The sequence below is a fragment of the Hibiscus syriacus genome, unplaced genomic scaffold (assembly GCF_006381635.1).
Source record: "Hibiscus syriacus cultivar Baekdansim isolate YM2019G1 unplaced genomic scaffold, ASM638163v2 tig00000715_pilon, whole genome shotgun sequence".
In the NCBI taxonomy this organism is placed as follows: Eukaryota; Viridiplantae; Streptophyta; class Magnoliopsida; order Malvales; family Malvaceae; genus Hibiscus; species Hibiscus syriacus.
In genome coordinates this window covers 1,562,296-1,634,384 of record NW_024061811.1, presented here as the reverse complement: position 1 = coordinate 1,634,384, position 72,089 = coordinate 1,562,296, and the positions used below count along the sequence as shown (strand labels likewise).

Here is a 72,089-nt window from a genome sequence, read left to right as displayed (position 1 = left end):
TCTTCCAATCTTATAACTCTATCACATTTACTCTGACAGCTAGTCAATAACATTTGTTTAATCTAGAGCACAAGTCCTAATCAATCAATCATATACATCATTTCTAATCGAAATTATCTCAAAATTAGTTTACTTAACTTATCAATTTCACCTTTATTCTCATACATCCTGTAATTTTCGTTGTTCAAACTCAACATTCTGACTTCCTTTGTCTTATAAAATGATCATCGATATACATATTCTTAAACTCTTCTTATAAATCCTTAGCTTGTATCCAGATCCACTTCATATTTATTTATCTTATTCTGTCAATATCTTATAATTCAGGTATATTTTTATCACATACTCTGGTTAGCCAACGCTAACTTTTTCCATCTTAACTGCAAACCCTTATCATGTACACACTCTTGCTTATACTCAATATTATCCTTCGTTTCAAACACATAAGTTCTGACTTTATATATCTTATACACTTATCACTAATACACTTATTCTTGAACTCTTCTACCCATTCTCACTTCATCATTTGATCTTTTAACGCTCTTATGGTGACAATTGTTCACCTTATTCTATCTTATCCACTAAATAACAATGAATCCATATCACCTTTCCGATTCAAAACAATGAAAACTTTCTATCATTAGTCAGATATGATTTCATCTTTCTAAAATCAACATTTAATCTTATAAGACACTTTCTGAGGTTTCCGCTCTTCATCCTGCCTGGCCAGGGCAGGTGAATTGCTATCACCATCAGATTTGTCAGCCATAGATTCACTTCGACAATTTCTATAATCAATTTCTATTATATCATACAAATCTTATTCTATTAACAAGACAACATACTCTTTACACTATCATATTAGAAATTTTTCACTTTGAGTTGGCATGTACACATTTTTAAACTTCATTTGACTTAGGTTTAAGCCTAGAATCGACTAAACCTTAGTTTTGATACCATTAAATGTAACACCCCCAACTCGTATCTGACCTGGATTCGAGTCTGAGGTGTCACATTGACTTTTCAAAACTCTGTTATTTACAAATCCACTAAAATCTTAATTTCCTTATTTGAGAAAATAATTACTTTACAGTAATAAATACTATCAAACTGTTTTACAAACCATTCAGAGCATATTCAACTCAATCAATTAGTACATGCCAACTATATTCAAAATAACCAAATAAATTTAAATCATCTATTTTATGATCTGAAACTTTGTAAGGGAGATGATGACATGTCTTGCTCTTCTTAGCTTCTCTTCTTGCTTTTGTAACCTACGTGTAAAACAATTACACGCTAAGTCTATGACTTAGTGAGGCATTAAATTTATAAAAGAACTCTAATTATTTAAACATGCAGGAACACATCATCTCATGATGTCACACTAAAACAATATAACATTTCATACAATGTAATATACACATATACATATCTCACACTATTTCCATTACCAACCTTATTCCACTATCCATATTCTTATCATTTATGTCTTATAATCATATACTCGTATGTCTATTCTTTTAAGCCACAAATGATTCATTTAACGAAGCAATACACACACCCTCATATAATCATATAATGCAATTCATATTACAAAAACATATACTTTACATGTAATATATATATATTGTTATCTCTTTGTTAGCTCATGTACATATGTGAGAACTATAGATATGTGAGTACATTGAGGTTGCTCACTATGTTGTCACCACAGCTCGTATAATTCCCACTAGGGGTACATAGAATTTGTCCTTTAGGACCACTGTATATGTCCCGAAGGACCACTGATAATCCCTCGACTCTTGGCATGCCAACTATACCTCTAGCTCTCTTTACACATAACATGGGCATCATCATTATATCATTTCACATATTCATATAAACACGTAGTTCACTGTCACATATCACGTAGCTTATGTCGCATAACTTGTATCACATATACACATTCATATCACATGTTCATATAAGCTCATAACTTCTTTCACATTTGCATGTAATCATGTAGCTTCTTTTCACGTAGTTCATGTCACTTTTCATATCATTCATTTATCACATATAACATAGCTTAATATATGTTTGTATTCTTTTTCACCTAATCACATCTACCTCTTCTCATATATCTCATACATAATCTCTATCATATATACATTCCTTCACTTATCTTATAGTTATGTATCATATTACATAATTTAACTTATATCATATTATCATGTGTACATATATCATGGACACTTAACATGTATCATATAAACATGTATTCACACATATCATTAACATATGCAACAATCAATAACACACATGTAACATATCAAACGTATGCTCATATTAATGAATTCATGCATTTTACTATAGAAAATAGACTTGTCACAAGTCTTATTTCCATTAAACATAATACACTAACTAATATGCACTCACATTGGCCTCACTTGCTATCAATTATTCCTATGGCTTACTTTCTCTTCTTGATCAATTCTAACCTTTCAATTATTACGGAACTTGCTCTCGATCGATATCTACACAATCATGTATACATATTAGCATTCTAAATACTATAATTCGATCCTTGATTTCTTAAGCTATAAGAAAGTTCTACTTCTATTTTTCCTTTGAAGTGCATCGGTACATTCTTTAGTATGTGCATCGATACACTCTGTAATATGTGCATCGATGCATTAACTATGAATTGATACATAATTTGCATTCGATGTTTCCATTTTTAAGGGGTGTATTGATGCACTGTGCATCGATACACACTGAACAATTTCTGGAAATTTACCCTTGATGTATCGGTACATGTTGAATGTGTACCGATGCACACTAGCCCAGAATTCCAATTTATGCACGAAAATCACTTTATTATAACTTAATTGTGCCATATTTCAACCCCATTCAAATCCTTAACTTACATACACATGTTGAGCCTCATTAATATTCATTTATCTCATCTTTAACCTCAATATCTTCTCCTCTTTATAAAATTCAAGAATCGCACTCAATTTTCAACATGTTCTAAATCTACTTCTAACACTTCATATTCCTTAATTTAACCATTGACAAGTCAAATTCAACTTCAAAATCTATTAACTCCTTTTATTTCAATAATTCACTTAAAAACTCTTCATATTTAATACTCCCTAACTCATCCATTTTGAAGTTTCAACATACTTTAAATCTCTAAATAATCTTTCTTAGCACCCCAAGAATCAAAACTAAGCTTAAAACTCAAGAATTAACCAACTGAAATTAAGCTTACCTTTGCCATGGAGCTTACGGGAAGAGAAGAAGAAGGAGATAACCCAAGCTCGAGACTTTTCTTTTCTTTCTCACCCTTTCCACGTGTTTTATAGCCTTAAAAGAAAGATAAAAATCTTTCTGGTCAAATGACCATTTTACCCTTTATTTACTTTAATAATTACCAACTAACATCCACTAAATATTCCAATTTAATCCCTGAACTTTTAAATCTTTCAAAATCAGACTTCAAAGTTTCAAAAATTTTATTTTAGTCACTAGTCCCGATTTTGGGATATTACAGAAACCATAGTTTCCAAAAAGAACATCGGCCACGCATTAACCTTCGGAACCCGGCAGCCATGCAGCGACCAGCGCATCAACTTGTTTGATAAGTGGCATCATAACAAGGGGTCTTCCACATATCAAAACAACCGCACACTTGATGTTGGCGCATACATTGTTGATTGTATATTGACATTGTAATGAGATCGTCAAGTTCAGGTTATCACCAGATGTCTCGGCATACGGAGGCTCCCCAACGACGACGATGCCTTAGGAGAAATTGTTCGATTTAACGTAATTGAAATCAGGATTTTCTTGGTAGACTATCTCTCTGCTGTGATCAACAGCTTCTGAAATGCCTTTCAGAATGGTGGTTCCTGTTGATTTAAACGACATTACTATACTGTTTTACGATGGTACATGGTTGTGACTGTGTTGAAAGCTAAGTTTTAAGAGACAAGAATGGTCTATTACCAGCAGTCAAATTGTTTCCATCACCACCTTGCTAGTTGATGGTCCAACCGCCGCATTGATTTCCCAAGTTATCGGCATGGCTGTCGGCAACGAGGATCTTCGATGAGTTCTTTGGAAGAGGTAGCATCGGTTCATCTACATTTTCTCCATTCTTCAGCAAAACAAGTGATTTTCTCCCTGCTTCCCTTGCTAAATCTCTGTGAGCCTGGATTTAAAACCAAACAGATAAATCCTTGTATACCCCGAAAACTTGTCTTAACTGTTAAAAAAAGACATGCTGGTTCATAACCTGATGTCAGAGCTGATCAACGAAGCTTTCATTAGCCATGGGGTTTTCGAACAAACCAAGTGTGAATTTGACTCTCAAGATTCTCCTAACAGCATAATCAATACGGCTCATGGGGATGAAATTGTTATTCACAAGGCCCGTCAAAGTATCAATAAACTCCGTATAATTGCAAGGAGCTATAATCTGAAACAAGCAGTCCAAACAGGTGAATCCAGAAGCCACATTAGGTCCAACTAATTCAAAATCGAGTCGAGTCAAAGCCACTCACCATGTCAAGGCCTGCTTGAATCCCGGTGGGAACTGAATATGTATAGTTGGCATGGACAGGATATGTCATCCTATCAATCGCCTGCCAATCAGAGATGAAAAATCCCTTCAATTTTGCACAGATTATCATAAACAATGTATTGTTCATTTCTGCTGCAGGTTTCATATTAAGTTTTAAAGATTTGCAGTCAAGTTTACCCTGAACCTAAGAATGCCCTTGAGCAAATCTGTGACAAGTTCTCGATTAGCATGCATTTTCACTCCATTTCAACTGAGTAAGAAGCCATAATTGTTCTAACTCCCTTAGCGACAGCCGCGTTATAACCCGGCATGTGAATGCTAAGCAGTCCATGTCTATCAATCACTGTGTTGTTTTCATTGATGCCTTTTGTTGTCCCACCATCTCCCAGGCACAAGCCACCAACTTGTCCCTTTTCCAATGCACGAAACAAATAAGTGGTTTCGATCACTTTATATTACTCGATAAATTCGTATATGTATGTTGCATGCATATTGCCTGTTAACATACTTTCCACCAACATAAGGAGCACCCTTAGTTGAACCCTTTGGAATTTCCCCTTGCAGTCCATTTATGATATCTGTCATTTGCCTGACGGTGTTAGGATCTTCACTGTAACTCTCATAACCTCGACCCCATCTCGGATCTCGAAAAACCTAAAATATTGTAAACATTAGAGTTGTTGAAATGTATTTCTCTTAATAAAAACAATTAAATCAAACAGGTGATAGACCGAATACTTCATTACCGCAATGCAGGGTGCAATAGTTTATGCCAGTAGCTCTAACTTCAAGAGCTGTTGCAGATCCAATCCTCTTCACAAGATCAGGATCCATATAACAATGGAGATTTATAAAAAAAAATATTGTAATCGTCTTCGAAAGCTATAAACGAAAATTAACTAGCAGTGGAAGAAACTGAAGAAAAATAGATCTTACCTTGTAGCACCAAGGCCAACGTTATGAGGAAATATGGTGACGTTATACACATTGTTATGCCCATGGACAGCATCAATGCCATAAATCATTGGAATCCATAGCCTGGTTGAGAGTGAACCATTTTGGAAACCATTAACCATGTTGATCCATTCTTGCGGGGTGGCTTGAAGACGCGGTACGCTTCCTCCTCCACTTAAGATGCTGCCAATTTTGTAGTCCCTTACGACCTCAGGGGTGGCTACTTTCCGGTCAATTTGCACCATCTGACCAATCTTTTCATCGAGATTCATTCGTTTCATCAGGTCCCGAATCCTCTTGCTAATCGTCTGTTTGGGGTCCTTGTATTTCATGTACTCATCTCCTGCTTGTGCCGTGACAACCAAGAAACAGAAAAGAAGAAATCCCACTAAAGGGGCTGATGTTTTTGCCATGTTTTAACTGCTCAAATTGATTCCTACAGGTAGAAAGACAAATTACAAGACGAAATACAAAATTGAAAGTTAAAGTTTGGTGAATTCTTCGAATTTCTGTTACCCAAAAGTTTTCATTTCTAAAACTAAAAGAATCAAAAGAGAAATCGAAGCTGCAATGTAAATTACTCTCAAAGCTAAGAAAATAGTAAAAGCATAGGGAAAATGAAGAGAAACCAACCTTGGATTGTCAATAGCTCGCTAAAAAAATTCGTAATGTAGTCTGTTTAAGACTGGTAAATTTATAAGAGAAATGTAAAGTGGAATTGAGAATAGTTCAACTAAAAATTTTAGATAAATTGCAACCGATATTATTTTTAATATTCGATTATCTAATTCTTAGGTCTGTTATGAATTGTTTTGATTTAGAATCATTCTTTATTATTTTGTTTTGGTCGGCAAACTAAGTCACCAATGAACCAAATCTTCGGATACTAGTTCATAACAATTAGATTTACATTTTTTTAACAATATTCTAAAATTTGATAAAACTTTGAGGATTTAATGTTTATAAATTTGTGCTTATAAAAATGTATATAAGTTTTCCATTTATCATATATTAACATTATATAATAACATTATTTAAAATTTTATATTATCAATTAATTTCTCCCTTTGGTATTAATTTAGAAGACAAAAATAAAAATTCTAGAAAATTATTTGATATAATTGAGATAGTTTTGATCCATAAATCTCAAACATTTGAAACCTAAATTACAATAATCATTTTTTCATCAGTCTAGGGTGAATACAAATATACAATACAACATTTGTTCAAAGACATATCCCTTAATCATCGAAATCATTTTATTCATAATCTTTTTAAACGGAGAGAAAATTAATCTAAAAATATGTATTATGTAAAAATATGAAGGAAAATAATCTCCTTTGAATAAAGTAAATACAAAAAAGAAACTAATTTTATCCTTGTTTATTAGTAAATTTTTATAAAATTTATATTTAAGATTTATACATCACATATATATATTTTAAATTTAATAAAATTACTCAATCATAATTAAAGACGTATCTATCATTATTCTTGTTTATTCATTTTCAAAATATATATAAACGGTTTAAAAATATTTATATCTAATATTTTAATTTAACTAACAATAAATTAATATTTCTAAATATTTATTTTTTTAAACACACAAAGATTAAAATCTCTTTTAATATTAGAAAAATTAAAGTAGACTTTAATATTATTTAGTTATTATTATTTTCAGAAGTACATTCTTGTCTCTTCAACATTGTGGAGACGTACACACGCCGAAGCTAAAATTGAATCAAACAGCCAGCAGAATTTCCTCACTTTGTGCCCATTGTCCATTGCAAGAACTTCTCGACGCTGTCAAGCCCCCACCGCTCTTTCAAAACCGGCATCACGGCTGGAACCTCCAACTGGAACTGTTGAATTAGAGTCGTCTACACTGTTCCATGAACCAAGTTGCCGCATGGCTTCAACTATGGCCGCCCTCGTAGCACAGTGAACTGAACAGCCAACGTTAATGGCGGCTCACCGGATGCTGCAAAACAAGAGTTGACGAACGTTGTTGATTACCGAAGTTTTAAAAAAAAGGACATGAACTTTGATGGGAATTTTAAAAGCTTGCCTTTTGAAGAAAGCACACGTTTCTAATGTTTGGGAATGGTGGCTAATGTAGGGACTTTATAACTCCATGCTCCATTTGCAGTCACTAATCCATTTGAGTTTGTGGGGTATTCTTCAAACATAAAGAATCCAATTCCTTGAACATAAGCTCCTCCGATCTGAAAAACATATTTGTTTCCTATGTTAACCGACTTGGACGAGTAGTGTTCGATATGAATATGCTCAATTTTCCTTTTTTGAGTATGTACTCTAGTCTCATGTCTAAATATGTTAAAGATCAAATATCGAAAATAAATCGAGAAGTTCAGACTGTAAACACAGGCTAACCTGTCCTAAATCCACAGCAGGATTCAAACTTTGGCCGCAATCATAAATGATATCTGAGCGCAAAATTGTGGTTTCCCCACTTAAAAGGTTTACTTCCACCTGCAAGGCCATATCTTCGCCAATAGAAAATATGAAGTCAATTAGTAGAATTTGTTATGCAAATGATGAATATGGCTCACGTGTAAGATGACGAGTGTCGAATAAGAATACGTATGTTTAATTTTTAAAATTCTTTCATGCATTTAGAGGGTCCTCATATATCTTCATACTCATTCTAAAAATGTCTTAGACACAAGTGTCTCATATAGATACTTAAAAGAAAATCGGAACAAATAGCATATAAATGAGCTTTAAAAGAAGACAGCTTTAAATTTAAAGAAAGAGGGGACATATAGAACTTGCCTCACTCACTGCTGCACCATAGTTTAAGTACTGCATAGAAGCAGACTCGGGTATAAAAAGTGTACTTGCAGATAAGTTCACAGAAATTTCATATGCCTGCATTGAATGTTAGATGAAAATGGTGAAACAAAAAGGGTACAATAGCTGGTATTCTAAAAATCGGACTGGAGACTGAAGCTGTAGGGGCTCGAGTTCCCAGCTCGATGATTGGTTCAATTGGAGAGAAGTTTGAATTTAAATATATGAGTTTGATATTAAATTACATAAACTACAGAGAGGATAACTCCTTCAATTCATCCAGTTTAAGAGTGGAAAACGAAATGAATTGTCAGTTCATACCTGAAGAATCAATGTCTCCCATTCAAGAGTTCCCATTTGTTCCATCAACCGTTCCTTAAGAGCAGTAAGTCTCTCAACCAAGACGTTGCAACAAAGTCTAACTGCTTCACAGCTCGATTCCGATGTTGTGCTGCCACCAGGAAAACCCCCTTGAATCAAACTCAAAGTATCGGATTGAATGACTCTTACTTTCTCCAAAAGCTCTTCAGTGCCACCACGTTTGATTAAACCAAGACCATATGCAGCCACTTGTTTCACTTTGGTCTATAGACCCGGACCCATATCATCCCCACCAACTTCAACAACAATGGATCCATCTATTAAGATGCTTACTTTTGCAGGGGTTGGCCTCACAGTCGCTTCTTACAGGACCGACACGCGTGAAATCCCCCGTTTCCTCCACTTATTAGACCTATTGAATTCCTGTATCATTTCAGTCCTCTGGTTAAAGCTTGAAGACGTAGCCAACTTATCCCATACGGCAGGTAAAGTATACTCCGATGGTTCAACTGCAGCACTCTTGAAAAAGAATCCGAGGCTGTTATATGTGTGGAGATTGATACTTCGGACAGTGTCAACTTCAATGGAAAGAGTGGATGCTATATGTTCGATTATGGCTTCGGCAATGAAAGCTGCCTGAACCTCCACTGGGGCCCTCATCGCAGATCTGCTAGGTAGATTTGTTTTGCATAGTTTTATATCAAAACTCAAGGCGTCCCAGTAAAATTTTTTAAGTGACCCAACTACGGCACCTGGCATAACTATACTCACATCTGGAAATATCCCCGCATCAATTAATATATCGAGTTTAAGGGCTGTAATCTTCCCATTATCTTTGAATCCTACACTGTATGTTATTTTCATCGGATGCCTTACTCCTGCCATTATCATATCGGTCTTGCGATTCACATACACCCGGACCGGACGCTGTAATTTATAAGCTGCAACTGCACATGCTGTAGCAACCTATATGAAGGCATAAAATTGACTGGAGATCAGATATGGTAACTATTAAATTATATAAACCATAAAAATTAGAAGCTATATTAATCAGAAGCTTAAAGAGTTTCACTAAAGCAAATATGAAAGGCTTTTAGCAGGAAAAAGAGGAATAATAAATTTAAAAGATAAATGATACTCACAGAGACTTCTCTTATGGCCTTTCCACCGAAACCACCTCCAAGCCTTCTTGTAATCACACGAATGTTATTCGCTGGAAGACCGAGACATTGAGCTATTGTTTCTTGTGCAATTTGAGGGCATTGAGTGGAATTGTACACCATCATGCTGTTATCTTCATCCGGCACAGCAAGAGCAGTTTGTGTCTCCATATAGAAATAGTATTGTGACCCAAGTTTGATCTACGTGAAACAATTCAAAAATAAATATTTGAACATTTCCATGATTGACGAGTAAGTCTACAAAGTGATCAGTCTGAGCAATCGGCAGTATCATCGTGTATAAGAAAACGATGCAGAATCCAGATTATATTGAAAGAGGAAGCTTGAGTGGTAATGAAGTCTGAAAGTTACCTCCGCGGAGAGAATTTGGCAATCGACCTCAGCCATTCCTTCAGAAAAATCACCAACCTGTTCTGGGTTAAAAAAAGGGACCTGAAAAAAGCTGCCTCTCTCAACAGCCTCTTCTACGGAAAATATTGGTGGACTTATATTCTCCTTGTCATAATCAATTACTGCAAGGTTTGCTGCCAAGTCTGCATGTTTCTGTGTATCTGCAACCTGAAGGAACCATTTCAACGTAAGGATCAAGTTCTTAAAAGTGAAAATGCCATTCTTGTAATGAGACTATGCATTAAAAGCCCGAATTGAAAAAAAAATAATTAGCATTTCACTACATCAACAATAATGATTTACCACAAAGGCAACCCGATCTCCTGCAAATTGAGCAAACTCATCTGCATATAGTGGTTCTTCACCAAATACGGACGTACAACCTAAATTCTTCCCTGGAATGTCTTTGACAGAAATAAGTGCAGTGACTCCGACCGGTGGTGACTCTGACTTAAATGTTATGCTCTTCACCCGTGCTAGTGGCTCTGTTCCATAAACAAATGCTCCATACAGGCAATTTCCTGGAGCTGGAATGTCATCCACGAAAACAGCCTCACCTACATGGTTATCTCATATCTGAGTGAGAATGCAGTTTGGTTGTGTAGAGAAAACTAAAATTTAAAATTTTTACACTTAAATAATGGCTGTGAGTCTATGAGAAAATGAGTAAGATATTACAAACCAGAAGCTTGAATGGAAGCTCCAACTTTGGTAACTGGCTGTCCAACTGGAGGGTAATCGTTACCGGACTGAATGTTCTGCTTTGAAGAAGACAACAATGTTGGAAATTTGGTTCCATTTTTGTCATTGTTCTCTTTTATTTCGGAATTGTAGTCCTTTAACATAGAATTATTATCTCCGTTGCACAAACCACCTGAAATTTGATCAGGGGTGTTAACTAAGGGGCTCAGGAACTCAAAAAGAAAGCCAACAGCCAAACTTGACTTGTAAGCAGAATGAGAGATGCCATATTTTGGTATTACTGTTGTTTCAAGTAATTTCACAGCCTCATACAGGAGACCAATACTTAGAATCAGAAATTCCTCAACGTTCCTCACTCTAATGGGATGCTTGGACGCATAAGCACCGAAAGAGAACCGACAGGTATTTAGGATGGCACCGGTAAAATTTCTACAAAATGAAATCTCAGCCAAGAAAGCAGCATTCAGATAGGGCAGTGCATTTCCAAGAGGGCGTGGTGCAGCACGATAAGTTTCAAATAGGAATTTAGTATCAGTTTCAGATGAAGTATCCTTTGTTAATTCCCAGACTGGAATTTTAATGCTTAAAAGAATGGCTCTGGAATCCAAAGGAGGCCTTCCAAGGAACTCTTCAAGTGTAAGCTTTTCAAGTTTCTGACCGATCATTGTATTCACTATTGCATCCACAGGAAGTAGTATGGTGGCAATATCTGATGGAAACTGTTTCCTTTGGGCCATCACCAAGTTTCCTCCCACACTACCTGATTTCCTTACGAACCCTGATGCTATCTTCTCCATATGATCAGCAATTTTCTTAAACACAGTTTTACTTTCTAGGGGAAAATCACTCACATTTTCTAGCTCAAGCACTTAAATGGCCTTCGAAATACTCACAGCTGCTCCTATTTCAATCCCTGTCAGGTCTTTCACAATGGTTGAGAGTTCAGGAATATGCTTTAAATCAATATAATTGTCATAGTGTTCTAGTTCCTTGTAATATCCCGTTCCCGTGTTACCAACAACAATCTTCATTAAGGTTCCATCGTTTGCCTCGATCTTTTGCAATATGCTTTGAAGTTTTTCAATGCTTGAAGGACTATACCAATGATATCCTTTGGAAGTCAGATAGGCACCTGCCTTGATTTCCTTCTTGAGAAACTCGGGAAACTTAGGACTTGAAGAATTACGATTGTATGCAGGTAACCTACTCATCTTTTCTTCATCACTTTGTCCTTTTTTCCAAATGGAATTATATCCCAAGTCTTCCATATCAACATCAGCAGCAAAACTTTTACAAGCATCAGCAATCGGGCGATAACCAGTACATCGACAAAGATTGCTTGCAATGACCTTTTCAGCTTCAGTAACTGTTAGCTTGGAAAATCCAGGACGGGGTTCGGACCTATTACTCTTTTCAGCATTTACAGGAGCTGAAAACATAGAAACACACATTCCGGGTATACAAAAGCCACATTGAGAAGCATGGAATCCGACAAATCGTTCTTGAATAGGATGGAAGCCATCTTTGCTATTCCCAACTCCCTCAGCTGTCGTAATTGAGCATCCATTTAAACTGCAAACTAACGTGAGGCACGAACTGAAAGTTGAATCCTCGACCTGGTGGAGCACTGGATCGTACTTGGACAGTAGGACAATGCAGGCACCACAGCCTCCTGTTACGCAGGAAAAAGAAAAGGCCAATGATTGAATATTGTTTGGAACTGATGAGTGATGAATGCAAATTCCCTAAGACTCTTAGACAAGACTGTTAAACTTGTTTTCCAGCAACTTTTATAACAGAAAACAGTAGAACTCAAGAGTATATGCTAAACAGATGGCGACATAAACAAACATATCCATTAATATCAATTTCTGTACATTAAACAAACAGATGATGACATAATATTATGTCAAAATGACTTCCTGTGTGATAAAATCAAAGATTCTCAACTGAATGCTTAATCAGTAATTGCAGCGCTGAACTCGTATGAAAGAAAGTTTCCATATTTAAAGTATAGATCGGAAACGGCAAAGTAATAAGTGGCTAATTTCTTTTACCTTCCGTATCTATTTTATTATCCAACAATGTCAAGTTAGCTGTAACGGGTCAATGTTTATATGGTCAGTTCTTTTATGAGAAAGCAGTTTGTGTGTAGAAAGTATAGTTATTTCAAAAAAAAAAAAAAAACTGGAAGTAAGCATTTAAAGTATAATATTTTTGATCAAGTTAATTATCTAAATTTTCAATTTTTTTCATTTAGATACATTTATCAAAATATATACCTTAAATATATCAATTTCTTCTTTTTTAATTAATCACTAGTATCCAATCTATTAATTGACTAATCATGATCTGGTATTACAGAGGCAATGACGACCTTCTCAACCCAGTTTACTCCATTCGCAAGCGTCAAGATTCATATCTCTGACCTTACTTAAGGAATCTAGTACCTCATCCCACTAGACTAACTGGTTGTTGGTAATACATCACCTTTTTCATCTAAGTATTTAAAGTACTTTTCAATCCATGTCATATTCAAATTTTAGGAATATAAATGGAAAATATAATATACTTTAAATACTTACTTTGATCAAAAAAATATTTTAAGTATCTAGATGAAATAGGTACTAACTTAAGGTACTTAGATAAAAAAAATACCTTAAATACCTACTTTGACAAAAAATGATACTTAAATAATACAATATATTTTAAATACATATTTTAATAAAAACATTAAATACCTAAATAAAAAATCAATATCATTAGGAATTTATTTTTAAATCGAGTATTTTCATTATTTTATTTTCCTTCAGTTGAGTACTAACATGAATTTTGTGTCTATTGTGCTCTCTAGATGATCCAGAGTCAAACAACATTGTCTATATGTGTACATAAGTTTAGATCCAAGTCCTTTTAAATTCTTTCAAAAATTCCTTTTAAAAAATTACATCATTAGTTTATATTTTCGATGATGAAACATTTAGCCTTAAAATTAATAGTTTTTTCAAAATAATTTTTCATTTTCTTTCACATTAATTTAATCTTAATTTTAGATTTCATTAAGATGAATAAATTTATTAAAATTTAATACTAATATGGAAAAAATCAGAATGTCATGGACTAAACCTTGTTTTATCCCTTTTTGAATTTGGAAGCGTCTTAATATGGCTTTCAGTGAAAGTTTGGAAAGAAAAGCCGAAACTTTGGGTTGAATTGGTTACGGGATGTCGTTCATCTTAATATACCGTTAAGGAAAAATATTATTAGAAATATTATTATTATTTTAATATTTTCGATAAAGTGTTATCTAAAACAATTTTTTTTCTATCAAAAATATTAATATTGAGCGCTACCTAAAATATTTAATATTTCTGGTAAAACTCTACCTAAAACATTATTTTTTTTACTAGAAATGTTAATATTGGTTTCTACCGAAAATTAGTTAGTAAAAATAATATTTTCGATAAAAAAAATAATGTTTTAGATAATATTTTACCGAAAATATTAAAAAAATAATAACATTTCTAGTAAAATCTTTATTTAACCATATATTAAAGTTATCGTTCAACAGAAATACCGATAATTACGTCAGAAAAGGTAGTTTGGGTTTCAACCTTGGCAACACTATCTATCCCAGTCTACTTCAGAAATAAATACTTGCCAAAATTGACATAAAGGCGAATGTCACCGATGACCAAACGCAAGCATTAATGTAGGAAATTTTAAAAACAATTTCATTTTGGTCCCTATTGTTAAGGATAATTAATGTGGCATTAATGATTGCTGAATTAGATGTCACATACCAATACCATTTTCTTAATAGAATAATGCTCTCTAATAAGACGAAGGTACGTGTTATTATTTTACTGGTCAATAAAAATGATTAAAATAAATAAAATCAATTTCAATCACAAGTTAAGTATTATTTTATCACCATCATAAAAAAATTTAATTTGGTGCTGCGGGTTAGGCATTAGAATTAAATGTTAAGATCTTAAATTTTAAAAGTTTGGTGACAATTAGTGTAGTTTCCCTTAAATAGTTCCAATCCAATATTAAAAGTTTGATGACCAAAGTACAAGTATCTTAAAAGCTCAGTAGCCACTTCTGTAGTTTATCCTAAATAGGATTTTTATACTTTTTATCGGAAAAGCAGTCGGTGGTATAAAAAATACCAATGAGAGGATTCCAATGTAAAATTTAAAAGTTGAATAATCAAAATGCAAATATCTTAAAATTCAGTAACCATTGCTGTAGTTTATACTGAATACAAATTTTTGTAATTTTTTTTACCCAAAAAGCTTACGATGAGTATTATAAAAATAATTATTTAAATAATACATCTTTTCTGATTTAGGTACGTAAAGTTTTTTGGTAAATTTGTGTTTAAGTTTCTAATGTTACTATTTAGGTGTCTACTCATTAACGATCGTTAAAATTAAGTCAATCAATTAGTATTTGACACATGATTTATTTTTTATTTTCTTTCAACTTTAAAAAATAAAATTCATAAATTTTCAAAAAAATCCTAAATTTTTCTTATTTTTCATAAAATGCCTCAAGACTTTCAATTTCGAAGTCGATCACTACCACCGTCGGCGATCATCGACTCACTTGTCGATCATCATCACATCGACCACTCATCCACCGATTGGGATGGATGGGTATTGGAATTTATGGATTTAGAGTTTGAATTTAAGAATTTAAGAGGTTTGAAGCCACAATTAACTACAGTATGTGAGTAAGTCGTCAGTGGGGGCGATAGCGGTGATAGAGGGTCGACTGGTGGGATAGATGTTTTGGGATTAAAGATTTTGAATTTTTTTAGGAATTTTTTAATAATAATAATAATTTTAATTTTTAAAATAATTTTTTTTAAAATTTATAAAGACACCATGTGTCACATTCTAAGTGATTGATGGAATTTTTTTAACAATTATTATGGTTAAGAAACCTAAATAATAACATTAGAAAGATTAAACACTTTAATTGACTAAGAAAAATTTTAAACACTTAGGTGGCATTTGGTTCGCTGGAATGTTTATGAGAGAATTATAATATGTGAAGGAATTGGAATCTGTAAGAATTGGAATCTGAATCTGAAATCTGTTTAGTTGGTAGGAAATTGAATTGGAATCCAATTTCATATTCTGTTTGGTTCGCAGACATGTTAGATGAATTTGATTTCAGTAATGTAAAATGACAAAATTATCCTTCTTTTTATTTTGCTTAATTTTAGTTTGTTTTATAACTTACATGTATCAATATATTATAAAAAATTAAAAAATATTAAATTTTCATTTTATTGATTGATTATTCATTTCAATAAATTATAAAAATCATACTAATAAACATCATAAGTTAAAATCATCCCAATTAAAGATGGTCATGGGTTGGGTTGGGTCGGGTTTTTGGTCCACCCGACCCGACCCGAGAACAAGGGAACCTCCACCTGAGACCCGACCCGACCAAAATAAAGTTTCACTTGACCCGACCTGACTCGAATATATGAATTAGAAACCCGACCCGAAATAATAAAAAAATATTTTTATTCAATAAAAACAGTGACTTAATTGGAAAAAAAATATATATAGAGGGTATTATTGTAATTATTCCTACATATATAAGATAAAATTATTTTTTTTGGGTCGGGTATTTTTCACCCTAAACTCGAACCCAACCCGAATATCACGCTTAAAAAAACCCGACCCGACCCCGAATTTTTTAAAACAATCTGACCCGATCCCGATTTTTTTTTAAAAAAAAACCCCCACCCGAACCCGAATTTTTTTAAAAAAATCCGACCCAAATACAAAAAGATTGATGAGGGTAGTATGGTCAAATTTCACATTCTCTCCTCTAAAGGATTTCAATTCCATCATGTTATGGATGAAATTTACTTTCCCTATCTTGATGGAATTGAATTCCAATTCCCCATTTAAAAACTTGAACCAAACATGAAAAAATTGTGGAATTTAATTCTAATTCTCTTTAATTCTAAGAGATTCCAGCGAAACAAAAGCCTCCTTAGATACCGGCGGGAATGGATTCTTGAGCCCTTTATTTACCCCTAATAAAAGATCGAAGTACCAAATGCTTAGGTCACCCGAGAGAGGCCTACGGGGCATTACGAGAGAAAAAGCTCCTAGACCGTGGGTCAAGACCAGAGAGCTACAGGTACACTTGGGGCAACAGAGCACTCAGGCAGAGTCGGGGCAAGGGCAGCACGTCACGGAAGTTCTCGGCTTAATCTTACCAGCGCTATATCTTGGGTGCGTGATATGGTGGGACTGTCTAGCACAGACACCCCATGCATCCCTGAGTTACAGCAGCTGGCGGAGGCAACGCAAATCGGGGAACCGGCAAGTTCTTCCTCAGAAGTAAGGCAGCTAGTAGACCACCACAGTGAGCAAGCCAGGGAGGTGGCCAGTGAAGCTTCGCGAAGTTCGGTCTAAGCGTCATTGATTGAACGTCGTCAATTGCTAAGGTTCTTTTAGTGTTCAGTTCGTGCGAGAGCGGTTAAAGAAAAAGAAGCTGGTGCTATTGATGGAACATGGTAAGCCTATCTTTCTCCATTTGGAAGTCATGCGGGCATATAGAGATGTGGGTAGAGGAATTGAATAGAAAAAAAAGTAATAATTTAAAACATTTTTTTAAAATTAAGCCTATTAATAATGTAAGGAAAGGAAAACAATAAAACAAAATGCAGGAGAAGTGGGAACACTGTATCTGCACCAACAAAGCCATAAAGACTAATACTAATAATTTAATTTGCGAGTATCATCATTTTTATTTTTGTATATAAAAGCATACATTATTAATATATTAAATATATAATTTTTTATTAAAAAAATTAATATTTTTAAAATAATATAAAATAATCAATATTTAAACTGATTTTTTTCTTTTAAATTCTTAATAAAATGTCATGGTTTAGTTCATGATCATTAGGTGTGTAAAAAAACCAAATGTCCAGTGAACCGTTCGTGAATCGTTGGGTGAGAAACAAACATAAACAAGATTTTATGTTCGCTTAATTAAATGAATGAACACAAACAAAGAGCTAGTCTGTTCATTTACGTTCGTGAACGTTTGATAATTTGTTTGTTTATGTTAGTTCATTTATGTTTGTTCTATTATATTCATCCAAATCTCTAAATTCGTTTAAAATATTAAGACCTAATAAATTTTAATCTTAAACCCATTAATATTTTAAAACCCAAATAAAAAATACTTAAATCAATTAAAAAATATAAACCCTAAAATTATTTGAAAAGAGAAAAAACATTTCTCAAATACAATTAATTTTATATTCATTTTTATGTTCATTTACGCTTGTTACTTTCGTTCATTTGTGTTCGTTTATCATTTTAACAAGCGAATACAAACAATTTACTTTCGAACACGAATAAGAAATCTTGTTCATTTAGTTGTTCGTACTCATTCATTTGTTCGATTAAAGTTAAATACGATCATTAACATACTTTCGTTCATGTTCGCTTGGTTCATCTACATGATCAATGTGTACATCTCTAATTTAGCGGATCATATTTCAAATTTTACTTCAAACCCGAGCAATAAGGATTCTGATTTTTTTTTCGGAGTTTCAGATTAACTGAATCATTCCGAAAGCTGATCAGAATTGCATGGATCTGGTTCTTTGATCATATTCAATCCAATAAAGCAAAAGAAGTTATTCAAAATTTAAAACTCAAAAACATATTTCTTATTAGTTATGATTCAAATACGAGATGATTATTAGATATGAATACGTCTATTGTTTAACTGTTACGTATACTTAAAAGATTGCACTCAAACTGTATGAATCCAATGGCTAGCAATGAAAAAGAGATCGAGAGAGAGAGACAAAAAATGGAAAACAAATTAATTACCTTCAACGCAGCCGAGGTTGACACTCTTGAAGGGAGTGCGGTAACGCATGAATTCGAGCAAAGTAATCGAAGGATCTATATCGGACTCAGATAACTCGTACCTCTCTAACGGTACTTTCCTTTTGTTCCATCATCTTCATCCCCCTCTCCACCGTCGATCTCCACCCGGAACCACCTCTTCAAGCTGCTGCCGCAATCCTTTTGTTTAGGACTCCTCCGGGGCATCTTCATTTGTAGCAGCAGCTGGGGCATAATCGGTTTTGTATTCCTTTTTCTTGCTTTTCTTTACTTATCATCCTATTTATTAACTTCTCTTAAGTTCAACTTTGATTTTTCTTTTTTTCACCCAGATTTACATGTAAGTGTCAGTATTTATACTATGCCTACTGGTTTTCTTTGTGGGTTTTCATTATTAAGATTTGTACTTTCCATTTTTTTCTAGAAACTAGACAAAGACTTGTGTTTCTTTGATTAAGATTTACTTGTAAGTGTAAACCTTTCAACTATACATGTTGATTTTCTTTCTGGGTTTTCATTTATGTGATTAAACACGATTGCTATTTTCACTTTTCGTTTTCAGAATAAAATTTATTTATGTTGTTTTTCTCCTTGCTAATATCTGTTGTGAAGTGTAAGCATTGATCACTTGTTCTATTCATATATATATATCCAACAATTTCAGTTGATTTTTAACTTTTTAATTAGTGTTCGATTTTTAACTTGGGTTCTTGTTTTTGAATTATTAACGATTTTGTGTTATCCTAGTGAGTTCTGTTGGATAGATTTAGCATTTGATCAAATTCTCTTGACTTATATTTTTTAAGTCTGTTTATAATAGGAATTTATTAAATCTTACTTGTTGGGGTTGTTAAATTTATAGATCTTGAGTGTTATATTACTTAGATTGACATATTGGGATTTGGATACTAAGTTATAAGTCCCAATAACAGAGGGGTAATCATTTGTTTGTAGTTGTAGACCTAAGTATAAGTAAGTTAGTATTAACTTGTATTGAAGCTTTTAGATCTGTTTTTTGTGGTTTTATATGAGTTTTTATACGTGAGATCCTTTTTCTAGTGAGTTGGCAAACTTTAATCTCTGTGGGTTTTATCTAATTTTGAAGCAAAGATTTTGTTGTCATATGCACATGTTTTAGTGACTATATACTTAGTTTAATTAAACTCCAACTGTTTTATCTTTCCTCCCCTCCCCCTTTCAATACTATGCTTTTAGCAATAAAAATAAAAATAGTATTATATAAATTAAAATCCTATTTAGTAACCAACTAGGCTTCTTAGTACCCCTCAATTCTCTAGCATTTTTTGTGCATCTTCTATCTTATTTGGATTCCTTTTTCATAGTTCCTCATAGCTTCAACTATAGATGATTACTTGAGGTCATGTCCTTCTTTTAGATCCCATAGGGCGGATAGGGGGCGGGCTCGACAGAGTGGTGTCAAAGAGACTAGACTTAGAGTTTGTACGTTGAATGTAGGCACATTAAATGCTAGGCTGCTGGATCTGACTGACGTGCTAAGTAATAGGAAAATAAATTTGGCATGTATTCAAGAGAATATGTGGAAAGGGGCTCACTCCAGAGAGTGTAATGGTTACAAGTTGTGGTATTTAGGAGTAGATAACGCTAGAAATGGGGTGGGTATCTTGGTATCCGCTAGGCTCAAGGAAAATGTAGTTGAAGTTTGTAGATACCGGGATAGGATCATGATGATTAAGGTTATTATAGAAGCGGAAGTGGTTAATGGCCTTTCAGTGTACGCCCCACACGTTGGTCTAGGGGAGGGGGAAAACACTGCTTCTGGGATTCGTTAGATGATGTACTTAGGAGTATTCCGGAGGACCAAAGAGTTTTCATAGGGGGAGACTTCAATGGCCATATAGGTAGTGAAATTGACTGGTATGACGGTGCTCATGGGGGTTTCGGCTTTGGCAGTAGGAATGAGGCAGGGCTTATGTTGCTTGATTTTGCTACTGCACACGATATGGTGGTCACTAACTCTTTCTTTAACAAGAGAGATGTGAACTTGATTACGTTCCATAGCGGGGGACATTGTACCCAAATTGACTACTTAATGGTTCGAAATCGGGATCGATGGGCTTGCATTGACCGTAAGGTGTTCCTTGAAGAGGCATGTGCATCACAACACAGATTGTTGGTTTTGGTGTTTCGCGTACGCCACGGGCAAAACACTCTTAGGAGGGCTAAACTAGGTAAACCTATGATCCTTTGGAAGAACTTACATGGAGCGACAGCTGTTGACTTTAGGAGTAAGGTTTTGTCTCATACATGTTTTGGAACTACAAACTCAAATAATGAAGATATATTATGGGAAAATATGGCAAATTCAATCCGAGAGGTGGGCAAAAACACCCTTGGGTTGTCGACAGGGAAGGTTAAGGAACATAAATAATCATGGTGGTGGAACGACGAAGTCCAAACTAAGGTGAAGACTAAGCAAACTTGCTTCAAGGAGTTGCTACAATGCAATGGCAACGAAGAAAGATCGAGAGCTAAACAAAGATACAAGGAGGCAAAGCGGGAAGCAAAGAAAACAGTGGCTAAAGCAAAGGATAAGGCATACGAGGAAATGTATAAGAGATTAGACACAAAGGATGGACAAAACGGCATCTTCAGGCTTGCTAAATCCAGGGAGAATAGGAAAAAGGATCTAGGTAGCATTAGGTTTATTAAGGATAACAATGGTGTTCTTTTAGTGAAAGATCATGATATTAAGAGGGTTTGGGGTAGTTACTTCTTGGGCTTATTTAATAACGGTGCCTCTCCCTGTAGAGATAGTAACATTGATGGGTCAGCCGACCATCATACTACGGCCAATGACTGTCCTACAAGTAGGATTGGGATTGAGTAAGTCAAAATGTCACTTAGAAAGACGGGGAGGGACAAAGTTGTCGGTCCAGATCAAATTCCTATCACTGTGTGGTTGACCCTAGGAGAAGAGGGAGTTAAGTGGTTGACCCACATCTTTAATATTATTTTAGAGACTGCCAAGATGCCAGAGGAGTGGAGAGAGTCTACGGTGATATCAATCTATAAGAATAAAGGAGATTCCCAACATTGTGGTAACTACAGAGGTATTAAACTACTCAATCATACAATGAAGAATGCCGTATAAATGAGGATGGAGGCCGCATAAATGAGAATGCTTCGTTGGACATGTGGTAAGACACTGTGGGACATGACACCAAACTCTGCAATTAGGATGTCCTTGGGGGTGGTGCCTATATCCAAAAAAATGAGGGAGGGAAGACTACGGTGGTTTGGGAATGTCCTTAGGAGACAACCGTCAGATGCGGTCATGAGGGTAGAGTCGATTACAGTCGAAGGTTCCAGAAGGAGAGGATGACCAAGGAGGAAGTGGGTAGACTGCTTGAGATCTAATTTGAAGGATTTAGCACTTATCGAGGACATGACCTCTGATAGGAAAGTATGGAGACTTAAAACCAGGGTAGCCGAGTAGTGTGGGTCACAACCATGGGGTGTAGCATCTCTGTCTTCTTTTTAATGCCTCTGTAGTAATTTCCATGACTTATACTTCTATACGTTTCTGTCATTGGAATCTATGAAAGCCCAGAACTAGAATAGCGGAGTAGTGTTGCCTTAGTTTAGGTGGTAACCCATTTGACTTTATTCCTTCTAGTAGCTTACTATCGCTGACTACTGTGTATTCCTTCCCTTCATGTTTCCTCTTTTTAAATTTAGCTGGGACTTTCATTTCTATCTATATGCAGAGATTATTACGCATGGATTATTTTCCATTACAGACGCGCATATGAAGACTGCATATAAAGACTGTTCAACTATGTATTTATTTATTTATTTATACATGCATTGTATTCTATCTTTATTTTTAATTTCCTTGACTTTCGGAGGTCTTCCACGGAAGTGCTCTCAACCTGGCGTTGGGGGCAGCCTACTACACTACCTCCTCCTTATCCCATTACATATGGGAATAAGGTTTTGTTGTTGTTGTTGATAACTTGTACCTTTCTCCATTAATAGCGAAAACTAAGCTCTACTTTTTTTTTATTCGGCGGCTACCTCCTTCATTTCTCTCACTCAAGTAACTCGATGATTGAAACTAGTGCACCTGTGGATGAATTGGATTCGCCAATTATAAATGCAATAATAGTCTATAAAATATTAATAAAATAATAATAAATAAAAGGGTAAAGCATATAAATGGTCATTGAATTTTTCAGATACTTACATTTAGGTCCCCCAACTTTTAAAACTTGCAATATAGTTACCAAATATTTAGTTCGTTTGCAATATGGTCCCCGACGTAACGACCGTTTTACTACCATTAGGGTAAATTATATAAATGGACACTAAACTTTTTAGGCACTTGCATTTAGGTCCCCCCAACTTTTAAAACTTGTAACACATTCATCAATTACATTCTAAACCCCAAATTCCAAAATACTTCACTTACATTCTAAGCCTCAAATTCCAAAATACTTCAATTACACGCCCATTCCCAAATTCATAATCCATTCTCAAAATCTACCATAACAAATTGAACTTGAAGCAATACCCTAAATCCTTAAAACATAACCCTAAATGCTAAATTTCCTCACCAATTAACCCAACATAATCAACAACATTTGATTCATTTTGGGTCCATAACAATAAGTGATTAGGTTGGGTTTAGGATTTAAAAGTTAGATTTAACCAACTATAAGTGAACAATACTCAATTCGATTCGAAAAATTTATTTTTTGACTTGAATTGATTCAAAAAATTTGATACAAATTGACTTTGAGTTGTAATTTCATAAACTCAACTTAAAAAAAATTCAAGTTAAAATCGAGTTGTAAAATGCAACTCGAATATCTCAAAATTTTTAGTAATTAGTGGATTAATTTTTAAGTTTGAGTCAAGTCCCTTGACTCTGTATGGTATATGTATATCACATATGAAAAAATATGAAGAAATATATGTATTGTATATGGTTAAAAACTATTTAAATTAGAATATAATAATATTATAATAATATAAATATTTATAATTAAATTTAAACAAAAACTCGAAAATTCAAATCAATTCGACTTGATTTAAATTTTATAAACTCAATTTGAAAAAATTTCGAGTCAACTATTTTATAAATTGAACTGAATTAGAATCAAATAATATTATAATATGATAAATATTTATAATTAAATTTAAGCAGAAACTCAAAAATTCAATTCGACTTGATTTAAATTTTATAAACTCAAATCGAAAAAATTTCGAGTCAACTATTTTATAAACCGAATTGAGTATTTATGTCCAACATAACCCTAAACCCAACACAATCACTTATTGTTCACTTATAGTTGGTTAATTTTTTTTGAAATGATTATGTTTTGAGGGTTTAGGGTTGCTGCTTCAAGTTCAGTTTGTTATGACAAATTTTGAGAATAAATTATGAATTTGGGGTTGGGTATGTAATTGAAGTATTTTGGGATTTGGGGTTTAAAATATAATTAATGTTTGTGTTGCAAGTTTTAAAAGTTGATGGACCTAAATGCAAGTGCCTGAAAAGTTTAGTGACCATTTATATAATTTATTCTAACAGTAGTGAAACGATTGTTACGTCAGGGACCATATTGTAAATGAACTAAATGTGTGGTGACTGTATTAAAGTTTTAAAAATTGGAGGACCTAAATACAAGTATCTAAAAAGTTTAGTGACCATTTATATACTTTACTCTAATTAAAAAAGCAGCCTCGGTTTCTCAGGAATGATATAAGTTCTTCAAAAAATGCGTATCATCTTACGCATTCTATCTCTCTTAAAAAAAATAAAAAGAGAAAAAGATTGTAGGAAATAAAGAGAATAAACTTTTTTATTATTAAAAGGTACTATTTATTATAAAAATTATTTAAATTTATTTTTAAAATTTTATGATATATTATTATTTATTTTAGTAATTGTGTATAAGATTATGTATTATTTAAAGATTAAATATATATATTTCTATACATTTGTATACAGTTTTCGACTAAATTTAGTGTCATTGGGTCCAGTGACACTAATTTAAACAGCAATAATCACATTTTATTATGTCATAAATAATATTTTGATTTTATTTTAATATTTTTAAAAAAAGAATTACTGTTTAAAAAGTCATCTTTAAAAATATCAGTGGTCTAAAAAGAAATATTATTTTATATAATAATTAAAATTTGATGAATTAATTATATATAATTCTATATATAGTTAATAAACCAAATGATCACAGAAACTATTATGATTTGACATAGAATAGTATAACTTGAGCTTCTTTGATGCTAGTAAACAACTAAACATGATGGCTAATACGAAGGAAAATGCAAATTGGGATATTTGAGGAGGCAAAGTCAAGCTGAAGTTGTGGAAAATAACGAAGGTCTCTTTTGTCGTTCTATTAATTAAATTGAGGTCACTAATCAAATTCAATCAAAACACTTAAATATTAATTAAATTAATTAATTAAATAATATTCCTTATAAACTTATCGAAATCTCATAACCATCAAAATGTCTTAATTTGTTCGTTGTGAGTTTGAAAAAGAAAACATATATGTTTTTTAATAATTTATGATAATTACAAGGTAATATTAATTTAAATTTTTTAATAGTTATTGATAATTGCACACACCCTCATACGTAAATATAACATAAATTAATATTTAAAATAAATAAGTTATGATTATTAAATTTCTTTTATTATTATACACATAATACCATCATTACGGCTTGAGCTCGACTTAAGTGAAGGCTAACTACTGTTTTACCATCAAACCAATCATTCAATCTCTACCCAATTATTTCTTTTAAAGAAAAGCACAATTATTGTCATATTATTTTAAGTATTATATTGGAAACTTTCTCTAATTTTTCGAAACGTGACAAAGGCATATTTGAGCTTTATAAATAAATCTAATAGTGATTTAATTTTATATAATTATATTATCCTATCGTAAGGTTGTAAAATCTTTACATAATAAAATGGTATTAGTTAACAGACCAAAAAAATCATTATTTATACCATTAAATCCATTATGACAGTGTTTTTCAGAAGGGAAAAAAGTATTATTAAAATATAAAGGGCGGAGGCGGAGCCACGTGCAGCATGAGAGGCCCCCCAACTCTTTGGGTGCGAAGGTCTTTGTCATGGTTTATACCTCTCGAATTGCAATCATACGTATTCGACGATCAATTGGTGATAATTACAATAACATATAATTAGGATAATGATAGTGACTACATCGATATAGTGATCGTAGTTGGAAAAGTGATTAATATTAGGATTTGAAGAATTTAGGATTTTTGAGGTTTTTTTTTGTAATTTAATTTTTTTTATAAATATAATAATATTTCTAATATTTTAAAAAATAAATTTTAAAATAATCAAATTTTGACATATGCCATTTAATGGAAAAAAATTAACTCTCATTACGTCCCGTGTACCTATAGTGATCACGTTTGTAACGTTACACATGGATAGTCCCAAAAATACTATAAGCACCTATTTAGAAAAAAAGTATAATTTGAACACTTATTTGGGTATTAAGTCTTTTTAAATTTGGATAAATTACAAATTTAATGACTAAACTCTACTCTCTCTCTTATTTCAATCATTATACTTTAAAATTTTTAATCTAATAACTAAATTTTATACATTAAATTCTTTTGATCACTTCATCGTTTTCTCGTTAGCAGAGTGTATATGTGGTTCATTTTATTATTACAACATGTCACATAAGATTTATAATTAAATAAAATAAAATAAAATAAAATTCAATATATACTTTTTTAAGGTTTATTGGAATTAAAATTCCTAACATTTAAATGGGGAAAGAGAGAAGAACAAGATGAAATCAACGATTGCGGGTACCCAAATTCAAATCTTTTCCATCAAATGTCGAATTCAACTCACATTTTCCTCTTCTTCAAATTTTCTCTTTTTGTTGGTTTTTCCATTGATGAGTTGATAGATTTTTATTAACCACACATAAATAATCCATCTTTATCCAAACCCAAATCTTTATAATATTTTCCCTTCTTGATATATACTTTTACAGTTATATCTGTATTTAGGAATGTCATCTTCATTACCGAAAATCAATATTCATTAGCGAGCCAAGCAAAATCTACGAACCCGCATAAGAATTTCTATGGTCGGAGTCGGCAGTTGAAAAAAATCAAGAAATCAATCACAGTAACAATCAGAATAATAGAAAATCCTGATACATATGAGCCCTAGTTTCTTTTACCTCCTAACAAGCCTTAGCAAAAAAAGAAGTGGTTTGATCGTCATCTGGTAGCTCCTTACTCTGCCTAGCTTTTAAGCTTTGAAAAACCTCCTAAACGATCATGGGTTTGTTTTACTCCTTTGGGACCCTGGCTTCGTTTCTTCCTCCTCTGGTCTGTCGCGTTATCTCACCCTCCTAGAGGAGCTTGACTTTGAAAAACCAATTGATACTATTCCTCCCAAAATGAAAGTTTTTATTCTTTCTTTGTCTCTAGAAGCGTTCCCTTAAATAACAATAGCAAGCAAAGAAAGCTTAATCGAGGAGCTGCTCGTTTTGGTTTTGAATCCCTCAAATGGAAGGAGTGTTCAAATTTTCGGTTTGAATTCGGTTAACCGATCAAATCGAATTAGTTCGGTTAATTCGGTAGTTCGGTCGATTAATGGTTAAGAAAATTTTTAGAATTCAGTTAACGGTTAATTCGATTCGAAATCGATTAATTAACCGAATAAATCCTTAAATATTTTTTATTATTTTTTTCACCCCATATACTGCCCCCCACTTCCTGCTACTCGGTTATCAATTATTTTATGCCTTGATTTGTGTAAGGTATGGGCACGAACATAGGCAGGTGGAGCACGCGTTTGACAGCATAGGAACTTGCAGTTATTTCTTGAATGTGTAATACATTAATCTAAACTTTCTAATCTTCCCATCATGCATAGTAGATATATTTGCCTATAATTTCCCTAATGCATCAGAAAGATCAAATAGTGAATGATAGTAGTTCTTAGCATTTCTCAGAAGTGGGAAAGATAAAAGATACAGTGCTACAAACATTTCCAACCAGCAGCAGAGTGAACCTTCCTCACCAACCTTGCCACTGCATTAGCCCAATCTCGGTCGCCACCCAAGTTTATGCCATCTCCGATCACAACTTTCTTGCTTTCATCATCCACTTCATGTTCAAGAGGCTTGTGTAGTAAGTCCTGCACAAAGGAGCTAGCTATCTTCCTGATTGTAGCATCAGAAAAATCAAGCATTTCACCTAGCAATACTGCAATAGTAGCTGTCGAGTTGCAGTTAGCACAACCTTCATGCACCATTTATTTTGTAGAATTTCAAATTTGTTGGTTTGTTTGAACTAAATTGATAGATACAAATATCTTATTTTAATATAATGCTTGAATCAAATTAATTAGATATTGTAAACTGTTTTTTTTAATTAAAAAATATTAAATTTTAAAATTCTAAAAAAATTCGGTTAATTCAAAAATTAATCGAATTAACCGAATTTATTCGGTTCGGTTAATATTTTCGAAAAAAAAGTTCGATTCAGTTAACGGTTAAAGAAAAAAAGTTCGGTTAATTCGGTTAATGGTAGTTCGGTCGGTTCGGCCACCGAATTAACCGAATGAACAACCCTAGGAAGTTGCTTGTTCTCATTTACCATATATTTTTAATTATTTTCTTTTTTCTAATTTTGAATTTAATGGTTAAAAAATTATATATTCGAGTCACATCATAATGTCGTTAAAAAGTTAAGGGCTAACAAAAAAATTCAATGTATAAAATTTAATGATTAAATTGAAAAAAATTTAAAGTAGAATGAGTGAAATAGAAGAGAGAGTAAAGTTCAACTACTATATTTGTAATTTACCCTTTAAATTTATGGTTTAATAATTATTATTTTAAAATTTCTTTTGTATTCTATATTTTTTATATTTATTCATTTTTATCTATTTTGTACTCTACGTTAAACTCTTTGTAACTTGTTTCCAATATCTAAATTAATGTATACTTTTGATTTCAATATCTAAATTTATGGTTTAATAAATCTTATTCATGAACAAATTTATTTATAATTTATGTTCTTTTTAACAACAAACGTCAAAATATAAAGTTCAATTGAGTAGTTAAATATGTATATGACCTCTCTTTAATGATTAAAAAATGCATTCCAAACACGTATATTTAATCAGTTGATTAAACTAATCATTTTTATTCTCTTATTTTTGAAGCAGTAGATTCTAAACCTACTAAAAACATTCTCTCTTTTTTATGTTCTTTTTTTCCTCCTTATAATTAAATTTAGAAGTTGTATTTTTAAAAAAAATCATCCACGTCAATCAAAGATACGTACGTACTCCTTATAATTATTGTATTAATATGTGTCTAATTCGTTTGATTTTTTTTAATTATTAAAGTATGTACCCGGTCAATTACTGTCCATACTCGATCTAAACAACTGTTATAGATTTAAATTCGATAAAATAAAAATTAGGTATTTAAAATTATTTTTCACTATTAATTAAATGAATAGTTTTAAAAGTTTTAAAAATCCCAACATTATAACTTTAAAAATCCCAACGTTAGAGCTATGTTATTACTACTACTATTATAAAGGGAAGAACACTATAAAATTATTAAAAAATTCCAAAAACATAAAAACACCAATTTCTTTTAAAATTACTTTAAGATTTTCATACGTTGTATAGATATTCATTCGTTGAGACTTTTCTTTTTTCTTTTGTTCAAGTCCAGATTCCAGATCCTGTTCAAGGAAGGATGTATAGATATTCATACGTTGAGACTTAAGATTTCTTTTTTCTTTTTGAACCCAAGCTCCATGTATAGGCCAAAGCCTAACCCAGACCCAATTCTTTGAACAAAGTATCCTATTTAAACAATGGAATTTATATTACACAGTATACATTCAAGCTACTTCAAGAAAAATGAAGGGTCGGTTCAATATTAAAGACCAAGACTAAAAAAAAATACAAGCTAAGCTTACAGAGAATCCGTTTTAAATTTAAGTCGCGCAAAGTAATATCATATCCAAGCTAACCTGTCCTAAATCCACACAAGGATTTAAGCTTTGCCCTCACAGTCTTCGAATATCGGTCCGCAGTCTTGCTGTTTTGGCTGTTAGAAGGCTTACCTACATCTGCAATGCTACAGATTCAAATTAACAGTCAAGTTGGTCCAAATCAATTGAGAATTAAGATGAACTTGAAAGAAAAACGAGCAATAAAGACTTGCCTCGGTCACTGCCACTCTATAGGCTATTGCATGAATGAAAAGTTAGGTACATATGAAAGTGCAGATAAGTTCAAAGAATTGAATAAGACTGCAATAGTGTCAAGCTGCAGAAGATAAAAGATGGTGAAAGTTGAAACAGTTATGCTAAAACATAAAGAATTTGTCTCCAACACTCGAAGCATGCAACATCAATGTCTGAGAATGATCTCATTACCTTTTCTTAACCTGTTTTGAAATAACAAATACTATTCTTTTAGAACTATCGATTTCAACTTTTAGTACATGCTACAATTACACCAAAACTCAAAACTAGAGTAAACATCAAGATATACAAATTGCTTACATGAATATAGATAGGGAATTGGGTTTATATACATATATACAGAGTTTGGAGCTCTGATCTATCTCTACATTGGAAAACCATAGTTTTGTTGATACACTAAGGACCCGTCATCAGAAGGTAAGTAGTTCGGACAGGGCAATTGTTGCAGTGAAGATGCCTGACCACTTGACCCCCAATTTTGCTCAACAGGTGCATCGACCATACTGTTATCGACTGTTGTAATGTCATGGATGCTCGATCTTTTTCTCTCCTTCCTTATGGAGCTCTGTCTGAGAAAGTATTTCTGAGCATGGCTAGCCACTTGAGTTGGTGTTCGAGTTATCACTACGTTTCTTGATATACTCCGCCAATCACCTTTGCCAAATTTCTGCAGACCAATTAAAAATAACCTGTTTGCCATATCAATAAACATGAGCTGAAGAAGGCAATCATTCATTCAGTTGAACAACAGATAAAAGAAGAAGTAGCATCAAATTGAAAACAGAACAGTAGATTAACATTCCTATGAACAAAATCAATCCATAAAATGCAAAAAATCTTTATGAAAGTTTAATCCGATTGTTATATCAGTGAAAATAAGATGAAGAAAGTAAATCATTCATTCAGTTCAACAAAAGATAAAAGGAGAACAACTACTTGAATCAAAATAGCACCTACCCGATCAACAACAGAATGATTGATTAACAATTCTACGAACAAAATCAATCAATACAATGCAAAAAAATCTCCATGAAGATTTAACCTGTTTTGTCATATCAGTGAAAATTAGTTGAAGAAACTGATGATTCATTCAATTCAATAACAGATAAAATGAGAACAAGCAGTATAAAAATCTTCATGAAGATTTCTTTCTTTCTTTTTGGTTTTTTTAATCCTTTGACAATATGATTTAGATAAATCACTTCTTGTTGATTACTCAAAACCGACTTAAAAGTCAATATAATACACCTAAAACACCACTTTTATTGATAAAACCGTTTCCAGATTTTAAAATCTATCATAAAATTCTATTACAAAAAGAATATAAAACAAAAATTAAGATACCTGTGTTCCTCTTCTGTCCACGGAGTTCCTTTCTTTCTCTCGTTGTCTGCTTGCTGTTGTTTAGATTTTGAAGTGAAAGATATCTGATTTTCGGAATCACAGCTTGACGATAACACAGACGAATCATCAGCATAATTAGGAACTTCAATTCGACCGGCATCGATTTCGTAAAGATCGTGCACAAGCACATCAAAATGCTCTTTCACTTCTCTCGCCGACTTTCCAGGAATCCTGTCGGCAACCCTCTGCCACCGATCAGAGGTTTCTTCCTGGAATATAACCAACGCATCCTCAAACAGCTTATCCTCCAAACGAGTCCACTGAGTTGTAGAATCCCGTGTCAGTGACTGAGCTAAGAAATCGCTTTGATTCTGAGGATCCATATGTTTTTGCTTGCCGGCCTTTTGCGTTCAAAATGAACTTTCTTGAAGCTTTTATTTTGCAATGGAAATGAAAAGAAATAGGTTTTGGTTTTGAACTTGGAAGGTTTAGGAATTTTGATTTTTTGGACATCTGTTTCTTCAGTTTTTTCTAACAGGAATCCTCAGTCAACACGACTTTCTCATAATTGGATAATTTTTTGTTATTTAATCTAAAAATTTATGTTTTTCTTCATATTTTCTGTTTTTAATTTCTAATAATAAATAATGTGCGTATAAATATATTTTTAATTTTATATGTATATTATAGGTATAAATAAGAGTAACTAGTTAAAAACTTAAAATTGTTATAATCTTTACTTTACTATCAAATTAATAGTTAAACTTAAATTTATTATTATGAAATAAGAATAGAAAAATATTTACAAGGAAAATAGTTATTCTTTTTTTTATGTATTTATTATTTTTGAAAACAAAATAACTGAATTTTATAAATAGAAACAGGTTTGAACATGGTTTTAAATATAAAAATGATAAAATTAATAATTTTTAATAGCGTATCAGTAATAATTGAAAACATTGATCACAAATATCCAAAATAATGTTATTTTTTTAACATTCCATATTTAATTTATGAATTCTTTCTTAAAAAATTATACTAAATTAGTAATCTATGGAAGTAAATACGTAACTTTAGGAAATTGTTATTTTTCCATATCAATGTGAAAGTAAATCAATTAAAAAATTAAAAGGAAATAAACATAATACATTTCCGGAGAAAATTTGTTTATTGTTGGGATGTTGTATGCATGGGATTTTTTCATCTGTTCGAAAAATTCTAGCTAAAATATTACATTGACATATAATACAGTATTTTGCTGAAATTCCGTTTAGGATGATTGTGTGAAGGAACTGCAAAATAACTTAAACCTGACAGCCTGCAGATTCCCGTTGCTTACTGCCTAATGTCCACTGTAAGAACCTCTGAACATTATCGAGTCCGCAAAGCTCCTTCACGGCAGGCATGGTGGCAGGTACCTGCAACTGAAATGTCCGGACAGACTCATCAAGGCCACCCCATGAATGAAGTTGTTGTCTGGCTTCTTTTATGGCTGCTCTTATAGCACAGTGAACCGACGCTGCTAGCAATAACGGTGGCTCTCCGGAAGCTGCAAAAGGCACAGATCGAGCAAGTTGATAAGTATCATGTTTTTACCGGTCTCATAACTTTATGATTTTATAACCCGTGTCCAATGCATGAACTAACACCAACATTGAAAAGCAACATCTTTGATCACCTCAAGTACAGACTACGGTACCACCTACAACAGATAGTATAGACAGAGAACGACAAAGCAGAGTATTAACTACTCCGTAACAAAAGCTCTATGATATCCTTTTCATTGTTGGTGTGCATTTTCAACCAGTGTTTGTGGGACTATAAAGCAGTTTCTTCAGGGTAAGTGTTTCTCGATAATCGAATATATGGAGTTATAGGAATTCGAACTTCAGACTAATGTTTTTCCTACAGCTATCTATGCTTAGACTGCAATTGGTTTTACTAGACTTAACAACTACGTTAATAGTTTTTGTTTCGAGTTTGTGAGGTTAGGCCACTAACTGAACCAAATATAGAGTAACAACCTACATTAATGAACAGGTCAGCATGTAAAAACATGAGATAAAGTTTGTCCAAAATGATACGGGAATTAAGTGCAAACATTAACAAATAGAAACCAAATGGTAAAGTCAAATAGAAATGGAGATTGATGTTGCAGAAAACAGGCCAACAAGACTCTGTTCAATAAGAATCTGGACTTGCCTTTGGACGAAAGTACACGATTTTTGTGATGTCCACTATTCAGGATTTCAACATTAAACCTTTTAGGTACAGTATCCACCGTAGGGATCTTATACGACCAAGTGCCTTCCGCAACCACTAACCCTTTCGAGTTTGTGGGGTATTCTTCAAGCATAAAGAACCCTATTCCTTGAACGAAAGCTCCTTCGATCTGAAAAAAGAGAACTTTTAATTCTTGAATTTAATATCATCTTAAATCCTATTCACTCCCAACTGCTGCAAGTCGAGACAGAAATACTTCCATGTCCGATGGCATATATATACTATAGCATGATGGATTTAAGCATGCTTGACATGGGAAAAAAAGAGCATAGTAAAGGTTACAGAAGAATTATTTTAATTCTAAGGATCAGAAGGGATTGCTTCGGGCCTACCTGTCCTAAATCCACAGCAGGATTTAAGCTTTGGCCACAATCATATATGATATCTGTCTGCAATATTGTAGTTTGCCCAGTTAAAAGGTTTACCTCCACCTGCAATGACACACGATTATCAACTATAAGGTTAATATTTTAGAGAATTCATTTTGCAAACTAAAACAGAGTTAGTGGAATGTGAAGATTCACTTCAACAAAGACTGGAATGAACAGAGATGAGCAAAATATAAGGCATTGATTTACTTGCCTCACTCACTGCACCACCATAGTTTAGGTATTGCATGGAAGAAAAGTCTGGTATGTATAACGTACTTGCTGACAAGTTCACGGAAGTCATATATGCCTGCATGTGGAAGATTAATAGTGTGAAACTGCAATACATTGATATGATCAAAAATATAATTTTATCTTGAGCAATCTGCTACTATAAACAAATAATTATGTAAGATCAAGTACTTAAAAGGAAAAAAAAACAGATGATAAATTTCAATCCCACTATTGTGAGCTGAAGTAGAATACGCAATTGAAGATAGATACCTGAAGAATCAGTGTTTCCCATTTTATGGATCCCATTTGCTCCACCACCCTCTCCTTGAGAGCAGTAAGTCTCTCGACTAAGATATTGCAACAAAGTCTAACAGCTTCACAGCTCGACTCAGATGTTGTGCTGCCAGAAGTAAAACCACCTTGAATTAAGCTCAGGGTATCAGCTTGTATGACCCTCACCTTCTCTAAAAGTTCCTCAGTTCCACAACATTGGATCAAACTAAGAGCATATGCAGCCATCTGTTTCACCTTTGTCCAAAGACCCTGACCGAGCTCAATTCCTCCAACTTCAACAACAATAGATCCATCCCGTAGAATGCTTACTTTCCCTGGGGTTGGTCTTAACATTACCGGATGCACAATAGGTACTCTCGAAATTCCCCTTTTCCGCCATTTATTGAATCTATTAAATTCTTTCAACAATTCAGTCCTATGGTAAAAGCTTGAAGACGCAGCCAACTTATCCCATATAGAAGGTAAAGTGTACTCTGATGGTTCCCCACACAGGTCTTGTAAAACAATTCAAGGCTTTCATACTTGTGGAGATTAATACTTCGGACAGAATCGACTTCCAGGGCAAGGGTGGATGCCACATGTTCCATTATAGCTTCAGCAATAAATGATCCCTGTACTTCCCCAGGGGCTCTCATTGCCGATCTACTTGGAAGGTTTGTTTTGCATACCTTAATATCAAAAGCTAGGGCACCCCAGTCATATTTTTTAAGTGAACAAACTATGTTATGTGGCATAACTGGACTAATATCGGCTGACATCCCTGCATCGACTAATATGTCAAGTTTTAGGGCCGTAATCTTCCCACTATCTTTGAATCCTACACTGTAAGTTATTTTCATCGGATGCCTTCCTCCTGCCATTATCATATCAGTCTTGCGATTGACATACATCCTGACTGGACGGTGTAGTTTGTAAGCAGCAAGAGCACATGCTGTAGCAACCTATAAAATCACATTTTAAGAAGTCGGTAGGACTATTATTAAGCAACACAATTAGCACAACCATAGCGGCTTACTTTAAGTTTTCAATTCAACATAAATGTTAGTCACAAAGAGGACCAAGAATCACTTGAATACACATCAAGAAGTACAAAGTTCATAAACCTCCAACTGGATGCTTACTGTACCTTTTGTATCCTATGTGATGTTGTTTCCTTCAATTTATATACTTATATAATACTACACTAAAAAAGTATAAGATACTGATAGAAACAGAATCAGCCACATGTATTATATTCATTCGACTATACACAACAAATCTCTAGTCCAAAAATACTAGTATGAAATTAGTATAGTAGCCCTAATTCATTATTACTGTCCTTATATTTTAAAGAAAGCAGTGTGCTCCTCAGTTTTGTACAGTTTCCATAATTCCTTCCTCAGCACAGCCAATGAAGTGACTATTCCAACCGATTCAGGATGCTGTTGCAATTTCCGTTCCAGATTGTGTATTTTCCCCTCTACAGCAGAAATTGAAACAGTCGGTTGCAGATTTCTAATTCCAGACCAATTTTTTATGGCTGCTTTCGTGTTTCTCAAAATACTTAAGATTCCTGCTCTTTTCTTTTATGATCTATGATTGTCAAAAGCACCATCTCCTCAAAACCCTCCTCCATTAAGTAATTAAATAGCTTAAAAGGTCTCTTAACCATTCTCAAGTATAACAGCGTTGTGATCTGAGATTGACTTTGGGAGGAGAAACTGAGTGATTTCTGGAAAAGCAGTCATAAAATTAGCATCCACCAGGAACCTGTCAATCCTTACAAAGGTGCACACTGTTTTCTTTCAGCTTGGGAGGAATTGGTGCCTCATTCAACGATTTGGACTTTTATTCCTGGTGTAGTTTTGTGGACGATTTGGAAATGTAGGAATGCCGTTGTTTTCGAGAAGGGAGTGTTCAATCCGATTCAATTGCTCTTCACAGCAAGGTTCAGATTAGCATCTTGGTTCTTAGAAAAATTCTCTAACACTCCCATTTCGATGGATTCCCTCATTGGTGATCCATCTCTTGGAGATATATGCTTTGCTCCAAAAAGTCAGCTAGAAAATCAGATTTCCTGGTCCCCTCTCCCTGTGGGATTTCTAAAGCTGAATGTGGATGCTGCTGTCAAAGGTGATTAGAAGGCAAGCGGTTTAGGTGGGATTCTAAGAGATGACTCCGGCACAGTGCTAGGATCCTTTCAAGAAGCTGCTGGCCCGAGTCCTCCTTCTTTAATGGAATTAAAGGCCATTAAACATGGTTTAATTTTCTTTGAATCTTCTAGCTGGTGCTCTAAGGGACGGTTGATTATTGAGAGCGATAGTAAATTGTGTGTGGAGTGGATTAAGAATTTGGATAAATGCCCTAGTTTGTATGCTTCAATTTCTAAAGATATTGCGGATAAGATTAGGAACTTGGAGAGTACTATTTGGTGGATAGCTAGGCCAGCAAACATAGAGGCAGACATTTTAGCAAAGTCTGGAATTGGCTAAGATAGGGAGTTTTGGTTTGGTTCTGTTTTTTTCTCGTCTTTTGGTTATGTCTACTGTATGGGGGAAAGGTTTGGTTGTAACCATATGCATTGTATTACTCTTTTAATTAATAAAATTTGAGGCACTTTTTTTTCTTCCGCTGATTTCTGAAACACTTTATGGTATTCTCGTAATCATGAAGGGGGTTTTTAACGAGGCCTCCACTTCTTATAAAAAAAAAGTAAGCATTTGAGGCAGAATGCTACTTACAGGGATAGCTTTTATGGCCTTTCCACCAAATCCTCCTCCGACCCTTCTTGTAATCACACGAACATTATGTCCAGGAACACCCAGGCATTTAGCTATTGTATCATGTGCAAACTCAGGGCATTGATTAGAACTGTATACTACAATGCAGTTGTCCTCGTCTGGCACAGCAAGAGCAGTTTGCGTCTCCAGATAGAAATAGTATTGCGATCCAAGTTTGAGCTAGACAATTTTAAAAAATAAAAATAAAATAAGAAATGAGCAACTTCCCTTGATCTGGGTTAAAAACCAAGAGATATGAATTTGTCAAGGTTATGTTTCAAAGGGGAAAAAGATGCAAAAATGGGATGTACAAGTTAATATGATAATTACCACAGCAGATTCAATTTGATGGTCAGCTTCGGCCATTCCTTTTGAAAAATCACCAACTGGTTCGGGGTAAATGAAAGGTGGGACCTCAAAAAAGCTACATTTCTCAAAAGCCTCTTCTACAGATAATATTGGTTCTAGATTCTTCTGGTCATAATCAATCACTGCAAGGTCGGCTGCAATGTCTGCATTTTTCTGTGTATCTGCAACCTGAAATAGTTGTTTATATGACCAAGACTCAACTCTCAAGCCTTCAAAATGTCATTTTATTTATGATATTAGACATCAAAAGCATTAAAGGAAACTTTTTTACCATTCTATTGCAATCAATATTGTGAACACCAAAAGAAACTAAAAAACATAGGCCATATGTGTGGGAAAGCAACAAAAAGGGAAACCATGGAATTACCACCAAGGCAATGCGCTGACCAGCACATTGAGTAAGCTCATCTGCGTATAAAGGTTCACCACCAAATATGGTCTGAGCCCCTATATTCTCTCCAGGAATGTCTTTGAAAGAAATAAGTGCGGAGACTCCGTCAAGTGATGCTTCAGGCTTCAATTTTATGCCCTTCACCCATGCCAAAGGTTCAGTGCTATAAATAAATGCTCCATGCAGGCAGTCTTTTGGAGATGGAATGTCATCCACATAAACAGCCTCACCTACACAATATGGTAGATAAGCAACATTGGCATTAGATGTTTATCAAATATGCTCTTTGTATTTTTGCTATTTTTTTTTATAACCATTTTGTAGGAAAATAAAGCAATGAAGCAGCAACTGAAAAAAACGCAAAGGGAGCCTAAAAGGTAGTTAATGTACTGCCAGATCAAAGAATAAGAAATAAGATATGACAAACCAGATGCTTGGATAATAGCTCCAGCTTTTATAGTTGGCTTTCCAACTGGAAGATATTTGTCGTTTAACTGAATCACCTGCTTTGCAGGTGATAAACAAGTTGGGGATTTGATTTGATCGAACTGGTCAAAATTCTGTTTTACTTTGGAATCATTAAACAGCAAATCGCCATTATATCCATCAAGCCAAAATCTAGAAATATCATTGTGGCTGTTAATTAAGGGGCTTAGGAACTCAAAGAGAAAGCCAACGGCCAAGCTGGTCCTGTAAGCTGGACTGGCAACACCTTCTTCAGGTATTACAGTACTTTCAAGTAGCTTAATAGCCTCGTAGAAAACACTGACATCTAGCAACTTAGCTGATAGAAACTTCTCGACATTCCTTGCTCTAATCGAATGTTTTGTTCCATAAGCACCAAAAGCCAAACAACAGCTATTTAGCACAATCCCAGTAGAATTTTTACAAAGAGAAGCCTCAGCCAAGAAAGCAGCATTTAAATAGGAAAGTGCATTTCCAATAGGGCGGGGTGCAGCTCGATAGGTCTCATATAGCAACTTAGTATATGTCTTGGAAGAAATATCCCTACTCAACTTCCAGAAAGGAATTTTAATTCCTAAAAGAACACAGTTGGAAACTAATGGAGGCCTCTCAAGGAACTCCTCCAGTGTTATATTTTCATGTCTGTCACCAGTCAATATATCAACCATTGTATCCACAGAAAGCAGTATTGTCGCAATATCTGATGGAAAACGTTTCCTCTGAGCCATTATGAGGTTTCCTCCTATACTAGCTGAATTCCTTACGAAGCCTGTTGCAATCTTTTCCATATGGTCAGCAAGCCTTTTGAAAACAAGTTTAGCTTCTTCATCAATTCCGTCTTCATTTTCTTCCTTCAAAGTTTCAATAACTTTGGAAATTGTCACAGATGCTCCAATTTTAATGCCCGACTGATCTTTACTAATGATTGCAAGCTCCGTAATACATCTCAAATCAATGTACTTCTTGTGATGTTCTAGTTCCTTATAATAACCCATTCCCGTGTTACCAACAACAATCTTGAGCGAGGTTACATCATTCACCTCATCCATTTGCAACAAGCTTTGAAGCTGCTCAAGACTACCAGGGCTGTACCAGCGACACCCCTCAGATTCCAGATTGAAACCTGCCTTAGTCGCCGTCTTTAGAAACTCAGGAAACACACGAGTTGCTTTGTTACAATTGTGTGGAGGTAATCTACTCAGTTTCACCTCATCACTTTCTCCTTTCCTCCAAAATGAGTTAAATCCCAAATCCTCCAAATCAACATTCGCAGCAAAACTTTTGCAGGCATCTGCAAGTGGTCGATAACCAGTACAACGACAAAGATTACCTGAAATAGACTTTTCTGCTTCGGAAAGTGTTAGCTTAGAGAATCCCGGACGTGGTTCTGGTCTACCGGTTTTATCAGCATTAACAACTGCCGAATACAGAGAAACACACATTCCAGGAGTACAAAAACCACATTGAGAAGCATGGAAACCAGAAAACCTTTCCTGAATAGGGTGGAACCCATCCTTGCTATTTCCGACTCCCTCAGCTGTTGTGATCGAACATCCATTTACACTGCAAAGTAGTGTGAGACATGAACTCACTGTAAAATCATCAACCTTGTCATGCACGGGTTCATACTTGGACAGCAGGACAACACATGCACCACATCCTCCTGACATACAAGAAATCATACATTTTGCTGATAAGAGTATAAAGAAACTGTAACAATAAATAAGCAAGCTAGAAAATCATGCTAGTTTGATTTGTAAACAAATCCAATCCCCACAATGCGAAAAAGTTAACTTGAGTCACCACATGCTGTTGTTATCTAAGATTCCAAATTATCACAGTAGTCTAAGATTCAGAACATTAATGATTTGTATTTCCTCTGCCAAGGATGCTCATGTTATCCCACCTTGGTGAATCCCAGAATTTGCTTTGGCAATATAAACATCTCTCTACTTAATAAAAAGCGCACACACACACACACACACACAAAAACTAAAACCAGCAGAAATAAACTTTTAGATTCTGAAGAAGAAAATCCAAGTACCCATCAAAGAAATAGCCACCAAAATACAACTATAATATTGAAACACACATATGGTCTACAGGCAATTGCATGATTGAGAACTTCAGATCCATCAACCCATTAAAATTAAATTCATTAACCCACTGGAAAGAAGTGATCCTAAATGAGTCTTAGATTCCAAAAAAGAAAAGAAAATTACTACCACGAGGGAATAAAAAGAGAAATACAGACCTTCACCGCAACCAAGCTTGACACTCTTGAAAGAAGTCTGAGAACGCAAGAACTCAAGCAAAGTAGTGGAAGGGTCAACTCCAGAGAGCTCAAATCGTTCTCCATTAACAGCAAAAACTAAAGTTTGCTCTGTGTTTGTGGTGTTTGTATTTTGTCTTTGGTGACCCATGAAACTACTACTGACAGATAACCGGCGTTGGGACAGCTGATGAGTGAAGTTCCCATTACCCCATTTTTTTAGAATCACCGCTGAAACTTCTACTGACCCATTTTGTTGTTGTCTCTGTCATGAAATGTTGGATTTTGTCAATTTTCGTGCCAGAATTAGAAAAAAGATTAAAAAGGTGAAGTCGGGGCGGCAATTTTCTTTGTTGTTGTCGTTGTTACTTTGTCGTGAAAGGTTGGGTTTTGTTAATTTTCGTGTTAGAATTAAAAACTCCATCTAAAGAAATTTATTTCACTTATTTTCTGAATTATATCATTGTTGTAATTAAATCAACGATACAATAATAAAACATTCTTATTGTAATTGTTTTTCATTAATACATTCATGTACCATAAATAAATAAATCTTATAATTTAAACTCACAATAAATTAAATGGAAAACTTGAATGATCGACCAAACATCACTTTCTAACTGTTGCTCAGGAATAACTTTTCACCCTTTCTACTGATCAATAAGTCCAAATAGATTAAAAGTAGATGATGATAAGAGTTGAAGGAATCGATTTAACTTTCTTATGATATTCTTTTACCAATTATTACGAGGATAAATCCTGAAAATGTGGATCAAAATAAAACGCAACACACTACAAAAAGGGAAAACTATTCCAATGGTCACTAATATTTAGGTAAGTTTTCGTTTTCACCACTGATGTTTCAAAAGTCATAAATCGGTCACTAACGTTATCGTTTGTTACAAATTGGTTACAGAAAACACACGTGGACCGTTAACAGGCTTACATGGATGGTATAATTACACAAATAGTCCATATCATTTATATAATCTTTCAATTTGATCATAATTTTAATAAATTAAAATAAATTTACCTACTATATATCATTGGTTACACCTGTGATGACACATGTGTCATTAGTTACACACCTGTGATTACACATGTGATCATTATATTGGAAGATTAAATTTATTTTTAATTTAATAGATTTATTTCTACCAGATGGTAATGTGTGTCACCCTCTGGTTGGAAGAAAATAAAGCAACAAAAAATAAATGGGGGGATTTGAACATAGGACTCTTGAGTGAAATAATACAACTCAAACCATTGAGCCAAGGCAACCACTTAATATATTTTGGACAAAAAATATTATATATCTTCTATCTTTGTATGTAAATGCTTCACTCAAAATTAATAATATGCTATATATCTTAAATTTTAAAATTATCTTTATTTTTGTTTTAACTTATTAAATATTTTTTTGTCTTGATTTATTAAATATATTTTGATTTTATTTTAATGTAAAAATATATTTTTTTAAATATCTTAAATTGAAATATATTTAAATATTTTATTATTAATTTAATATAAAATATATATTTTACTCTTATTTTAAATTAAAAAATATATAATATTTTATTCTTATAAAAATATATTTATTCTTATTTTAAATTAAAAATATATTTTATTCTTATTATTATCTTAAATTATAAAAATATATTTTATTCTTATTATTATCTTAAATTATAAAAATATATTTTATTCTTATTATTATCTTAAATTATAAAAAATATATTTTATTCTTATTATTATCTTAACTTTTAAAAATAAGAATAAAATATATTTTTATAAGAATAAATATTATATATTTTTTAATTTAAATAAGAGTAAAATATATATTTTTATATTAAATTAATAATAAAATATTTAAATATATTTCAAGTTATGATATTTAAAAATATATATTTTTAAGTGATGATAAAGATAAAATATATATTTTTACATTAAAATAAAAATAAAAAATATTTAATAAATTAAGACAAAAATAAAAATATTTAATAAGTTAAAACAAAAATAAAGATAATTTTAAAATTTAAATATATAACATATTATTAATTTTGTGTAAAGCATTTACATACTAAGATACAAGATATATACCATTTATTGTCCAAAATATATCAAGTGGTTGTCTTGGCTCAATGGTTTGGCTTGCATTATTTCACGTGTCACCCTCTGGTTGGAAGAAATAAATTTATTAAATTAAAAAAATTAAAATAAATTTAGTCTTCCAATCAAATGATAACATGTGTCATTATAAATAACATGTATCAAATTTATTAAAACTAGTATCAAATTGAAAGAATATATAAATAACATGGACTATTTGTGTAATTATACCATCCATGTAAGCTTGTTAACGATCTACGTGTGTTTTCTGTCATGCCTATTAACGGCGATTGATCAATTTGTAACAAACGATAACGTTGGTGACCGATTTATGACTTTTAAAATATCAGTAGTAAAAACAAAAATTTGTCCAAACATTAGTGACCATTGGAGTAGTTTAGCCCTACAAAAATATACTATTTATAAATGTGCATGATTTTTCACTCTTTTGGATCGTTTGCATTTTTTTTTTTGTAGAAAACAGCTAAACCTAATCCCCTTGTTTTTTTACTATTCACAAATTTTCATTGAGAAAAATAAAACATAAATTACATCGAATCAAAAATCATTTAAATTAATTTGATATCGCTTAAACAAGTTTCAAGTTTGATACCTAGTATATATCGCTTAAATAAGTTTCAAGTTTGATACCTATATGTATAAAAAATTCACGAAAAAACTTATGCAGTAAAATCATATATGCAACATGAATTAGTCCAAAAATAATCAAAACAAAACTATAAAAAAATTGAGAGGAAAAAAATTACAAACCGTATAAGAAACGGGCACCTCAAAGCATTGGCTAGTTTTTCAGCTTGTATCATGAATTTATTCCTTCACTAAATTTCTTTCCATTTATTTTCTAAACTTCTCTTTAAACTTCCAAATCCCTAACTAATTTTCTCAATAGTATCATGTGAACTAGATTTCAATTAAGTTTTGAAAAACCCACGAATTCCATTAAAATTTAATTTAAGAGAAGTTATTCAAATTTCTTTTTTGAATAAACTGATATAAGTACAAGATAATATCTATTAAAAAATAATTTTCAACCATTTAACATTAATCGCTTGTACCCCTGACATTGCCGATACTTGAACCCAGAACATTTAAGGAATAATAACAATTCTTTTATAACTAAGCACAAATAAAAAAATTATTTCTTTATTAAACAAATAGTTTTGAATAAAAGCATATTCAATTTATTTATATTTATGAAAAAATCGTTTATTAATTAATTGATTTATTTAAAATAAATAAACATAAACAAAAATTTATATGTTCAAACTTGATTCATCATTTTATTCATTTACATTCCTAACCGAACACTCCAAATGTAAACAAAATAAAATAAAAAGTTAAAAACTGACATAGTTAACAATTGCAGAAAATTAGATGTTTTAAATATAATATTTATATTATATCAGTAAAGCAGAGTGATATAATACAAGTAAAATAACTTCAACATAATACGAATAATAAAACAAATTACAAATGCGCACATGTATGCAAATACAAAACGATTCATAATCTACAAATTCACGATACTTTTAAGGATAAACTACGTGTTTAGTACTCCAACTTTTGTTCTATTTTAATCATTTAATTTTTTTTTTTTTTAAATCATATTTAACATTACGATTGCTTTTATTTTGATGATCAACGATTAAAAAATTAACAAAACTACTATGTGACCATTTTTTAATGATGACGTGATCTTCTAGTGGCATATCAACATCATCGTTAAATTTTTAACAGAAAGTGACAAAAATAAAATAAAAAGTAAACGCTAGTATAATTTAAAAAATAATTAAGTGACAACAAGACAAAGGTGATAGTTGGGGTATTATTACTAAAGCGTGCAGTTTATATCGAAATGGTATGAGATAGTAAATTGTTGAAACTCGAAAGCATAATAAAATAAAATACAACATACAATTGTCTAATCCCTCAGGGTTCAGGTCAAGGAAAAAAATAGACTTTACCCTAAATTAAGAGACAAGGGACACAACAGATGTCAAATAACATGTTACTGCTGCACCATGACCAACAAAATAAAGGGTTGATGCCTTACCTCGCATGAACATCAACAGCAGCCGAACAAAGATGGTATGATGCAGGTTGGCTGCTGCCAAGACTCCAACAAATTATCTAAATCCGAAACACAGACTTCTACTTCGAGCTTTGTTTCATGAGTTCTTATGGCACACAAGAATACAAATCACTCCCCACTTTTGATCTTCATGGAAAAGAGTTCAGATTGAGAAAGCATAATAGCTCATTTCATTCTCGTTAGAGTAATCGTTATAGTTGAGATATCCCCAGAAACAGGAAAGCCCAGATTCACCGTGTTTAGGCGATTTGAGGTAGAGTAGATGCAGTTCTTTAAGATTTTTCTCGAACTTCTCTTTTATGGAAAGAACCTGAAGAAAAAAAAAACATAATTAGTGCACTAATTAGGTATTACCTCTCATCTAGAATATTCGGTAAGTAGTCCAAGAAATTGAAATCATTTCACTTGCTGCGAAGACTTCTCTACTTTTTTCCAAAAATCTAGTCCATGCCTCTACTCAACATTTTAATAAAAGAAAGTTTTATTATGTGTTTGTCTCCTAGTTACCAATATGCAGAAAACAAGTTAAAGGCATCAAATGTAATCCACAAAACTGATTAAACTAAACCGCAGAAATGGAAGTACATTCCATTTACCACAATCTGAATAAACTAAACCATCACTAAGCACAGCACAACGAAATAAAGATGGATAATGAATTCAAATATGTAATGTCTGTCAGCAATTTTTTATTAAAAAAAACACTCCTCAAAATTCAAGTTTCTAAGAGCGCTAGTTCAGAGACAAAGAATGCTTAAATGGCTGCATCTTATAGTGAACAGTTAATGTAACACCCCCAACCCGTATCCGATCCGGATACGAGTCCGAAGTGTCACATTGACTTTTCAAACATTTATTCGTATAAAATAGTGAGTAATTTAAAAACTTTGATAACATTTAACTTATTCAAAACGTTTACAAAATATATATTAGAGTTCATACAATTTATATCTTTAGACTACATGCCAACTACACTCTATATACAGTACATATATTTTCTGATCTGACATTTGGTAAGGAGAACTGACCTGTCTTGCTCCGCATTACTCTTTACTCTTCTCGAAACCTACGTGTGAAACAATCACACGCTAAGTCGAAGACTTAGTGAGGCATAAAGAAAACACATCTAATGGAATTCATACCCACTAATCATGCATGACTGTTTTATGCTATCAAATTATACAACTCATTTACATATACATCAACATATATTCATGCATATTATGTAACAGATACCATAACCCCTATCACACATATATCATATATGCACACATCATATCACAAATCATATACATATATCACATACATTGTTCTCATATCACCAAGACATATATGCACTTTTACCATGTCACGAAAAATACACATATCATTATATCAAATTATGTTCTCTTTTTAAAACCCATGTACACATGTGAGAACTATAGATATGTGAGTCTATAGAGGTTGTACACTATGCTGTCACCACAGCTCGTATAATTGCACCGAAGTGCCACGTAGAATTGCACCGGAGTGCCGCGTAGAATTGCACTGTAGTGCCATATAATAATGTCCATAAGGACTACATATCATTCCTTAAGAATCATATATATATACTAGGGATTAAGTATGTGTCTCACCAGACTTCACACATGTTCCAAAGAATATATATATGTCCCGAAGGACCACATATCATTCCTTAAGAATCATATACATATGCCAAGGATCAAGTATGTGTCTCACCAGACTTCACACATGTTCCAAAGAATACATATATGTCCCGAAGGACCACGTAGACCCTCAACTCTTGGCATGCCAACTATACCCCTAGCTCTCAAGACACATAACATGGGCATTTTCTTTTATACTTATCATTTCACATAACACATAGTTCAATTACTCATAGAACATTTTCATATGAGTCACATTTACATGTCACATAGTTTATATACTTTCTCACGTAGTTACATAGATCCATATCATATAACATATATCACAAAGTGCACATAATCACACATATCATATCATATAGCTTAGATAATTTCTCAGATGTTCATATAAACATACATATCATATCTTGTTCACATATGATCATATATGCTTCATATAACACATAGAAACACCTAGAACACTTTCTCATAGCTTATATCAATTTTCAGAGTCCTTTCATATTACCTGATGACATATATCATATAGATATATAATAACGGATATCCATATTATCTACCTTATGCTCTATTTCTTTGTATTCCCTTAGATTATAAATTATGCCGTATTTCTAAACATATATCATTTAATAGTATTTTTATTTAGGTACTAATTTAATCTCTTTACTTAATTCAATTTCATATATTCATTATAATCTTTTCATATAGCTCCATTATACTAATTCTCATAATAAATCATACCACTAGGTACTTGTCCAACTCATGTTTCCATTATGCATATACTGTTACCCATGTTTACCTAGTTCATATCACTTCTTATAAACTCACTTTCATCATATTTTCCTATTATTACATATTTTATCTCATAACCATGTATCCACATAGTCTTATATTTCATTATCATATTACATATATTTGTTCTCCTATGACCCTTAATAAACATCTATTTCTATTTCCCTACATCTCTCGACTTATCTTCTATATTCCTATAATTTCATAACTTATTTTATATCATTTTCCCTTTTTATTCACATAAACTATCTATTTATTTAGTTCAATTTCTCATGACTTCCACAATACTCTTTAATAAAACTTTGTAGTTCTTCACTTTAATACATAAACCATAGTTTCCTTTAATTTATCAATCTTCTCTATATAACTTATGTATCCTTATTTATGCCCTCGAATTCATACTATTCTCTTATAGTCTCCTAACATTTCTCGTATAATCACTTATACCATATAATATGACTTATACTTGATTATCTTATTCTCTCATGTTCATTTCATTTCTTATGACTCTATCATATAACTTATTCCATGTTCTTCCATTATTACATAATAAAGTCTTACATAAATCATATAGCATATACAAATCATATCATTATCTTTAGTCATGCATACATACAATCAATGTAATACATATAATCACATATAGTTATAACCAACACATAATCATGTCTACGACTTCATGCATATTACTCTAGAAAATAGACTCATCGCAAGTCTTATTTCCATTAAACACTACATGTCACTAGTATGCACTCACCTTGGCCTCACTAGTCAATTTCAATCTCTTATCTTTCCCTTGATCGATCTTACTTGCCAAATGTTCCGGAATTGCTTTACGCGCAGAATCTACATAAATGTACATTTTGAGGCAATCATTAGATACCTACACCTTGTAATTGGATACTAGCAACTTAAACGAACTTATTAAACCAATATTCACATTTTTCCTTTAGGGGGAATCGGTTCCCTACTAAGGGGGTATCGATTCCCTCATGACATTCTGGAAATTTTTGTTCGTTTGAAGGGGTATCGGTTCCCAATTGAATGGGTATTGATTCCCCTTGCCCAGAAATCATATTTTTAACTCGAAAATTACTTCATTTCCTCTCAAACACTTCATATATTATCCCCTTTTCATTCTTAACTCTAGTACACATACTTAAATCAATCTATATTCATTTATTTCATCTTAAACCTCAAAATCCTATCTTCCATATGAGATTCAAGAATCATACCAAATTTTCAATGTGTTCTAATTCCAATTCTAACACTTCATATTTCTTAATTAGATTGATGACAAGTCAAATTCATCCATAAAACTTCAACAACCATACCATATCAAAATTTCATCTTAAAACTCATATTGCAAATTCCTTCATAATTCCTTTATCTTATTGTTTAAATCCCATATAAGCTTTCCTTAAGCTTATTTTAATACCCAAAGAATCAAAACTAAGCTTAAAACTCAAGAATTAACCAACTGAAATTAAACTTACCTTTGCCATGGAGTATACAGGAAGAGAGGAGGAAGGAAATGACCCAGCTCCAGAACTTTCTTTTCTTCTCACCCTTCCCACGTTTATATCACCTTTAAAAGAAAGATAAAAATCTTTCTGGTCAAATGACCATTTAACCCTTAATTTCCTTTAATAATTACTAATTAACCTTCATCATATATATCCAATAATCATTGAACTATTTCATTCTTATACTTTAGTCACCAAATTCTGAAACTTTACAATTTGGTCACTAACCCGGTATTGCGGATGTTACAGTTAATCTTGAAGGAGTTCATTCCCGGGCTTCGGAACTCCACCACAGTAGCATGCAATAGATTTCAGCATGAAATATAGACCATAATTTGATGGGTACCTGAGATACATTGATCCTAGAAAGTTTATCCAGTAAATCGTCTTCCGCATGTCCCGTGTTCCATATACCACCAGTAAGACAAGACCGGAAATCTAGGGCACACTGCAAAATATTCTCTATGGTACTGGCTATAGGTTTTGTTTCATCAGATAGAAAACATCTGCAAAGTATACATGTATGTTAGTGAAGAATCATCCATAGTTATTACAAAGCCAAAAAATGCCAAAATAGTATGCAATGAGCGTGCTAGAAAAGGTCATTCTGCCTACTATATCTCTGGTTCAAACTAAATGTGGCAAAAAAAAATGCAGTTCGAGTATAGGATAAAGGAAAAGGTTATGTGTTCAAACTGGGTGGTATATTCAATTATTTCTAAGTTTTTACAGGAGGGTCCTTGGAAGGTCATATTTCCATACCCATTCCTCCTATCTGAGTCAGCCATGGATTCTTTAAAAAAAAGGTGAAGAGTTGGAGCAACATAAGGACAAATTATCAATGGTTGAAAGTGGTAACAGGTGTTATCTCACATCATTAAGTCTTAAATTTCTTCTGGTCTTATATTAAAGTTGGACCTTTCTACTTATTGTCGATTGCTTCTATATTCGGTGCTTGATATGGTATTAGATCCAATAATTTTTTTCTTCTTTTGTACCATAAGTGAGGTTTTCCATATGCAGGCCCTTGTTGAGTTACATGTGAGGGGTCCATTAACCAGTGTTATCCTACATCTTATAGTCAAGTTGGATCCTTCCACCTATTACAATTGATTCTAGATTGGGTGCTTAGCAAGAAGCTCAAGCAATTTGAGGGGCGGGTAGTTGGAGTGATATGTTCCAAGCTCCATCCATATACATTTCTAGGTTAAAAACTTGGTCCAAAGAAAATCAAGGCAGTAAGACCCAATGACTAGAATAGAAGATCCATGTTTCCCCCTAAAATAAAAAGGTAAACTTAAAATGTTAGCTCAAACTTCAAACTAGAATGAAGTAGCACTTACATATTTAGTGAATCAGTTAAATATGCCATGTGCACTAACTCAAGATCCATCATATCTTTGACCTGTAGAACCATGAACAAGTCTCAATAACATAACAACAAACTAGATAAATCTCCCCTCAAGAACTGAATTAAGTAAAAGTCAATAAGGAAATGGACTAATAATAGACATAGAAATTAAAAATAAAACAAAAACCATAAATATATACCACATATTATTTATTCAAATATTGCAGTTTAGAATAATGCAATTTGTCAAGGTTTAATCCAAACTATTTTTCAAGTCACACTGCAAATTTATTGTATAACCTAGCAGCGTTAAAAATATGATATAGGGTTGAGTTCATATTTGCTTCCACAAAAATATTTGACTATAGTCTACAGGGAAAACATTTCAAGAGTAATCTGGACAAACAGAGAGGATAGGATGATTAGGGTATCCTATGGAGAGAAATAAGAAATCATATGACTATATAAGATTAAAAGGTGCCCACGCTTCCAGATGTAAGGAGCTCTGGTTCAAAGTTTACAAACATCATATCCTATACAGGCTTTTTGTTTGTGGTTGGATATTAAGAGAAGGCAAACACTTGATGCATGGAAGGGGAAAAGCTAACGCTAAAGCCCCTCAATAATGTGCGATGTCATAATGATTCAATAGCATGATTACTCATTTCTTAACAAACCAGGTGCAAAGAACTATAGAAAAAGATGTTCTCATTATTTTATGATGAAAACTTCATCGGATCATTTTGCCTTGGATTAAGAGATTCAACGGTTCATCAATTAGTTTTTAAGGCTTTGTAGTTAAACAAATAATAAGGAAAAGCAAAATATAAAATCTCCATGAAGAAGGCGTTAGATGAGGCAAAATGTCAGGAAATCAAAACATAACTTTGTTGGTACATGGATACTTCATAAAAATCAATCTAGCATGGTTTTGTTTTTTTCTTTAAGTTAAATATTTCTTCAATTGAGATAGGTTTTACTGCAAATTTTTCTTCTTTTGCACGGTTGGAAAAAAAATAGTTGCTTACCAAACAATAAAAACAACCCATGTTTTTTTCTCATTGCAATGGGTCAGCTTTACTAATTACAATTTTCTATGCTGTTAGCCATAATCTCAGTAAAGTCCGTAAGAAGAAGATCCATGAAAAAATTGACTCAAACAAAGAAGAGAATGACGGCTTCAGACAGGCAATGCACGAAAACCAATAAAGTAAACTGAACCACAATAAGCTGAAGAGATCAATACAATGTGAAAAAGAATTTTCCTAAACCTTGTGCTTAGAGGAGTGAAGAAACTTGCACCATGATACATGTGATAGTTGTGACTGTACATACTGCTGTAACGTAGATACAAAATGATTGACCTGATGCCTGGAATAGAAAGAAACAAAACAAAGTTAAATGCTTTCTGAACCTAAATGCTAAAACTATCTGAAATAAGAAAAAAAGACAACAAAGCTAGATACCTTTTATACAGTGGTTTCTATTTAAGGTTTTTTGCCCCCAATATCACACACAAGTGTTTGGCAGTAAGATACCATAAAATACATTATCAGATTTTGTTGATTAAAGAGTAATCAACATAGTGGAGAAGAGAAAAGTCTTAAACGTCTATTGATAGGTGAAAGTACATCTTGCTTTTATAGGAAAAGTTAGGAGTAAGTTTTCTGTTAGAAATAAACTATCTAGTAGTTATCCTTATCTATTCAACTAGTAGTTATCCTTATCTATTCAACTTTCTAAGAGTTAGTATTATATTAAATTACTAACTAATAAGACTTATCGCATAACCTACACTCCCCCTCAAATTGGGGAGTAAATGTTGAAAGATCCAACTTGGATGTAATCTCATCAAAGGTAATTCTTGGAAGTGCCTTGGTGAGAATATTTGCTAACTAATTCTTTGTTGAAACATGATTGAGCTTCACTGATCCACCATTCACTTTTTCAGAGATGAAATGTTTGTCGATCTCCACATGCTTCGTTCATTCATGATGAATTGGATTCTTTGCAATACTTATTGCAGATTTACTGTCACTTTGAAGTTCAAAACATTTGTTGGCGCACAACCCAGCTCAGTTAACAGTCTTTGAAACTAAATTACTTCGCAAATTCCAAGTTCATTGCTCTAAATTCTGCTTTTGCACTACTTCGAGACACCACAACCTTTTTTTTGCTTCTCCAAGTAACCAAATTTCCCCAAACAAATGAACAATAATTGGTTGTAGATCTCCTATCCATTAATTCACCTGCCCAGCTTGAATCCGAAAAAATTCTTAATGTTCTATCATCACTCTTTATGAAAATTAACAAATGTCCTTGTGTCATTTTCAAGTATCTTAGAATTCTATTCACAACCTCTAAATGTTCTTCTCTCGGATCATTCATGTATTGACTCATTGTACTGACAGAGAACGCAATATCAGGTCTAGTAAGTAATAAATAAATTAGTTTACCTACTAGCCTTTGATATTGTTCTTTGTTCATGGGACTTCCCAATTCTTCTTTCTTTAGCTTAAGATTTGCTTCCATGGGTGTTTCTACCGGCTTACATCCCTTCATTCCAGTTTCTGATAGTAGATCAAGGATATATTTCCTTTGATTGATCACTATTCCTTCTTTTGACATTGCAACCTCCATGCCTAAGAAATACTGTAAAGTTCCCAAGTCCTTGGTTTCGAACTCCTTTGCCAGTAATTTTTTCAGTCTTTCTATTTCCATACAATCATCACCTGTATTACTCTTCACACCCGATGGAATTCGCATATATACTTCCCCCTCCAAGTTTCCGTTTAGAAATGCATTTTTGATGTCCAACTGATGAAACACCCAATTCTTTTTTTTTATAAGAATAGGAGGCCTCATTAAAAACCCCCCTTCATGATTAATGGAGCTCGTAAAAAACTCCTTAATCAACGGAAGGAGGAAAAGAGTGCCTTAGAATTTCATTAAAATCATAATAAGTACATAGGAATTACAACACCCTAAAGCTCCCTTAAGGAAATAGAGTACCAAAAAAAATCCCTAAAGAACAACACATAAATCAACCAATTCCAGTCTTAGCTAGGGCATCTGCCTCTAGATTAGCTGTCTGTCAATGATAGTAACACTCTCACAGTGTTTAGTTTTGCTACCGGAGCAAACGTTTCATGATAATCAACTCCAAAAGATTGAGTAAATCCTTTTGCCACTAATCTCGCCTTATATCTTTCAATGCTACCATCAACTTTGTATTTTACCGTGAATATCCATTCGCAACCGACTAGTTTTTTATCTTTTAGAAGATCAACTATAATTCAAGTATTGTTGTTTTTCAGTGCCTTTAATTCCTCTTATACTACCTTTTTCCACTTGGGATCTTTCAATGCTTCTTCCACCGTATATGGAACAATAATGCTATCTACACTGGCTGTAAAGTTCTTAAAACAAGGTGTTAGCTTTCCATATGCAACAAATCTATCAATTGGATAATTTCTACATTTTCTTACTCATTTCCTTTGAGCAATCAACAAGTCGTTATCATCAATTAAAACATTTAATTCAGTGAAAGAACTCTGATTACCTCCTTCATTCTCCAAAGGATTCTCGATCGGTTCCGGCTCATGACAGTGTTCATACTGTGTGAGAGACTCGAGATTAGGTTCGGGGATTGATTTAGAAATTGGTCTTTGTCCTCTCTTGTAAATCAACAATTCGGATTGAGGTATTTGAGGCAAAGTGATATGTTGATCATGCTGAGATAAGTATGTTCCAGTGGGCTAGTTTGTCAAGGATATATTGTTGTTTGGTCTGGCTGGAGCGATTTTGTAGGCTGATTTGACTGGTTTGATTGGTTTGGTGGTGCTGATCAAAAGGGGTTGGATGCAAATCAAGTGACAATTATTGTGAGTCAACAAACTGATATTCATTATATGACTCCCCTGAATAGCAGTTTTAAGGAAAAAGATGTTTTTTCAAAGAAAGTAAAGTCTATGATAATAAAGAATTTCTTTGTACAAGGACAATAACACCAAAAGCCCTTTTGAGTCGAAGAATAATACAGAAACACACATCGACATGCTCGAGGATCTAATTTGGACCTGAAAGGAACATTGTTATGAACGAACACAGTACAACCAAAAACTCTAAGGGGTAACAATGAAGTCATCAGTTTAAAATTGGGAAAAATTTGAAGAAAAACATCTCTTGGACACTTAAATTGTAACGGTTTACTAGGAAGACGGTTAGTCAAATAAGTGATAGTTAAAAGGGCTTCCCCAAAAAATAGTTAGGAACATTTTTGGAAAAAAGAAGAGACCGAGTAACCTCAAGAAGATACATGTTTTTTCGCTCACCAATCCCATATTTTAGGAGAATTAACACACGAAGTAAGATGAATAATCTTCTGAAAGAAAGAACCCAAAACATTGGCAAAATACTCACTACCATTGTCATAATGAAACATTTGGATAGCACATTGAAATTGGGTTTCAACCATCTTATGGAACCGTTTAAATATTTCACAAGCTTCAGATTTAGTTTTCATGAGAAAGGTCCAGGTAGTACGAGTGTGGTCATCAATAAATGAAATAAACCATCGAAACCCACGTAAAGATGCGACTCAGGATGGTCCCCAAATATCACTATGGATCATGATAAATGGTTTGGACGGTTTATACGAAGAAGGTAGATAAACACTCTTAGTTTGTTTAGCAAGTGGGCAAATATCACAAGAAAAAGATTTAGGACTTTTATTGACAAACAAATGTGGAAACAACTTTACAAGATAAAGAAACTAGGATGACCTAAATGAAAGTGCAATAACATAACATCGGTTAAAGGTTCAAGTAAAGGAAATTGTTTTATAACATTGAAAGAAGTAGGTGGTTGGGAAAATAAAGTTGTTGGAAGCAGGTAAAGACCCCTACAGTCTAGCACTGTCAATCACTTTCCCCAAGCTCGAATCCTGAAATTCAAAAAATCAAAGTTAAATTTCGTAGTACAGCATAAATTGGCAGACAACTTGCTAATGGAGATAGATTGCAAGTGAGATTATGAGCATAAAGAACATGAGATAAAAAATTGCCCGATTTATTTGAATAGACCCATAAGCGGCAACACCAGAAAGAGAACCATCCGTTGTTCGAATATGAAAGATAGACGAGTCGGCATGAAAAGTGTGAAAGAGCCGAAGATCACCTGTCATATGATCACTTGCACCATAATACATAATTCAAGTAGGAGTGGCGGATTTATTAGCCAAAGTAGCATAAGGAATTCTACCTGTGATAGAGGTGGAAGAAACATCAGAGGTTCGAACTGGACGAATTAACGAGGATTGCCGAAGTGACATCCGATGAAGAAGAGGCAGAAGTCGTGGTTGGCAACTAGGGTTAGGGTAAAAAAAAGTGATCGGCGAGGGTTAAGAAGAAGGATCGCTCACCTAACTGATACCATGTCGTTTAAAGAGTAATCAACATAGTGAAGAAGAGAAAAGTCTTAAACGTATATTGATAGGTGAAAGTACATCTTGCTTTTATAGGAAAAGTTAGGAATAAGTTTTCTACTAGAAATAAACTACCTAGTAGTTATCCATATCTATTTAACTTTCTAAGAGTTAGTATTAAATTAAATTACTAACTAATAAGACTTATCTCATAACCTACAGATTTTGATCGTCAAAAAGCAGAAATTCCAATTCATTCTCCCTCTTTTAGGCTAATTCTCTATTTTCCTACAGAATCGTTAGATACTTTACTGTCTTCCAGGTAATCTATAAATGAAGAAACGGTGTGTGTTTCTTAAACTAGAAAATAGATTGACTGTCGCACCAAAATTTTAAGGAAAATGGGACAAAAAAGGTCACTGCACGTAAGAACCTTCACATTTTTAGCAAAATTTGAAGATTGGAATACCATTTAGAAAGCTCCACTTCTTAAAATAAAGCTATAAGACAATCCTCCCTATCCGCCCATGCTTGTCAGCAGTCAAGGAAGGAGGTAGAAATAAAATATTAGCTTAACAGTCTGTGAATGCTAAATTCTAATCTAAATTTTAAGGAAATGTTCCCTGTCAAAAGAGAAATGTTTTTGCTTTGAGACAATAATAGTATTAATAACTATTGTTAATAAAAAACACTAAAAGGTAGAAGAATTGATTATACCTCAACTTCATTAACATGTTAAAATGGCCCACTTCTCGTTCATGTAGTGTACGATGACGTTTTTGACAGATCAACTGCACCACATCCTGTAACAAACATTTAAATATTATCAAAGGTGAATTCATATGAATTTCCATGAGTGTCAAAATCCAGTCTTTCATGTCGCAACTCGCAAGTACTAATTCGCAGAAAGTACAATATAAAGATTGTGAATGCAAATTCAATGTTATGAGAACAGTGTGGATCAGATGAGACAAAATATGGAGTACACAATAAATTGGATTGAACTAAAGATGATTTAGTTTTCAGTTTAGCACTGAGAAACAGTATCCAGATAGATGAACATTGCGCAATTTACCAACGCTTACCGAGAGAAGTTGAATCACAGAACTTAAATTAGAATATTCATATTTAACCCAAGAAGAATGAAGACAACTGGCTTTGTCTTAAGAAATTAAGCATCAACTTACTGTGGCTTTCAAGGGAAAAGGAAATTGTTACCAAATATCATATATGTTAGTCTGCATACATATGCAAATGTAAATGGCCATATCTCGTGTACCTTTAATGAACACCATACATCAGTCAATGAAAAAACAGCAAGCTTCAATTGTATCAGAAAGTTGAATATATTGGAATATATTTTCAATGCACCAGGAGTCAAAATAATGCTGGCAGGCCAATCCACTCGGTAACCCAGACCTAAAAAGTAGAAGGAATGAACACCTGCCATGTTAACAGCCATCAGAAATTAAGATGATAAATTAATTCTAATGTGGAGGTTGAAAGTGGGAGCAGAGGGAAAAGGTAGGATCTGAGAACGTCAAAAGCTTTGAGAAATAAATAAGACTTGCAATAATGAATTGATGATAAATTGTACCAATTGTAGAAGTTGAAAGAGGCATCATCCCATGCCCTTTTTCGTATACAAATAACCTATCTTTATGATGGTCTCTTTCGCAAGATGACCTCTGCACTGATAACTCGAGAAGTCCTTGAATTTCAGAGAGTCTCCGCTCCACCTCTGTAACACACCATTTCTGTTACAGTATTCATTTCTATCTTTCTGAAAAAGAATACAGTATTCAAATAATAAAGCATTTAGGTGACTATAAAACAGACAGACATACATGACGTGAAAGGGACATAATAAACAAATCTGCCCAGTCTGCCAATTCCATAAAATGATATCGCCGCAGCGCCAACAAATGTTCTTGCAAATCAAAACCTTCTTCAAGTATCTTGATGGTTAACTTGCTGACATAGTTATATCTTAAATAATTAAGAAAAAACACAATCCAACATAAAATTTGTCAACATATAACTATAGGACTTCGGCACAAAGTAAAGCTCTTTTATCTTTTTTTCTTTCACAGACTTTCTTTTTGGGTGACGGAGGGGGACTGGAGAAGTAAGAAAAGTTTCCATCTTCCATGATAAATGAATATATTATTTTAAATCGCATATATTGTAACAAACACTAAAGTATATCACCAATTATCTTCTCTTGGATATTAAATAGACACCCAACTTTTTCTAGAACAAACCACTTCAGAATGATCTATAATCATATGAAATCAAATAGCAAAGGATATTGTAAATGCAGGAAACAAGTCATTCTATATGAATGAAATTCAGGTTTGGGCCTTATACCAAGCACCAATAAACAAACATAAGGAAAGAATATTTGGAAAATATGGTCATCTATGAGCAGGGATACTGAAGCAAGATTTCCTGCAGTAGGCATTTGTCAATTACAAAATCAAGTGGTATCTCAAATGTGGACAATGTATTCAGTTTTATATCTCCAGTGCTACTACTATAAAGGGTGCTAGAACTACCAAGCAAACTCTCCCAATAATTTCCACCAGAAACAGTTGTTGAAATGACATCCTGGTTTATTTTCTTTAACTCCGAGGTTGGAACAGCATGAGAACCTTTTGAATTGTCAATCAAGAGAACATCTCCTCCATAGCCTTGTTTATCATCCCAATTGCCAGTACCATTTGTCACGGAATAGGTATTCTCAGGAAATTCAAGTGTAACCCCAGAAGCTAGCCTTTTGACATAAACCTTACAAGGGTCATCAACTGAAGAAAAATCAAAACAAGGTATGCTGCTTGAGTCACCAGGTTTGTTCATGAGACCTAGAAAACCAATGTTTGTCGCCATTGGGTTTTTACTTAAAAGGTTGCCATTGCAAGTAAGCTCAAACTGTTGCAATTGGAATAACCCTGAAGTAGACTCCTTTTCAAGTCGACCCTCATTTGAGAGGTCCACTGCTGAAGTATTGTTTATAGCAATTGATTCATTAAAATGTTGCACAAATTTATCAAAGAACTGTGTTACATTTTCTCGTATTTTTTCCAGAATCACATTGACCTAATATTTTATCATCTCTGTCATCCCCATCAATATAAAAAGCATTAAACCTTGCACCATTAACTGGAAAACCTTTAGAAGGTAGAATATTTGCAGATTCAGCTTCTGCACACAACCAGTTTGACTCGAGGTGTAAGTGCTCATATATCCCACCAGGTTCAGAACCTACAAAACTGCCAAGCCCACCAGTTCTTTCAGCCTGTATACTGCTTTCCATATATTCAGACTTTCCATTCTGCAAAGCTTGTTGCATTGAGTTACTAACTGGGGTACTAACAGAAAAGCTTAGTGCAGAGAAATAATTCTGTTTAGGCCAAACTAAATTATTAGAGTGTTCAATCAACTGCTCAGACTCAGTATGTTCTTCAACACTACTCATAGATGAACACTCAAATGGTTCAAAGATATCAGTTTCATGATAGGATCCATCTTTTGTACTAGAGTCATCAAAATCATTAATGTCAAGAGACCTGAAAAATCAAAGAAATCAGGTAACAATCAAATATTAACTAAATATACAAGAAATTAAACATGTTGATAATGAAAAATCAAGTTCTAGTCATGTTCTTTTGAGTTTGCACCAAGAAGCTGTATCCCTAGGCCCTAGTTAGAACAAAGGTCTTTAATCTTTTCTTCTAAATCTTGCAAATGCGCTAGAAACCTGCAACTGATCCTTATTTTGTTTTCCAAACCTTGACCTAAATCAAGTAGACAGTATTGACAGCTTTTTCAATGCCCATAATACCAGGACAAAATAACTTCCAAACCAAGTCTTCCCACGAAATGGTCATAGCCATACCCCTAAGAAATATTTTGGGCCCTGACTTTCTTATTACAAACTCAAATCCTTATATACAAGAAAGAAAACCTCTGAATTTGAGCCTCTTAATCACCATAGAGATTAAACCTTTTCAATCCAAAATAATAAAATTCCTAGGCACTTGAGAATAATTTTATGCAATCAAAGATTAATGTTCTCTTACCTAATCAATCCTATAGAATAGAAAACTTTTTTCCACTTAAATAATTTTAAGTCTGCGTGATTTCTTGCATCATTGGTCTTATTGAATCCTTAGGAAAAAGTTTCATTGGATGTATGCAAGGACACCCTTCAATTATTTAACACAGAGAGAGCAATAGAAAGATTACACATTAGAGAAACTTCCTTCTGTTGTCGAATTAATAACCAATTTGTCATCCACTGTGAGTGAATCTTCAATGCTTCCGCTAGTACCAAAGAAATGATGTCGGCATCGGCACAATGCGAAATGACCTAAACAGTAAAAAGCATAACAATTGCCCATTTTCAATGAATGTAACCTCCAACATGTCACAACTTGAGCTTATCAATGAGTCTAAAGCCAGGTTAAGAAAAGAAAAAAAAGTTTCCCAGGTATAAAGGATAATTCCAGATAGAGTTTACTGGTGCCTAGGTCCAAAATGGAAGTCAGAAGAACAGAAGAAACTTAGGAATCTCTATACTGAATTAGCATTATCAAACAATAAAAGGGGTAAGGTGGCTGATTTTGGTTGCTTTGATGTAAATGGATGGGTGTGGAATGTTCAAACAAGAAGAAGCTTATGTGATTGGGAATTGGATCAATGGATTGAACTAATGGCAGCATTAAATTGTTTTAATTTATCTGACTCAATGGAGGATTTTCTTTCTTGGTCTGGGAAGGGGGATGGTCTGTTCTCGGTGAAATCCTGCAGGGTGGCTCTATCAAATAGTCAAGGAGGTGGTTTTTCTTGGAAAAGATGGGTTTGGTCAGGTTTCGCTCCCCCTAGAGTAGAAACATTCCTTTGGCAAATCATACACAAGAAATTGGCAGTCAGAATTGAGCTGACGAAAAGGGGGGTTCCTATGGAAGACGCACTATGTCCACTATGTAAAAATAATGAAGAAACAGTCCAGTATCTTTTTTTCTCATGCTCAGTTGCAGGGGATATTTGGAACAGAATGTTGAAGATTTGGGACATCTATACAACTTTGCCTAATGATCCACAAGTTTTGCCAAGTTCATGGTCTGATCTAAACAGAAAATCGAACATTTGGAAATTCATTCTGGGTGTAGTTCTTTGGTCTATTTGGAAAGCAAGGAATTCAGTAGTGTTTGAAAATTCTAGCCTTGATATAACCTCTCTCTTTTTCCTAATAAGATTTAGGTTGGCTAGATGGTTTCTAGCAAAGTTTCCTAATATCCAAATTCAAGTTGATTTGTTGGTAGGGGACCCCTCTCTAGCAGACAGGTTTGGTTACCATAATACTCATAGGAGTTCGAAACAAAGTTGGCAGCCTCCCCCAACAGATTTTTACAAATTTAATGTTGATGGGGCTGTCAAGTCTGATGGGATGAAGGGAGGAATTGGAGGTATTTTGAGAGATTGTAATAGCATTATCCTATCGACCTTCTCTGTTAGTATTGGTCCAGGCCCTCCTCCGTTGGCTGAACTAAAAGCTATTAAGAAAGGCCTAGACATTTTCCTATCATCAGATTGGGCGGCAAAGGGAAGATTGATCCTAGAAAGTGACTGTAAATCTGCTGTAGACTGGATTCTGCTGCCTAATTATGTTCCTAGTTTCTTCAGTTCACTTGTTGAGGATATTGTGTCCTTAGTTCATGAGAGGGCGATTATTATTCGATGGATTCCTAGGGGATGTAATTGGGAAGCAGATAAATTAGCTAAGGATGGGATTGGTTGATTGTAAGGGTATTTTTATAGGGTGTTTTAAGATTATAGTTTTATTCTGATGCCCTAATTGTATCGGTATAATTTATTGTAATAGTTTCTCTATTCAATAAACTAAGGCACTCTTTTCCTCCTTCCGATAGTTACTCTTTCCAAGAGCTAACTAAGAGGGAGGTTTTTTAATGAGGCCTATTATTCCTATCAAAAAAAAAAGTATAGAGATACCTGTTGATAATTGAATTCCAACCCTGTCAGTAAGTTTTCAAGTTTCTGCTCCATCCTTTCATAGTAACTACTCCGCATGAGAACCAAGGGTTCTATATTTTCTTTGCCAAAAGTGATTGAAGAAGCATAAAGCGGATTACTGCCAGCAAACCCACTCCAGCAAGGAAGAAAATCTGAATAAGTATAGTCTCCAGGATCAACATATTTACGCAATTCAAGCAATTTCATTAGAACTTGAAGCTGCTGACCAGCCCTGATAAGGGGAATCAAAACATCCTTCAGAAAACATGGAACAGCAGCTCCATTCCGCTCCTGACACAAATAGTCACATTTAAGAGGATCACTATTGACAGAGGACTAAAAATGTAAAATATTTAAAGATAATGAATTAAACCACTCAATATCTATTACCGTAATACTAGCAACTGGAAAGTCAGTTGAAATGCCAGCTTTACCAGAGGAAGAATGTTGTAATGTATCAATGTATTCTACAACAAATTCCTTATAAGGATCATTAATCTCAGCTTTAAATATCCATGACCTTATAAACTCACAATAAGGTTCACATGACCGAAGAAAGAGAAACTTGAGTAAAGCACCGTGAGCAGGGTCCGCAACCTACAAGAAGAATTGGCTAACTGAATGTTAATAGCAGAACCACATGAATTAAAAATATTGCTCATTAATAGGATATTTTGGTTCTTAATAAATTTCCTATGTTGATGTGCAAATAAGTTGAAGCAAAAAAGAACTTGTAAAGTCTGGTTGTCAACCAATCGAGCACCATATATAGTGGCTTTAGACTCTAGAGGTCATAGCTGAATAAATTCAGTTTATCCAATAGTGATATGAAGCTTGACCAATATAAAGACTAAAGAGTATAATTAACTGAAATTAAAATTTTTAGTAAAATTATCAACAATACAACAATCAATTAAACTAACCATTTTTCAAAGGTCAATTAAACTAACCTTTAACTGTGTATACAAGTAACTAAGCAGGTCACCTCCCCTGAAGAAGTTATGAAATCCCAACGTTGCTTTGTAACTTAGTTCTTCAAAAGAAGATTCTGAGAAGCAAAGAGCTAAATTATGCAGGTTGCATATATTCCCAAGGGCTTCAATCTGGGTCCTCAATTCCTTTGTGTGCAGGTATACTTCCAATAGTGTAATTTCAGAGTAGACTACACTTGTGAGACAGCCAGAAGACACACCTGCAGAAACTTCACTACTCTTTGATGAACGCCTTACATTTATTGATTCATATAATGTGTCCAATGCACAAATGTACCCTTCCAAAACCTTTCCTACAGCTACAGAGAACGCTTGATTAACAAGGCTATATTTAGGACCCTCTTCCGCTTGTACTTTCCGGCCACCATGATTCTGATTATCTGCTGCTTGAGAACTTTCCCAGCCCTTTTGTGGTGAAAATGAATTTCCATTGAGATTCAAATTTGTAAAATAATCTACAAACTTATGGAGAAGGAAAACTAAGAAACCTGAGCATCCTATTGATTTGAGAATCTTCCCCAGAGCATGAGTGCTCGAAGACCGATACCAAAGACTAGGTGTTTGATGGAAAGTCCTATCCGCAGGATCATAACAAAAGGCAGCAGAAATTTTTTCAATGCTAAAAAGAGATGATTCTACACCTTGCAGTGCATTCAGTGCCAACCTCACCAAAGTTGCCTCCTGTACAAAAATGGCATCACAATTAATATAAAGAAATAAAATCGATGACTGCAGCTTAAAAATAATGTATATGGATTGATCATATTTTTAAGTAGGATCACCAGAACCCAGCATCTATCATTATAGTCTCAAAGAGTAAACATTCTTCAGGTGACTAAAAATAGACCTCCTATAAATCAAATTTGCTGATAAACAGCACAGTCTGCATTCTAAAGAGAGGGAGGAGTAAAACACCATAGCTTTGCACAATCCATAAGCACCTAGGAAGTATTGATAACTGCAGTGTAATATGGCTATGCTATGCCATGACACAGGCATAGCAACAAAATATTTATTAAAAAAAAATTAAGACAAGGGTATGGCAGAGCACAACATAAAATATATATATATTTCATAAAAATGATACTTTTCTATATTTTGACTATGTACGACTTTTTTTGACGTGAGCCCTCATGTCCAACATATAATCTGATGTGTCCGACACTTGGACACTCCCTTGATAGAAGTGTCTGCTTCATAGATAACCGCACAATTGCAGCAGAGCTCATTCCAGTTAAATTTCCAATTTCTTATTTCTCTGTAACCCACACAAATGATTACTTGACTAAAACAATTTGATGCTGTATGCAAAACTAGAGATCCAGCTCGCCAAGAAACCAGTTAATTAAATCATAAAAGCAGTCAGTAAAGTAGAATCTTAATCCAAACAAGTATTTGGTTATTCTTTTTGCTACTGGCCTTTAGCTAGTATTTTTTGAGCTTCCTAATGAGTAAATTTTGAAAAGTATATATCAGAATTAAAAACTCAAACTTAACATACATTCCGACTTTTTTTTAAATTTAAAACAAAATTTATGTAATATTTTAAGAGTTGTTAATATTTTAATTTTAAATTTCTTATCAGATCAGTTAACTAAAAACAGTTAATTAAAAAATAATTTAAAAACTAAAAACCACAATAATTATAAGAATTCTAGAACGGAAATAAAACATCACAGCTTACCCTGGCAATGTCGTGGTTGGTATGTTGCTGAAATATATAAGTAAAATTGATCTAAAAATGCATACATATAAATGATCGAGAGAGAGATTAGGCTTACGTAGACTGATGAAGAGGAGGAAATGGGAGATTGAGATGCTGGAAGAGGAGGAAGAGGGCCGCTTTGAGAAGGAATGGATTCCCAGGTTGGAGGAGGGAGCCATGGACCTTCCACTTTCAGCTTCTCAAACAATGATGCGAAATTCGTTTCCACCGCCATTTTTCGATTTCTTAACCATCTATTGAGTATCGACTCACCGACTTACTCCTACTCTCCCAGCGGCCAATTCTCTCTACTTTCTTGTTTCTTTTTTTTTTTTTGGTTCTTTATTCTCTTTTTGAATAATGAATTTAATTTGCAGGCCATGCCGCGAGATATATTTTAGGGTACAAATATTTTCAAATTTTATAAATATATAATTTAATTAAAATATTCTATTTATTAAAAAATATTATTATAAATACATAATTAACATATAAATATCAGAGGAAGTGATGATATTATTAGATATAATAAAAGTTTGAATTTTTAAATTTTATATAATTTATTAGTTTAATTCAAATTTAAAGTGATTTAATAAATTTTTAATTTTTTATATTAAAAATTTATTAATTTTATCTTTGTTCTTCTCATAATTTTATTCTTTTAGAAACGCCAATTTTTATATGTTTTAATTAATAGACTCGTTTAAACTGACATAATTAAAAAAATAAATTGATAAAAAATTTAAATATTAAATATTAAATTTACTAAATTATATTAAAATAAAATTTAAAAAATATACAATATATAAATTTTGAGGACTAAAAATATTATTATATTAAGTTATATTAAAATAATATCTTAATTTTAATGATGAAATGACATGTTTATAATATTTTTTATTGTAATGATATGTTTGTAGTAGACAAAAATGATGAAATAAGGGATGGAAAATTTTTATCTTACTGGGTGTTGGAAAAAAAAAAATTTTGATCTAGGGTAGATGTTACAGCAGACATCAGAAGTCAGTCGAACCACCATGACGTCTTCAAACTTTTTATCTTCATCTTCAAGTTATCTTCTCCTTAACATTTTGGCTAGCCTCCCTATTTACTATAGTTAAATACGACCGAATCACAATGATTGATTTATCAAAAACATCAGATGTTGCTAAAGATAAAATTTTAAAAATATTGAGTGTTTCAACCAATTTTCCAAATGCGTTAAATGATTCGATCAACTTCCTCTTTACTATTCATTTCATTCTATTTCAAAAGACAATGATCTCACTGTCTTATATGAGTAACTTTTTTCCAAAGCTTCGTCTCAACATTTTTACCTTTATATATTTTTTAAAATGATTTATTTATTACAAAACACATAATATAAGGACCTAAAATGTATTTTATCCTATGTTTTTAAAAGGAAAACGCCCAAAATTTGGGAAACACGGCACCGTAGTTGCAGCATTTTCAGGTTCGATCAATAAATGGGACGCACGTAATATAATACATGAAAACTACGTCAAGTTCCTTGTTATTTAGGCTTATGCTAAAAAGTTCTACGCTAAATATTTAGGGCGTCTATCATTTAAATTAATATAAAAACTTCTTAAAAGCTTAAAGGTGTGTGTATATATATATCTCATATGTAAATATTATAAGATATAAAATAATATAGATAAATATTTTATAAACTAAATACAGAAATATTATATTAGATCAATTTAATATTATTTACTATGTGATCATAATCGAACAAAATATTTAATTAATTGTTTATATTATATTTATTAAATTAAATAAATAAATATAAAAAATATTTATTTATTAAATGAATACGAATAATATATTTTATATAAAAATATAATCATTTAATGAATATAAATAGATGACGAAGTTTAATATTATATATATATTAGCATCATTTTTTCTTTCTGATTTTCACTTAAAAGTAAAATAATAAGATTTTAATTTAATTAACCGATTTCGATTAATATAATAAATATGAATTTTATATAAAATAAATGAATTTTATATAGTATAAATGAATTATATTATTGTTTTAAGTTATTTATAAATAGAGAAAATAACCTCAGTGACCGAAAATTCCTTATAATATACGATTTTAACCAACTTTTTTTGGATTTGCCAAAATGACCAACAAATTCGCAACGCGAACTCCAATTTCGCAACCCAGTTTCCAATTCGCAACGCGATAGTCAAATTCGTAACACAAAAGTCAAATTCGCAACACAAAAGTCAAATTCGCAACGCGATAGTCAAATTCGTAACGCGAATCTGTAAATCGCAACGCGAATTTGTAAATCGCAATACAGAAGTCAAATTCGCAACGCGATAGTCAAATTCGCAACACAAAAGGCAAATTCGCACAACACAAAAGTCAAATTCGCAACGCGATAGTCAAATTCGCAACACTGAATTTCAAATTCGCAACGCGAAACACAATATTAATTTCGCAACACAAATGTAAACATCATTATCGCAAATCATAACTTAAAACCCTAAATCACAACTCAGATACATCTCCATCTCTCACTCTCTACGGCGACATCCGTCCCCATCTCCGACGAAATCCATCCCCATCTCTGGCAAAATCCGTCTATCTCCATCTCTCAGAGCAACCCTCACAACCATTCACGGTCATAAATGGAAAATCAATCACCGAGGGTTAGTTTTTTAATCTCTTATTTTTATTTTGAAATTTTTGTATTATTATTAGATTTTTCTTATATTGATGATAAATTTATTGGTAATTTCAATATATATAAAGATTAACCATTTCACTGAGATTGCTTAGTAAATTCATTTGGTTGCTGCCAATACTGCTAAATTGTTTAGTCTTTAACCCTATGAAGTTAGTATTTGTCTTTGTTTTATCTTTTTGTTAAAGAAATGCAATTCATTCAAGTTTCAATTTGCAGAAGAATAGTTTTTGAAACTTAAATTCGCAACACGAAAATGAAAATCGCAACACCAAAATCGCAACGCGAAAATGAAAATCGCAACGCGATTTTAGTTTCGCATTGCGAATTTAAGTTTCAGAAACTACTTTTATTCTGTAAATTGAAACTTGAATGAATTACATTTCTTCAACAAAAAGACAAAACAAAGACAAATACTAACTTCACAGTGTTGTTAATTTAGGTTTCAAGAATAAACTACTACTCTTTATGTTGTCCTTGAACCTGCACTACACCTATATGTTGCCCTTTTAAATGTTTATATAAGTTCTTACTTCTATAATGTTATTTGATGCATTTTGTGAACTATGATGGAATAATGACAACATGTGAATACCGTGCTAGTTTGAAATATATTTGGCTTTGTTTTCACTGTTTAATATCATGTCTGTTTATAGTGTATAATTTGTAGTTTTTGGTATATCTAACTTGGTATGTTTATTGTTTTTGTAGAAATTTTTTTCGGTTGCATTGACCTTAAGGAATAAATTAAGCCTAGCCACTAAAATTGTGTTGACGCTTACACCTCTACAAAGAAAATTGTTTGAGGATACTTGTTTCGGGCCATGGATGAAAGTACAACATACGGGTGGAGATGCTATGTTGACACATTTGTTTCTTCAGACCATGACTAACGATCTACCTGAGAGGATACAACGTGATGATGAAGAGATATGGTTTCATTTTCCTCCGGCACCGGCGTATACTTGTTTTGGGCGGGAGGAGTTTTGCTTAATCACTGGTCTACGCTTAGGACACGTTGAAGTAACCCGATACACTATTCATATCTCCCGCCCATCATGGTTATCTCGGGTTTTTCCTGAGCTGGCAAAGTCGAAGCCTAGTTTACACGTCGACAACTTGAAGAGATTATTTGTTAAAGATGGTTTTACTCGGATGGATGACCTTGATGTTGTCCGAGTATGCCATTTATTACTTTTGCATGCCAGTATTTTAGGCAAAGAGGGCAGACAACCTATCTCTGAGGACCTAATATTATTGGTAGAGGACCTAAATGCATGGAACATGTTTCCGTGGGGTTCATATCTATGGAAAGCTACCTGGAAGAAATTGCCGTCTGCCTTTGAGGACTGAAAAAGCTTGTGGGGCGATGGTTCTAAATTCACTTTGACAAGCTTTACTTTAGCCTTTAAGGTAAGAATTTCTATATAATGTTTCCAAAATTATAATTAATTACTTAACAATTACTAATGTTTGTGTATTATATTGTTTGTAGATTTGGATATTTGAGGCTTTCCCCAGCATGCGGACATATGCGATAAAAAGATCAAATGATATTCCTAGGGCTATTACCTGGAAGAGGATCCGCATGTTGGATTGGGAAGAGTTACTCCCATATATGACGATGAATGATGTAAGTTAACACACAAATAATACCATATATAAACAAGTTATTGCTAGTACAAGTTTAACTTTGTTTGAGCTTTTATATTGTTAGGAGGCCAACTATCATTACATAGGCTGAAACCCACAGAGGCTGAGCTTGCCACTGATTGGTGGCAAGCTAGTAAGCGGTTTTTTGATGGGACGGATGATGGGCACCCCCCACTTCGAGAGCCATCACCTGATCGGGCCGATTCTACAGCTCGACACCCGGAGCCATCACCTGATCGAGCTTCTTTTCCACCTCCACCATCACCTATTCCATCACATCATCGAGCCTCTTCTCCACCATCACCTCATGATAGGCGACCGGCAAAGAGGCCACGACATTTATCTCCTTGTTCTCTACCTCCACGGGATGAGTTAGGGGAGTTACGTGATGAGGTCGGTGCTTTGAGTCATGAGGTTGGTACTTTACGTGAAGATAATGGTGCATGGCGTGATGAGATTCGGTCTTTACGTGGTGTGGTGGATTTTCTACGCGATGACAATGGTGCGCTACGTGGTGAGGTATCTACTTTACGTGATGAGTTTGTCACTCTACGCGAGATTGATTTATCGTTGCAGAATGAGGTTCATACTCTACGCAATGAGGTAAATTTGTTTAATACTATACTAAAAATGTAAAATAACCTTTTTTGGCATTATTTATTTATTTACTGATTTATGTATTAATTTATTTTCAGCGGTCGATAAGGTAGATGCTTTACGTCAGGTTTTTCTTGCACGACGGGGTTCACTCATCAGACGCCATGCACGTATCATTACGTCTTCGTTCACTCCACTAGTGCCAAGACTCCGTAAAAGAATCCCGATGCACCTATCATCATTCAAGAGGCACCTCCTATCGTTCAAGAGGCCCCTCTCATCATCGAGGAGGCCCCTCCCACCGTTCAAGAGGCCCCTGTCATCGTTCAAGAGGTCCCACCTGCCGTTCAAGAGCCCGATTCACATGGCGTCATATGTCGACATATTGATAAACCCCCTCCCGTGCCCGATATGATGGATGCGAGTTGGTTTTCGTATGTGTTACCGTCAGTACCATTCTTCGGCAGGAGAATGAAACACTACCGGACACAATTACGGATAATACCCTTTGGGCTAAGACCGCAGTTGATTTTTATCTACATGAGCGGAGCAAGGGGTGTTATTCTGACCTATGCAAACTCGACGATGTTATGCATTTGTTTCTTGATCGATCTTGGTGGGGTATTTTATTAGTGGTTGAAGATAATGGCTATCTCGAAGGGGTGATAAGTCTTATATTCTTCTTATATTGCTTTTTGATTAATTTTTTTTAAATTATTAATAAATTCACTAATATATGTATTTTTTTTATAAAACAACATATTGATGCATGGGTGTCTTCATGTCTTCTAATAATAAGGAAATTGAGGAAAATAAGAAATACTCGATGGATTATTATGCCGACGTCTTTTCACATAGCTCACTTGAAGGATCCGAGAGATGTTCATATACGTTGGGTAATAGAAAAGCTAAACTTTATCCTGCGTGGTGGGAGGTCGATAAGGTTAGTATTTATTTTTTGAATATTTTAAAGGATTTCATAAATTTTATTTGATGTGCGCAATTATTTATGATTGCAGGTGTTTATCCCTGTTTTGGAACGTCATCATTGGCTTCTCGTCGAGCTTCAGCTCCCATCCATGAAGATAATGGTATATGACAGCATGTTGAATTACATACCATTGTCTGATTTGAGAGATATTATTTGTAAGGGATGAGCGCTCATTTGGCGAAATACTTGGACGCGATTGATTATTGGACTAATTCTGGAAACAATAAGCCAAAAAAGTTCAAAGTTACAAATATCAGAGACGATATCGCGCCACAATAAACGGAGGGAGCCAGAGGGGATTGTGGTCCTCTTGTATGTATGTGCTTTGAGCGTTTGACAACAGGAAGTAAACACCTTCTACCTCCCACAGATAGAGATAGAGGTGCAGTAGGCTTATGGTTTCGGTATTTTATGGCTTGAGCGATATATACGAGACGTTACCTACCTGCATCCGCGTGCTGAAAGTTTGCATAAACAATTGGTAAGTTTGAGCAAGTGTTGTTAACATATATACTCTTTGTTGGTTTGAAAATGTTTGGTTAAGTACCCATAATTCAATAATTTGTTGTTTGTTGGTTTTAAATGTGTAGAAAGTGTTGTTTGAGCAAATGTTTGGTTTCTGCAGGTTATTCCTGACATGAGCTGCGTGAAATTGATGTATTTGTGCATAAACAACAGTCTGGGGTACACTTTTTTTGCTTGTTTAATTGAATTTTACATTGAAAGTTGATTTGTTTAATTGATGAGGAAATAAGAATTATTTTTTGCTTGTTTAATTGATTTGTAAAAGTTGATTTGTTTAATTTGATGTGTAAATAAGAATTATTTTTTTGCTTGTTTAATTGATTTGTAAAAGTTGATTTGTTGTTTTAAATTCAATCTGCATTATGTTGAAGGCAAAAAGGCCTGTTGAAGGTACAAATTCGAAACGCGAAAGTATAATTCGCGTTGCAATTTTGTCAAATCGCAATGCGAAAGTCAAATTCACAATGCGAAATAAGCGTTGCGATAGTCAAATTAGCAACGCGAAAGTCAAATTCGCAACACTTATTTCGCGTTGCGAATTTGACTTTCGCGTTGATCGCAACATACAACATCAAGTTATATACAACATCAAACATATTCCAAGCTATAAATACAAGCTAAGGACACTTGAAGAAGCAAGAGAACAACTATCAAAGCAATCAAACACAAGAGAAAATCCCAACATGATAACAACTAACATATCATAGTAATGTTCAAACTCAAGTTACTAATGAATGTCTAACTGAAAATGTATGCATTCACTCATAAAATACACATAATACAACGTTTGCATTTAAAAATCACCTAAGTTAATAAGTCCCAAAAGGTGAAGCCAGTTGTGATTGGGATTTTGATTTTGATTGCGATTTTGATTTCCTTTTGCTTGGCACCATATGAGCTTTGGATTTTGATGAGGATCCATTTTTTGGTAAAGGAAAAGATGATTGTGATGGCACTGGTGATCCATA

At 33.4% G+C, this 72,089-nt stretch overlaps 3 protein-coding genes and 2 pseudogenes across 3 annotated transcripts; all 5 read right to left on the bottom strand.

Annotated features, from left to right (window-relative positions):
• Positions 1–3,573: 3,573 nt before the first annotated feature.
• Positions 3,574–6,210, bottom strand: LOC120210507 (annotated as a pseudogene).
• Positions 6,211–7,279: 1,069 nt separating this feature from the next.
• LOC120211711 lies at positions 7,280–12,581 on the bottom strand (annotated as a pseudogene).
• Positions 12,582–30,447: 17,866 nt separating this feature from the next.
• LOC120211700 (transcription factor DIVARICATA-like) lies at positions 30,448–32,123 on the bottom strand. The gene is made up of 2 exons (XM_039210190.1): positions 31,509–32,123; positions 30,448–30,853 (listed from the first exon to the last, which is right to left on the bottom strand). The coding sequence occupies exons 1-2, from the start codon at positions 31,889–31,891 to the stop codon at positions 30,529–30,531; spliced, it is 708 nt and encodes a 235-aa protein (XP_039066121.1). The 5' UTR covers positions 31,892–32,123; the 3' UTR covers positions 30,448–30,528.
• A 594-nt stretch (positions 32,124–32,717) lies between these two features.
• On the bottom strand, positions 32,718–41,208 carry LOC120211690 (abscisic-aldehyde oxidase-like). The gene is given in 13 exon segments (XM_039210183.1): positions 32,718–32,752; positions 32,788–33,057; positions 33,711–33,900; positions 34,124–34,222; positions 34,374–34,469; positions 34,664–35,181; positions 35,184–35,628; positions 37,408–37,626; positions 37,777–37,983; positions 38,183–38,436; positions 38,634–40,334; positions 40,926–41,089; positions 41,154–41,208. Coding segments are annotated over 12 exon segments (4,143 nt in total). The 5' UTR covers positions 41,159–41,208; the 3' UTR covers positions 32,718–32,752; positions 32,788–32,812.
• A 3,860-nt stretch (positions 41,209–45,068) lies between these two features.
• On the bottom strand, positions 45,069–64,990 carry LOC120210497 (gamma-tubulin complex component 6-like). The gene is made up of 16 exons (XM_039209228.1): positions 64,709–64,990; positions 62,886–63,608; positions 62,326–62,532; positions 61,915–62,226; positions 60,148–60,271; positions 59,377–59,468; positions 59,063–59,302; positions 58,337–58,998; positions 57,747–57,888; positions 57,497–57,656; positions 57,179–57,342; positions 56,617–56,702; positions 51,746–51,845; positions 50,467–50,528; positions 49,470–49,629; positions 45,069–45,472 (listed from the first exon to the last, which is right to left on the bottom strand). Exons 1-16 carry the CDS (start codon positions 64,865–64,867, stop codon positions 45,305–45,307), a joined length of 3,561 nt encoding a protein of 1,186 aa, XP_039065159.1. The 5' UTR covers positions 64,868–64,990; the 3' UTR covers positions 45,069–45,304.
• Between the last annotated feature and the right edge of the window lie 7,099 nt (positions 64,991–72,089).

Bases quoted from the DNA above. Each gene is read 5' to 3' on its own strand.
- LOC120211700 (XM_039210190.1), bottom strand. From the start codon at position 31,891: ATGGATCCTCAGAATCAAAGCGATTTCTTAGCTCAGTCACTGACACGG. The intron at 30,854-31,508 runs GTATCTTAATTT...TATGGCAAACAG, and splicing joins TGGACAGAAGAGGAACACAG to GTTATTTTTAATTGGTCTGC.
- LOC120210497 (XM_039209228.1), bottom strand. From the start codon at position 64,867: ATGGCGGTGGAAACGAATTTCGCATCATTGTTTGAGAAGCTGAAAGTG. The intron at 57,657-57,746 runs GTATGTCTGTCT...ATACTGTAACAG, and splicing joins TTATGTCCCTTTCACGTCAT to AAATGGTGTGTTACAGAGGT. The intron at 51,846-56,616 runs GTATAATCAATT...TTTCTATTCCAG, and splicing joins AACATGTTAATGAAGTTGAG to GCATCAGGTCAATCATTTTG.